Below are 65,351 nucleotides of genomic sequence, written 5' to 3' on the forward strand. Positions count from 1 at the left end.
CCCCCCCGTCCCACTCCCTGACCCCCCTCCCCATTTCTCCGGCTCCCGCAACCCCCCCGTCGCTCCTCCGTCTGTGCGTCACTTTGCCCCGTCCTTCCTCTTAATCCTCTCTCCCTCGCTCGTCTCTCTCTCTTTTTCCAGCCGCCTCTCCTCATTCCTCCCCCCCCCCCGGTAGGGTCAGTGGTCAGCCGGGCTTCCCCCCCCCCCGGGGGCACCATGGCGCTGCTGAGCTCCCCCACCGAGACCGAATGCCTGACCAAGCCGCTCTTCTGCCGCAAGGGGGCGCTGCGCCAGAAGGTCATCCACGAGGTGAAGAGCCACAAGTTCGCCGCCCGCTTCTTCAAGCAGCCCACCTTCTGCAGCCACTGCACCGACTTCATCTGGTGAGAGACACCGGGCACACCCCCCAGCCCACCCCCAGCCCACCCCGTGGCGGGTCCCCTGCAACCCGTTGGGGGGCTTCGAACTTCCAACCCCCTAGCGCCCATCCCTAGGGTTGCCAACCGCCAGGTCCTAGCTGGAGATCTCCCGCTGTTACAACTGATCTACAGCCAACAGAGGTCAGTTCACCTGGAGAAAAATGGTCGCTTGGGCAATTGGACTCTATGGCATTGAAGATACCATGCCCTCCTCAGGCTCCGCCCTCCAAATCCCCCGCTGGTTGCAAAGAGAGACCTAGCAACCCTACCGATCCCATAGGCTGGCAGCCCGCGACCTATAGCCCTATACGAACACATGAAGCTGCCTTGTACTGAATCAGGCCCTTGGTCCATCAAAGTTGGTATTGTCTACTCAGACTGGCATCAGCTCTCCATGGTCTCAGGCAGAGGTCTTTCACATCACCTACTGCCTGTTCCTTTTAAACTGGAGATGCCAGGGATTGAACCTGGGACCTTCTGCATGCCAAGCAGACGCTCTACAAACTGAGCCACGGCTCACTCTGTCAGGGTTTCATTTGGCTTGTAATCTGTTGTCTACTCAGACCAGCAGCGGGTCTCCAGGGTGGGTCTCAGGCTGAGGTCTTTCGCATCACCTACTTGCCTAGTCCCTTTAACTGTAGGCGCCGGGGATTGAACCGGGGACCTTCTGCACGCCAAGCAGATGCTCTATAAACTGAGCCACGCCCCCTCCCCAAAATACTCATGAAACTGCCTTATACTGAATCAAACCATCAGTCCATCAAGATCAGTATTGCCTACTCAGACTGGCAGTGGCTTTCCAGGGTCTCAGGCAGAGGTCTTTTACATGACGGACTGCCTGTTCCTTTTAAACTGGAGATGCCGGGGATTGAACCTGGGACCTTCTGCATGCCAAGCGGGTGCTCTACCACTGAGCCACAGCCCCTATAACTGTTGCTGTCTCTCTGGGTCTCAATGGTTCGACTACGTTTTGGCGTTGCTCACACTTATTCCAAGGCTGCTTTCAAAGTCCTGAAGGACTAGAAACTTGCTTAATACACACCAAAGCTGTGATTTTCGAGACTGGCTACTGTCGTGGGTCTGCACAGGAACAGAATCACGGCTGCCCCGCTACCAAAATAATTGTTGCAAAAAAGGGGGCAAAATGTGAACAGCTTCAGTAGTGAAGCAACAATAAGCAATGTATGGCAGTGGTCACACTAAGCTAAGTGTATTAGGTTGCAGTCCTGGTAGTAATCCCCTTTGAACAACACTGGATTTACCTCTCAGTGGACCTGCTTAGGCTTGTTCCCTAAGCGTGGCTGAGAGATAACATACAAAAACAATTCATTTTTTGCAAACGGCTAAAAAGGTTTCTTGTGTAAAGTTTGGAAGTCAAAGAAAGCAGGGGTTTGGATGCCTTCTGTAACTTTGCCCCTTTCCCCACAACTAGCAGCGGGAGGAGGGAAGGATTCGGGATTTGCTATTTTGTCTTTGGTTTTAGCTGGGGATGTTTTTAACTATTTATTGTAAGCTGCCTTGAACCAAGGGGAAATGTGGGATATCAATGATTCAGTGAATGAATGAATAAATAAGTAATCAGAATAAATTATGGAAACATATGCAAGTTTTCACAAGCATGTGTAGGTTGTGGTGTTTACCTGTTTTTCTTGCTGGAGATCTTGAAAGATCTTGACCCAGAACTGCAGACTCATGACCCTTGTTAGTGACCCTTCAAGTTCAACTATGTTATTTGTGACTATTGGTGGGTCTCCCTCAAGCTGTAAATGAAAGGATCCGTCCATGCCTTACCACCTGAAATGTCTTAATATGGGTTGCCAAGGCTCAGATCAGTGGATTCAGACATGCAAAGTAATTGTGGTGCCACTGAGTTACGGTCTCTCTTGACCGACGTCCTGTACTCCTGTTGCCCTACAGTGTTTCCCTGCATCTCCATAGATCTTAGGCTATTAACCTACAGTCCTAAACGTGTGTAGCCATGGTTCCCTGACCCTATCATAACACTGCCTTGAGGACACTATATTTCACCAGTAGGTTCACTCTTAGGTTCACTCCTGTGACTTATTACTCTCTTTGTGTGGTCCCACAAACTTGTAATATGCTGTGAGCCTACTATTCTCCCAGAGTCTAAGAGTCCTATATAATCCTGTTTTCTCCTGCAGAGACCCACAGAGAGAGAGAGAAAGAGGGGGGGATTTCTGTAACCCCCTTCATTTGCAATTCTGCTTCCGGGGAAACTGTCTGCAATCAGAAAATATTATGCAAATGCATGTGTATTTACATAATGACCTGAGCTTGAATAATTCATTTTGCTTCTGTGATTCAGACACGGAAATGATTAGATCTGTTTGTGGCAAGGAAAAGGGTACTGTAGGCGAGCAGAGGAAAAAGAAGGGTGGCACGGAGTTGTTTCCAGGCTTCAGCCTTGAACTAATGACGGCTAGAATCCTGCTTTTTTTTTGTGTGTGTGTAACTTACAATGCAGTTTTCAGGATCTCAAATACTAGGCTATTTATGTTTATATCTTGGAATGCATACCGACATCACCTCAGGATTCCCCATTCTCCAAGCCAGCCCCTTAGTTCCATAATTTTCATTTCATTGTTTCCAAAATCGGCGGGATTTTCCCCCTCCCCTCAGAATCCATAGGCCCACCCGTCTGAAAATATGGGCAGGGGGAAGTACTGAGTATGCACAACAATTTCCTCAGAACATATAGAAGAAGAAGGGTTGGTTTTTATATGCTGACTTTCTCTACCACTTAAGGGAGAGTCAAACTGGCTTACAATCACCTTTCCTTCCCCTCCCCGCAACAGACACCTTGTGAGGTAGGTGGGGCTGAGAGAGCTCTAAGAGAGCAGTGACTAGCCCAAGGTTACCCAGCTGGCTTCATGTGTAGGAGTGGGGGAAACAAATCCAGTTCACCAGATTAGCCTCCGCCACTCACATGAAAGAGTGAGGAATCAAACCCAGTTCTCCAGATAAGAGTTCACCGCTCCAGACCACTGCTCTTAACCACTACACCATGCTGGCTGTCATATAATGTATGACCTCCAACGTTCCCCCATTACACCCCTGATTTCAAGGGGGTTTGTCCCTGATTTAGTATTTCTGTCCTACCCTTGACAGTTCTGAGGTTCAGAAGGGTATATATGACTGAATCGGCAAACTGTGTGGATCATTCATTAGTTCAGAGCTTCACTGGGGAAGAACATGCCGGACATCAAGGGGGGCAGTATTGTGATCACAATACGATCAAGGGTCGTAAAAATATTTTAATTATAAAATCTGGAGTTAGAAAACAAGTCCCTAAATGCTTAATGTTCATTATAGTCCGTCATTATTATTATTATTTTTTTACACGGCAGGTTCAGTTTTCAGAGTGGGTGCGACAGGCAAAATAACAGCGTTAGGCACTGTGCCTCTAAAGAACAATGTACCATTATTAGACTCTTTCAGAAAGCACATTTGGTGTTGCTCTTTGCCACTTCCAGAAGCTCCCTTCTCGCAAACATATTTCCCCCCCTAAACATATTCCCAAAGACAGCAGGAGTGATGGAAATTTGTTCCGACACACAGTTCTGCTGTCACGAAAAGCTAGGGACAAAACTCTGCGCATAATACATTTGCTGCTTATGATGGGCAGAGATCCCAAAAACATGAATGATCCATTAGGTGAGAAAATTATGAACGGGTGGAAAAACCTACAGGCTCTTATAATAAAGAGTTTTCAAGTCTGCTAAATTGCTAAGGATGGGCAAGGAATGGGCTGTATTCCATTGATGCCGGCGGAAGAGCTATATAGCTGGATGACGAGGATAGGTTTTTAGGTTAGGAGTCAAATAATATTTCCTAATTGTTCAGGTTAGTTGGATGAATGAACCCAAGGCTCAAGGGCGCAGTGGAGTCATCAAATCTGGAAGTCCAAACCAACCTTCAGGAAGTTCTGGGCCAAATTATTTAGGCTGTTTCCCACAATTCCGTTCTACCTAGGAATGCCCGTACTGCCAGGTTGCAAAAAGATTGGATGGTAATGTGAAAATTGCTAACAACGGTGTCTAGAGTTCTGGATGGGGGCTGCATGACCTTGCGCCATTCACTATCTCCCAGCCTAACCTACCTCAAAGGGTTGTTGGGAAATACCTGGAGATTTTGGGGGGTGGAGCCTAGAGAGGGCGAGGTTTGGGGAGGGGAGGAGCTTCAATGGGGTAAAATGCCATCGAGTCCACCTTCCAAAGCGGTCATTTTCTCCAGGTGAACTGATCTCTGTCGCCTGGAGATCAGTTGTAATAGCGGGAGATCTCCAGCTACCACTTGGAGGTTGGCAACCCTATCTGGACATCACTTGTGATGCTGGGAAAACTCTGGGTGCCACCTGGAGATTGGCAATCCTGGTGCTGTAATATGGCAGAGATGTATGGGAGGGGGGGTCTGGCTAAGCCTTCAGGTTGCCAGGTCCCTCTTTGCCACTGGCAGGAGATTTTTGGGGCGGAGCTTGAGGAGGGCGGGGTTTGGGGAAGGGAGGGACTCCAATGCCGTAGAGTCCAATTGCCCAAGCAGCCATTTGCTCCAGGTGAACTGATCTCTATGGGCTGGAGAGCAGTTGTAATAGCAGGAGATCTCCAGCTAGCACCTGGATGTTGGCAACCCTACTTAGCTTTGTGTAAAAAAGCATCCGCCAAATGGCTAGGGGTGGGTGTGGGTCAAACGCTGCTATTGGCAGCTTTGCTGAGTACTGCTGGCTAGTCGGGTAGCTGCGAAAACCCTCTCTGTGGGATCTTGTGCATGATTACACGGAAGTTAGCCTGACTGGATTTGATAGGCCTTAGTCCCTGGAGAGAGCCAAATTATATGACGCACCACCATGTGTATCTTTTTGCAGATGGTTTTTTTTTATTATTATTATTTTGAAGCATCCTCTGAGGCTATGTGTTTCTGGTGAGGAAAGGGAAGAAGGAGGAGGAGAAGGGTCTGTCGAATTCTCTCCCTTCTGGCTTTTTCCACTCCAAAGTGGGCTCTAATTGCTTTTCACCCCCTGGGGTGGGGGGAAATATGCAGGTTCCTTCATGCGTTCTTCTGTAGAGCAAAAAGCAACATGGAAAGGCAATTCTGAGCAGAATAAGGGCTCGAGTAATTATCCCCCCCCCTGGTAATTCATCCATTAAATGTCGCCTCAGAGGCTGCTCTCAATTTTTATTTTTTAAAGGAAATCTTAGTATCTTAAGATTCGCATGGCCACATACGACACGTGTAGGGTTGCCAACCTCCAGGTAGTAGCTGGAGATCGCCTGGTATTACAAATGAGCTCCAGCCGATAGAGATCGGTTCTCTTGGAGAAAAGGGCCACTTTGGCAATTGGACTCCCCCAAACCCGCCCTCCTCAGGCTCTGGCCCAAATACCTCCCACTGGTGGTGAAGAGGGACCTGGCAACCCTACGACATGTTCTTGTCTGGGCCAAACCAGATAAGCCTCTGGGAGTTCTGTGATCAGAGCTCCCTTCTTTTTAACAGATAAATATAGTTATGTGGCGTTCGCGTCCCCACTTCTGATCGTGATCCAGACGCTAGGGTTGGTGTGGTGTTTCAGCTTTCCCCTGCGCTGTTTTCCTAGCCTGAAATGGCCTCATGGAGCCAATATTTGCCTCACTGAGTGGGCCTAAATGTTGCAGTCCTGATAAAACTGCTGTCCCAGGCTGCTCTTTATGTAGGGTTGCCAACCTCCAGGTGGCGGCTGGAGATCTCCCGGTATTACAACTGCTCTCCAGCCGACAGAGATCAGCTCACCTGGAGAAAATGGCCGCTTTGGAAGGTGGAGTTTATGGCATTATATCCCACTGAAGTCCCTCCCTTGCCCAAACCCTGCCCTCCTCAGGCTCCACCCCAAAAATCTCCAGGTATTTCCCAACCCAGAGCTGGCAACTTTATCCTTATGCATGGAACTCCCTTCCAGAACTGCTGTATCTCCTTCCTTCCTTCTTTCTTTCTTTCTTTCTTTCTTTCTTTCTTTCTTTCTTTCTTTCTTTCTTTCTTTCTTTCTTTCTTTCTTTCTTTCTTTCTTTCTTTCTTTCTTTCTTTCTTTCTTTCTCTCCCTCCCTCCCTCCCTCCCTCCCTCCCTCCCTCCCGCTTATGGTGGCCTATATGGTCTCTGCCTCTTCTTTACCTTGTGAGGTAGTTCAAGGTTGAAAGAGATGAGTGTCAGGTTACCCCCTGAGCTTCATGGCAAAGTTCTCTCTCTGGTTATTTGAATATAAATAGTAAACTTTGCAGAGCTAGTCTTTAAAGCATCAGACAGAGTAAAATGAGATAATGGGGTGTTAAAAAAAAAAAGGCGAAGCCAGGTTTGGACTTGGTTCTTCTATCATTTAAAAAACTTGTCTTAATTCTTTAATTACAGGAATTAAAGCAAGTTGTTATTAAATCAATCTGATAGTCATTTCTGTTGGTTTAAAGGGGAAACACATTTGAGGTAAAATCCCCCCACTACAATAAAGATCTCCGAGCTTGAATCAGTCATTCTCTATACACGCATATAAGGATGATCTGGTCCTTCATCATCACTGGTCTCTCTTTTTGGAGCGGCGGACTCTGATCTGGCGAACTGGATTTGTTTCTCCACTCCTGCACATGAAGCCAGCTGGGCGACCTTGGGCTAGTCACAGTTCTCTCTGAACTCTCTCAGCCCCACCTACCTCACAGGGTGTCTGTTGTGGGGAAGGGAAGGGAAGGTAGAGAAAGTTGGCATATAAAAACCAACTCTTGTTCTTCTTCAAAGCCACTGGAAACAGTGGTGGGAAATAGAAACGCTGTACACAGAAACATCAATTGGGACCTTCTGTTTAGCATGCATATGGGCTAAGTGTTCTGGCTAGTCTAGGTCCCTGTCAGACACACCTCTTTTCCACCCATCTCCTGGGGAAATTAAAGCAGATATCGAAGCACCAAAATATCCATTGAGCTGGAAGGTTTCCAGCTGCTCCTGTATGTCAGAAACAATCCTGTTTCGATTCAGAACATTTACAAGCAAGCATGGTTGGGCTGGATCTTGGTAAGGAAAGTTCTAACTTCATGTCCTTATAAACTAGAGTTGTCAATTAAAAATTAAATGCATTTTAACTGTTTGATTAAATCTGCATACATTTGCATAGGGATAAAACAGTTCTGATGGGGGAAAGAGTGTCCTTTCCTTTATTTATTAATGAGATAGGTCCATGTTACCATCTGAGAAGAGGCATTCCTTCCTATGTGATCAAGGAAGAAAACTGCCTCTTCTAAGAAGGCACCTGACACTTACAAATTTGTAAATCCTTACATGAAAAATAATTAACTTAAAAAAAAATGCCGCTAGGGTTGCCAACCACCAGGTACTAGCTGGAGTTCTCCTGGTATTACATCTGATCTCCAGACAATAGCGATCAGTTCACCTGGAGAAAATGGCCGCTTTGGCAATTGGACTCTATGGCATTGAAGTCCCTCCCCTCCCCAAACCCCACCCTCCTTAAGCTCCACCCACAAAACCTCCCGCTGGTTGCAAAGAGGGTCCTGGCAACCCTATATGCCGTTCAATGAACTGGGAAGGGCACCTAAAAGGCCTGTTGATGGATACATCTGATTGACTAATTGACTTAAATAAATAAATGCCAAAAGAATCACTGATATGATGGAGAGGAAGGATGATGGAGGGAGCATCAAACTCTGCTTGAAATTAGATAAAAAGGCAGTTGTGTGTCAGCTTGTGGTAAAACCTGGAGCTTTGTGACACCCGCATCCCCCGCAACGTCGGGAGTTAGTGTCAGGCGGAGACAAAATATGCTAAACCCCTCATCTCTATTCATGACTCATTGCAGAGGGCACAGAAGTCTTTATAATAACTAACTCTGCTACACACAAACATTTCCATTCCCAACTGGGTATGTGACAGCCGGGGCTCCCCAACAAACACAAGCGTGCTTATTTTGCATTATTTATTTATACCACCTCTGAGCACCTTTCTAGCCTGAATCCGGCGCCCAGAGTGACATGCAACACGATAAAACCAAGTCACAGCACACCCAAAGTTTAAAAAGGTAAAGGTCCCCTGTGCAAGCACCGGGTCATTCCTGACCCATGGGGTGACTTCACATCCTGACGTTTACTAGGCAGACTTTGTTTATGGGGTGGTTTGCCAGTCCCTTCCCCAGTCATCTTCCCTTTACCCCCAGCAAGCTGGGTACTCATTTCACCGACCTCGGAAGGATGGAAGGCTGAGTCAACCTTGAGCCGGCTGCCTGAAACCGACTTCCGTCGGGATTGAACAAACGTTGATGTTTAGGCACAGCAGAAACAGCGGAGGAACAAATCCAGTTCCCACCTCGTGAAATGAAGACTAACTTGGCAAAAGCCAGCAAAAGATTGGGGAAAACAGAAATGGTTTCAGAAGGGCCACCGTTGCAACGATCCTGCTGTAGCTATACGAACAGGCAAAGTACATGAAACAGGCGTATTTCCTTTAATAGGGCAAATATCTGCTCCCAGGGACTGTTGAGGTAAGGAAAACAGTGTGCGTGTTGGTGGGGGTGAAATCAAGAATCAAGACCCCCCCCACACACATACACACAGCTGCTATTTCCTAACAGAAAACGCTCAGGAGATCTCCCAGGTAGGGTCGCCAGGTCCCCCTTTGCCACCGGTGCTAAAAAGATAAGACTGCAGATCGTCACCTGATGATCTTTAGATGTGCAGTTGGATGGGGCACATACTAGAGAAGGGGCTTCCACCAGTATGCACTGCCCACATGAACACCCATGAAGCTGCCTTATACTGAATCAGACCCTTGGTCCATCTACGGTACTCAGATTGGCAGCGGCTCTCCAGGGTCTCAGGCAGAGGTCTTTCGCATCACCTACCTGCCTGGTTCCTTTAACTGGAGATGCCTGGGATTGAACCTGGGACCTTCTGCATGCCAAGCTCTACCACTGAGCCACAGCCCCTCACAGCCCAGGTTGTGAAGGTTAGAACCACCAACATATCCAAAGCCAGCATAGACACGTTCAGTGGCATGATTTGCTCTTTCCTACTAATGCTGGATTACAGGTGGGTCTAGGGTTGCCAGCTCTGGGTTGGGAAATACCTGGAGATTTTGGGGGTGGAGCCTGAGGAAGATGGGGTTTGGGGAGGGGAGGGACTTCAATGGGTTATAATACCATAGAGTCCACCTTCCAAAGCAGCCATTTTCTCCAAGTGAACTGATCTCTGTTGCCTGGAGCTCAGTTGTAATAGCGGGAGATCTTCAGCCACCACATGGAGGATGGCATCCCTAAATGGTCTGCTTTTTGAATGGTTTTCTGGGGCAACTTAATGTATTGTGCATGGTTGTATGAGACGTTACCTTCTGGCTCACCATCTGAAGCCCATGCGAGGCTCTTCTGTCCGCCATCTGGATATCCTATAGCAAAGAGGGATCAAGGAAAACCCTCCAGAAAAATGACAAATTACCTACTTCCCCCCTGAAGATAGTTTACGCTGGGTAGCCATGTTGGTCTGCAATAGAAAAGCAAAATTTGAGTCTGGCCACACCTTAGAGGCCAACAAGATTTTCAGGATATAAGTTTTCGAAAGTCAAAGATCCCTTCAACAGATATGCGATGAAGAGAGCGCTAACTCTTGAAAGCTTATACCCTGGAAATGTTGTTGGTCTAAAGTGCTACTGGACTTGAAATTTGCTCTTCTACTTCCTCCTGGTCTTGTAAGCACAGCTGCTCTACCTGCCTTGGCCATTTTTCTACAGAATGTAAAGCTAAGAGCTAGCGTAGTCCACAACCAATACCATATCCAAGGCTGTCTCGTGTGTATGCTGGGATTCTGCCATCGTACTGGGCACATGGTATCGTGTGCAGAATTTAACATCCTGGGAATCTCAGATTTCATTACAACAACAAAGTTCTTTCTTGAAGTCTGTCAAGATAAGCTTGAAAGAGCGTGAGCAAGAAATGGGGAAATCTCAGAAATCGCCAGACGGTTTGGACGCACACTGGATAAGTCTCTTTGCCCAGCGGCCATTGTATCTTTCTTTGTACCCCTTTGTAAGAGATTACTTTTAACAATTGTTTTCCTGATTCAGTTGTGGGGGTATTTATGTGGCAGTAAATTCCAGTGAAATCTACAGGGATTACAATCCTTAAATAGGTTAAAGAAGGTGGTCGACAGCTAATGATACACCTTTGCCTATTCAGCAAATCTGTGCAAATAGAGATCTCTTTTCAACTTTGCTTTTGCTTCCCCTGGGTTCCCCCCCCCCTACACACATGCCTAGAGTTGCCAACTGACCAGAACACAAACTTGGTCTTGCCTGCTGCTACTCTGCCTTTAACAGCCGTTTGACCATCAGAGATCAGCGGGTAAAGCATTTTGGAGGCATGGAGTGAGATCGACATTATCACCTGCAACTGTCTGCTGATGTTTTTTAAACATAGGAACAGGGGTGTGAAGTTGGCAACCTTACACGTGCCGGTTTATTTTGGCATTCCTTAGTGACACTTTTTCTCTCTCTCAAGATTATGCATACCCCAGCAAAATTAAAAGTGTCTATGTAGATCGAGCAAGCCTGGCTGTGTGCAAATTTGGAACAATTAAAAAACAACAACGCATTGGTGCACATGTACACACACTCGCCTGCCCCTGTGCAAAGGACAGCCATGGAAGAAGGAAATTTGTATATAAACCCACCTTCTCTCCATCAAGCTACCCTGGCTATAAGTCTGTCAAGTTGGTTATCGTTTGCCAAGGCGTAATTAATAAGAGATTGAAGCTGCCAGAAAGTGTATTAATCACTACCTTGAGCTGCTGTAAAATACTGCCTGGTCCAAAAACCCCTTCAGTTTTAACCTGAGAGACTGGAGGTCTGCATGAACAGATTTTTTTTTTATATTTTTGACAAGCTAGGACTTTAAATTTGGCTCAGGGGGAAAGGGTTTCTGCTTGTGTCAATCTCTGATTTGGGGTAGTTTAATCATGGCTACGGTGGAGTGTAGCAGAGCACCCCAGTACCTTATCTGCGGTTGTGGTTTTAATGCAAGAGGTTGGCTCAACCTACTTGAGAATGTGCGGAAGACAAATGGATTTTTGGACTGATCATATGTGATGGAAGTTTGTAGGGGATGGTCTACCTGTTGTGTGGACCTCGAGGTGACCCATTCCCTATTTCAGACATTTTTTAATACCCAGGTCCTCATCCAGGGCTTGATCTGCACCTTTACATCTAACAGAGAGCTGGGAAATGCAAATCAGAAACGTGGAAAGGATAGGGTTGCCAGCTCTGGGTTGGGAAATACCTGGAGATTTGGGGGATGGAGAGGTTTTTTTTTACTGCACTTTGTATTCCCAGCAATGTATTAAGAGTTTGAAAATGTTGTAAAAAACATTGGCTGTTACCGCACTAGGTATTCCCAGCGATGTATCAAGCGTTTGGAAATGTTATAAAAAATTCTGTTTGCACTTTCAATGTATTCCCAGCGATGTATTAAGAGTTTGAAACTGTTATAAAAAATACTGTTCGCACTTTGTTTGGCCCCTTTAGCTGTGAAGACATCTTCCAACCATTTTTTAGCCGCGGCATCCAAAAACCCTTTTAAAGCGATGTTTTTTATAACATTTACAAACTCTTAATACATCGCTGGGAAAACATAATGCGGTAACCCCCATCGCTTTAAAAGGGTTTTTGGATACCACGGCTTATAAATGGTTGGAAGACGTCGTCACAGCTAAAGGGGCCAAACAAAGTGCAAACAGTATTTTTTATAACGTTTTCAAACTCTTAATACATCGGTGGGAATACATAGAAAGTGCGAACAGTATTTTTTATAACATTTTCAAACTCTTAATACATCGCTGGGAATACAAGTGCGGTAACCCCCAGAGAGAGAGAGTTGAACCCTGAACAGTGTCAGCTGAAGCAAAATATGCTGACGGAATTTTAACAAGACATTCCCAAAAGTGAAGCATTGGAATAGGGCTACCAACTCCAAGTTGGGAAATTCTTCGATATTTGGGGGTGAACGGTGGAGTCTGGAGTGAGACCTCAGCAGGACACAATGCCCTAGAGTCTCCCCTCCAAAGCAACCATTTTCTTCAGGGGAATTGATCTTTGTAGTCTGGAGAGCCATTTTAATTCTGGGAGATCTCCAAGCCCCAGCGGAAGAATGTTTCACTAGGGACAGGGACCAGAAACTAGGGGCTGGCCCTGAGAAATAGGGAAAGCTGGAGCCTATGTATGCTCCTCAGATTTTTATTTGTTTGTTTGTTTGTTTGTTTGTTCTGATTTCTTGCCCTCCTTCCCCAGCCAAGGCCGGGCTCAGGGTGGGTCACATCATTGAAAATACACACCTGTACACATCAATTGAGCCCCGTGGCGCAGAGTGGTAAGCTGCAGTACTGCAGTCCAAGCTCTGCTCACGACCTGAGTTCAATCCCTGGTTTCAGGTAGCCGGCTCAAGGTTGACTCAGCCTTCCATCCTTCCGAGGTCGGTAAAGGGAAGATGACTGGGGGAGGCACTGGCAAACCACCCCGTGGACGCAGTCTGCCTAGTAAAAGTCGGGATGTGACGTCACCCCATGGGTCAGGAATGACCCGGTGCTTGCACAGGGGACCTTTAGCTTTACACATCCATAATCAAGATTTAAAACAATAAAAGCAATAACATTCCAGTTAAAACAAGCAAGTCCAAGATCGTGCTCCACTTTCTACCAACTTGACTGAGCAGCCAGGCTCTGGTTACTCCTCCATGGCGGGAAAAGTGGCAGCTGTCAAATGTCTGCCTGTCACCGTGCAGCTGTGAGAGGCAGAAAGAGGCGCTGGCAGGAAGGCAGGGAAGCTGGCAGCAGTAACTGAGGGGCAACATCTACTCCCTTCCCCTTCCTGCTTCGCACAGAAGGATGAGTTCCAAGCCTCCGATTCTAGGTTATATCTCAGCATCCGTCCCGGCCACCTCCTGCTCCGTCTTTGTCTGCACATTTTAAAAGCTGTAAAACCGCAGCGCGGTTTTTGATCCATCCTTGCAACACCGCGGGATGTGCGAACGCAAAGGCATAGGCCAGAATCTCTAGCCAGGAAAAAAAAAAAGGGGGGGGGGAAGATAAATACTAGTCAGAAATAATCACGCTCAGAAATCAAATCTTTCCTCCCCCAAGCGAGGGTGGGATTGACTCCTTTAGGGTCTTCCTCCCTCCGCTCCTCCCCAAACATCTACCAGACCCAGGGAATTGAGCTCTTCCACCCCCATTTTCTTAAAATATCTCTAGAGAATCTCTGGGATGTTTTTTTTTTGGGGGGGAGTGGGGTTGAATTCCCTGAAGTAGGATTCACTCCCTTGGGTCTGAGAGAAAGTCCCTAGGGCATATTTACTAAGGATTGTTGGTTGCAGGTTAGTTGCTGCAGGCCATATTTTGAAATTAAATCAAAAGAGTTTCCCTCTAGACATTAGGAAGAATTTTCTAACCGGTAGAGCGGTTCCTCAGTGGAACAGGCTTCCTCGGGAGGGGGTGAGCTCTCCTTCCCTGGAGGTTTTAAAGAGGAGGTTAGATGGCCATCTGTCAGCAATGCTGATTCTATGACCTTAAGCAGATGATGAGAGGGAGGGCATCTTGGCCATCTTCTGGTCACTGGAGGTGTGTGGGTGTGTGGAGGGGGGGTAGTTGTGAGTTTCCTGCATTGTGCAGGGGGTTGGACTAGAAGACCCTGGTGGTCCCTTCCAACTCTACGATTCTATGAAATTAATATTGGAGGCACACTCCACTATCACGCCAGAAAACTGTTACATGTACACAGTCTGTAGGGGCAAATTAGATGTTATGGTGACCCAAACCGTGTGAGTCATGCTGTACTCTTACAAAGCAAGGATGGGGGGAGATACACAACCCGGCATTGGGAGGCGGTGGTAAACTTTCCCCCTCCTTTCTCCCCCCCCCCAATTGCTTCCCTACAGCTGTTTTTATCCTGACAAGGATTACTTAGTATCTTGGAGGGAGAAACACAGCTGGGATGGAAAGCAGGGGCTTTTTTGTGAGGGGGGGGGAAATTCAGCTCCTCTTCCTGTCCGCCCATGTTGCGCTTGAAATTTATGTGCTGTTTTCCTCAGCACCTTTTCATCCCACCCTTCCGCGGAGAAATGTAGACTGTTCTGCTTTTTTTCATCGTATCTTCAGAACAACCCTGTGAGCAAAGTTAGACCGAGGGAGAGCAAATGGCCTAAGGTCATCCAGTGAGCTGTTTGGCCGTTGTCCAGATGCTAGTGTAATATCTATAACCACTGCACATGCTGGTCACCACTTCAGGGCCACCTCACTAGGTGGAGGTCATAAAATTTCTTGAGGGGGGGGGATCCTACTCAGCCAATTTACATAGGTGAGGGGTCAGTGATACCATAGCTGGGGAAGAAACATCCTCTCAGGCTGAAAAAATTGGCCACCCCGGTTTTAAGGTACCCCCTTCATGCTTAAAGTCAGAGTAAATAATGGGGGGATATTTTTACCAGAAATGTTTCTATTCTAAATCAAGCTCTTATTCTTTAAATGGAAACTGTCATGTGCTAAGTGCCATCAAGTCGCTTCTGACACATGGCGACCATATGAATCAATGTCCTCCAAAACATCCTATTGTTAACAGGTCTAGCAAACTGAGGGCCGTGGCTTCCTTTATGGAGTCCTTTATAGAGTCAGTCCATTTCACACTGTCATACCCCAAATTAAAAGCTTATGTTTTTTTTAATTGTATGTGTGTGTGTTAAGTGCCGTCAAGTCGCTTCCGACTCATGGCGACCCTATGAATGAAAGTCCTCCAAAACGTCCTATCTTTGACAGCCTTGCTCAGATCTTGCAAATTGAAGGCTGTGGCTTCCTTTATTGAGTCCGTCCATCTCTTGTTGGGTCTTCCTCTTTTCCTGCTGCCCTCAACTTTTCCTAGCATGACTGTCTTTTCCAGGGACTCTTGTCGTCTCATGACGTGACCAAAATTCGACAGCCTCAGTTTAGTCATTTTAGCTTCCAGGGTCAGTTCAGGCTTGATTTGGTCTATAACCCACTGATTTGTTTTTTTGGCAGTCCACGGAATCCGTAACACTCTCCTCCAACACCACATTTCAAAGGAATCTATTTTCTTCCTATTTTTTAATTAGGGGGGAGTTTTATGGGCATAACTGTGCTCTAGGCAGGGTGGTGCACCAACTGGCCGCACCTCAGGCTATAGCAGTGTCCCACCTGGTGGAAAGTGCCTTCAAGTTGCAGCTGACTTATGGTGACCTTGTAGAGTTTTCAAGGCAAGAGAGGAACACAGGTGGGTTGCCATGGCCTGCCTCTGCGTAGCAACCCTGGACTTCCTTGGTGGTCTCCTGTCCAAGTACTAACCAGGGCTGACCCTTCTTAGCTTCCAAGATCTGATGATATCTGACTAGCTTAAACTACCCACCTTCCTCTGCTTTGTAGGACTTTGATTTTAACACTCAGGGCTATCATCATCATCTTTCGTTTGCCCTTACCAGTAAGAGAACTACCTTCACTCAGAATAGCCTCTTCCCATGTTTCTGCATGAGTCTCCATTCTGGGTGGCTTCCTCTGAGAGCAGCTATGTTAGCTGCATCTCTATGTCAAAAGTAATTTGGATGATCCCAGTGACTTAGCAAAAGTACCCATACACATCAGAAACCAATTCGAAAGAAGTAGGACATCATACAGAGATACAACTGCCGGCCTCAGCCCCTCTAACACTTAAGAGAACTACCTGCACTCAGAATAGCCTCTTCCCATATTTCTGCATGAGTCTCTATTCTGGGTGGCTTTCTCTGAGAGCAGCTACGTTAGCTGTCAGCAGTGGAGTCTGATCTGGAGAACCGGGTTTGATTCCCTGCTCCTCCATATGAGCGGTGGAGGCTAATCTGGCGAACTGGATTTGTTTCCCCACTCCTACACATGAAGCCGGCTGGGTGACCTTGGGCAAGTTAAAGCTCCGTTAGAGCTTTCTCAGCCCCACTTACTTCACAGGGTGCCTGTTGTGGGGAGGGGAAGGGAAGGTGATTGTAAGTCGGTTTGAGTCTCCCTTAAGTGGTAGAGAAAGTCGGCATATAAAAACCAACTCCTCCTCCTCCTCCTCCTCCTCCTCCTCCTCCTCCTCTTCTTCTTCTTCTTCTTCTTCTTCTTCTTCTTCTTCTTCTTCTTCTTCTTCTTCTTCTTCTTCTTCTTCTTCTTCTTCGTCAGGAGCAATTTGGATGATCCCAGTGACTTAGCAAAAGTACCCATCCTCATCAGAAACCAATTCAAAAGAAGTAGGACATCATACAGAGATACAACTGCCAGCCTCAGCCTCTCTACACTTCAATCCATATTTTATAGAGTCCTGGCTTCATTACTCATTTAAGGCCACCTAACACTCAACCATAATTACAGTCAGGGTAATAAAATGATCACACACCCCTCCCCCATAGAACCATCTAATGTTGGCTAATGGGTGGAGTGGGGATTTTCATCCATGCTAGTGATTATGAGAGTAGAACAAGAAGAGGGTGGTTATTCCGGACACACTAATCCAGAGTTATGTGGACATTATCAAAAGGCGATCGACCATACTCCCATCCCAGAGAAATAAAAATCACTTTACTTCTTGATACTCTAACCCTTCGGCATTATTGCTTTCCATGCAGATCTGGTTTACCCGTCCCCCCCTTCCCCCTAGTCTTGCGAAAGTTGTTTATTAAGGTCACATAAAAGAAATTTGCTAGCTCAGTGCTCTTTAAGCTGGCATCCCACGCTTTGTGTGAGCTAACAACCTGTTTCTTTTCTTTTTTTTCCCATGCAGGGGGATTGGAAAACAGGGCCTTCAGTGTTTAGGTAAGAGCTTTCTTCAGATTTTCCTCTTTGGGCAGGTTCCCTTTTCGCTATTAGAGAACCCCACGCTGGGAAAGAATAATAATTGTACATAACATTTAGCGTTTGCATCGCACTTCGTATTCTTGTGTTAAGCTTTAGGACGACCCTGTAAGGTTGGTCGGTATTATTGTTCCTAGCAGTTTGTAGATTATGGGGAAAGGCTGAGAAAGAAGCAGTTTAATTCCATGGCTGAGGCACGATTCTGACTGCGGGCTTCCTGAACATGGTACATTAGTCACTACACTACATCATCTAAAAATGAACATGAGGTAGTGCAGGACCAGCGAAGGGAAGCTCTTCAAATTTTATGACAGAGAGATGGGGGAGAGGCTCAAGTTTACCTAAAAGCCACTCCATCTGTCCTATAAAAGTCCATATCACTTGGGATCGGCCCTAGCAACTCAGTGTCTGTGCAAAAGACTATACTCTGCATTTGCTTAGAGGCACTCTCCGTCCAGCCGGCAAAGAACAAGGGGTGAAGCCTGTTGAGTCAGATGGGAAGAATTCTGGGTCGAAAGTCCTGTGAGTGCTTGTGGTTTATGTACAGCTCTGCCACAACAGGTGGAGATCCAGCAAGTGTAGCTTTTTCCCAAGCAGGAGATGGGGAGACTGCACCAGTAGAATTTCTGCATGTTATGTGGCTTTTAAAGGTACACAACTTCTGTTGAGGAACGGAGGAGAAGGGAATGGTATCGTTAAGCTGCTTTTGGTCTTTAGTGGGGAGTAGAGTGGGGTATCAGGATCCAAATAAATAAAAATTAATAGAAAGGTGGCAGGTAACTGGGAACAAGACACCGTAGGTTCTCCCCCACTTTCCTTTCTCTAGATTTAACAGCCACTGATTATCCGTCAATCACTTCACACTTTAAAAAGGGGAAATGAAATTTAATTTTTCCTTGACACTATAAAGAGAAAAGTTGCCACATCTCTCACGCAATTGACCGATCTATATGACAGCAGATGACGCAGTATCCGCTTCTCAGAAAGTGTCTTTAGCCATTTTATCCAGGCAGTGATATATTTATTTCGTGCAATATTATTTTGTGGACATGCTAAAACAATGTGGGATAGGGAGTCTATTTGATCCGGACAAAATGGGCACTCCCCCACTTTCATGTGTCAGGACTCCTGGGTTGCCAACTGACTAGGAAACACTCTGCTTGGCCTGCTCTTGTGTCTTTAAAAGAAAGTGGTGATGCAGTGAGCGGGAGCTGGGAGGAAATAAACACTGTCGACTAATAACTGCCTGTCAAAAAGGGCCATTTACAATGGTTTGTTCACAAGTTGGCCACCTTAGAGAAGAATTACTTCTGATGAGTTACATCAGGGTGGCTGGAGAGGAGCTGAAGTTCAGGTCTCTTGGGTTCTTCAAGGGAAAGCTGGGTTGTACAGGGGGGCTGGGAAAGATTGCTTCTAATTTCCCTAATTCCCTTCTTAATCAGGCAGTTCACACAGTCGGCCCCTGAGCCAAGTTTATTGTTTCGCTGAACTAGATTCTTCCATCTATTTTAGGGCTGTGAAATCTCTCTCTCCTTTTCCTTGCATTTTATGTACACTTCACCCTCTCCAGCGACCCGTGTACCTGGCATATCCGTCCAAATTTACCTTCTCTTTTGCACCTGCTCAAGCTCACCTGACCTCCCCCACCCCACCCCATCCGTCTTATTTGCACAGACCACCTGACGATATTCTTAGAGTGGTTGTTACACATCTGCTTGCTAATCAAACTGGGTTTGATTCCCCACTCCCCCACATGAGCGGCGGACTCTAATCTGGTGAACCGGGTTGGTTTCCCCACTCCTCCACATGCAGCCTGCTGGGTGACCTTGGGCTAGTCACAGCTCTCGTAGAGCTCTCTCAGCCTCACCTACCACACAAAGGTGTCTGTTGTGGGGAGAGGAAGGCGATTGTAAGCCCCTTTGATTCTCCTTAAAAAGTAGAGAAAATCGGCATATAAAAACCAACTTCTTAAGAACATAAGAACATAAGAAAGGCCCTGCTGGATCAGACCAAGGCCCATCAAGTCCAGCAGTCTGTTCACACAGTGGCCAACCAGGTGCCTCTAGGAAGCCCACAAACAAGACAATGCAGCAGCCTTATCCTGCCTGTGTTCCACGGCACCCAAAATAATAGGCATGCTTCTCTGATACTAGAGAGAATAGGTATGCAGCATGACTAGTATCCATTCTAACTAATAGCCATGAATACTACTACTTCTTCTTCTTCTTCTTCTTCTTCTTCTTCTTCTTCTTCTTCTTCTTCTTCTTCTTCTTCTTCTTCTTCTTCTTCTTCTTCTTCTTCTTCCTCTTCCTCCTTCTCTCTCTCTCTCTCTCTCTCTCTCTCTCTCTCTCTCTCTCTCTCTGTCACACACACACACACACACACACACACACACTAGCAATATAGTACTGTGCTTTCTCCTCTCCATTTCTTTCCAAAAGTCTGTGAGGTTCCATTCCCCATCAATGGGCAGCTGGTGGGGCCAGGGTCTCCCCCTCCCTCTCCAACTTTATTACATTCTGGGAAACACATCCTCGGCGATCTGTGTCCAGACCTGCTGGTTGCTAAGAGACCACCGTATCGGCTGCCATAGAGATCGCTAAGCAACCCCCCCTCTCTTGCCAGTTCCATCAACACCTGCCAATCAACTGCTGTCCCAGTTCATATTCACCTGTTCCCACTGTGCATCCTTCAACCCGAGAATGCTTGTCCCCACACCCACTGCGTGTTCTAACTTCTCCGGCTCCTCTTCTTTTCTAGCGGACCCAGGGTTCCTGTTCCCCAGCATGCTCAGATGGATCCCAATGGGCTGCACTTCCCCCCTCCCCCAGGTGTTGGAAATATCCTCACTCCCCACCCCCAGTCCCCTCACATGAGATTTCCCTTGCGCACGCCGGACAATGGCTCACATGGGGGTAAAGGCTCAGCTGGCAGATCTGTTGCCATAGGAACCCAGAGACATTTCCAGAAGTGACTGAGGAAGGGAGAGAGATTGGGGAGTACGGTTGCCAACCGGCCAGGGAAACAAAACAAAAACCGTTCTTGGCTTGCTGTTGTGTCCCTGCAGATGCTATCAACCGAATCCTTTGGCAGCGGGGAGGTAAACAGGATTGCCAAACCTGGCATCTGTGCCCGTGCCCTTAGCAGGCAATGATGTTTATCTCCCGAAAAAATGTCACCTGTTAATTTCTGCAGAAGGAGCAGCTTGCTAAAGGCACAGCTACACGGGGTGGTGGAGAAGTTGGCAATGCAATGCTGATTCTATGACCTTAGGCAGTTCATGAGAGGGAGGGCATTTGGACCATCTTCTGGGCATGGAGTAGGGGTCACTGGGTGTGTGTGTGTGGGGAGGTAGTTGTGAATGTCCTGCATTGTGCAGGGGGTTGGACTAGATGACCCTGGGGGTGGATGTCCCTGGGGGGTACCTTCCAACTCTATGATTCTATTCTATCCCTTGAGGAGAAAAGTTATCACCAACTAATTATGGGCTGGTGACCGGGGCCGGTTCAGGAACCGGTAACCTTACTAGGGTAGTGGATGGGAGGCAGGACCCCTCCTGGATTTTCTGAAAGAGGACTAATCTAGTGGGTAACAGAGGGATACACTAGAGGACTTGAGCTCTTGGGGTGTGTGAGAAGGGAAAGAGATGGGGAAAAAATTGGTTAAAGCAGAGCGGTGCTTAGAGCCAGGTCTCCGGGGTTCTTTCCGAGTATGCCTGAGCCAAGCCTTCCCTGCCCCCCCCCCCAACTCGGTCCAATCCCTTCCCCCGCTGTGCTGGGTACTTGTGGATTCGTCCCCCGCCTGTTGCCATGGAGACCCATCTTCCAAATCTCAGGCCTGGAGATGCTGAAGGCAGGAGGGAAAGAGGGGAAGGAAGGGGAGAGCAAAGTCACCCCTCCCCCCTCAACCTGCCCCCATGGATTGGGGCCCTGTGTTTCCTTCCCTCCCTCCTGAGAAATACCATTCTATGGGTTCTGGCTGCTTGGGCGTGGGGTGGGTGGGTGAGAAGACATAAATTGGTAGCCCAGGTTCATGCCTAGGGTTGCCAACCTCCAGGTACTAGCTGGAGATCTCCTGCTATTACAACTGGTCTCCAGCCGATAGAGATCAGTTCACCTGGAGAAAATGGCCGCTTTGGCAGTTGGACTCTATGGCATTGAAGTCCCTGCCCTCCCCAAACCCCGCCCTCCTCAGGCTCTACCCCAAAAACCTCCCGCCGGTGGCAAAGAGGGACCTGGCAACCCTATTCATGCCCAAGTTCAAAAGTCACTCTGGCGTCATCACATTTAGTGACTCAAGGAGTAGGCACACCCCCCCCCCATGGCAGGTTTATGGGAGAATGTACGGATTCCCATCTACTACAGCAATTGTGAATGTGGAAAGGAATGGGTAGTAGTTACTCCAGATTATTTAACATGGATAGGGTTGCCAGGTCCCTCTTCGCCACCGGCGGGAGGTTTTTGGGGCGGAGCCTGAGGAGGGCGGGGTTTGGGGAGGGACTTCAATGCCATAGAGTCCAATTGCCAAAGTGGCCATTTTCTCCAGGTGAACTGATCTCTGTCGGCTGGAGATCAGTTGTATTAGCAGGCAATCTTCTGCTGTTACCTGGAAGTTGGCAACCCTAAACATGGAGTGCGATTTTCTGTTTTGGGCTGCCGGAGGTCTGAGACAAGTGTGGTCCTAACAACCCACTTCTCTCCAGTAAGCAATGTCTAATATTTCTTTCTTTCCTTCCCCGTTCTTCCTTTCCTCCCCTCCTTTTCTCTCCCCCCTTCCCCCTGGCCTATTATATCTGTACACACTTCCTATATTTGGTTCCTCCTTAATCTCTGTCATTTTTCTTTCCTAACACGCTCCCTCCCTACCTCTTCTCTGTCCTACCTCAGTTTGCAGCTTTGTCTTACACAAGAGATGCCATGAATTCGTTACCTTTGAGTGTCCCGGAGCTGGGAAAGGACCCCAGACAGATGTAAGTGACTCCCCCCCCCACACTGCCTCAGGGTCCCTACCTTCTCAAAGGGGGCGTGTGCGGTTCTAGTGAATAGAATGGGGGTGGGCGGGGAGCATTTAGGAGCCAGGACTTCAGGTCTCACCCCCCACTGCAGGTGAGCGTCCCGGTTTCCTTGCTATTTATACAGCGCTGTCCCATTTCTCATGTCCTTGGCCTGGAATCCTGGTGGAAGAGGAAGGGAGGGTTTGTCTTGTCTGCCCCACTCCTGCTGCCACACACACAATTAATCGTGCAGGCACCAATTTACACAAACGGCAGGTGCGTGTACTGCCCTGCTTCACAAGCATGTGACACATGAACACATGAAGCTGCCTTATACTGAATCAGACCCTTGGTCCATCAAAGTCAGTATGGTCTACTCAGACCAGCAGCGGCTCTCCAGGGTCTCAGGCAGAGGTCTTTCACATCACTTACTTGCCTAGTCCCTTTAACTGGAGATGCCAGGGATTGAACCTGGGACCTTCTGCATGCCAAGCAGAGCCTCTACCACTGAGCCGCGGCCCCTGTCCATGGCTCTCCAGGGTCTCAGGCAGAGGCCTTTCACATCACCTACTTGCTTGTTCCCTTTAAATGGAGATGCCAGGGATTGAACCTGGGAGTGGGACCTTCTGTATGCCAAGCAGGTGCTGTACCACTGAGCCACAGACCCTCCCAGACCCGAGCGTCCATTTGACATAAACGCTCAAATGGTGCCGTACACGTGCAAGACTGAAATCTCCTTTTATCCAAACTCACTAGCTCTTTTAAATTTCTATTTAAATTTCTATTTTCTTTCACGTTCATAGAATCATAAGAGTTGGAAGGGGCCATACAGGCCATCTAGTCCAACCCCCTGCTCAATGCAGGATCCACCCAGAGCATCCCTGACAAGTGTTTGTCCAGCCTCTGCTTAAAGACGGCCAGTGAGGGGGAGCTCACCACCTCCCTAGGTAGCCGATTCCACTGTCGAACAACTCTTTCCGTGAAAAATGTTTTCCTAATATCCGGCCAGCTGAGTACCCAGCTTGCTGGGGACAAAGGGAAGATGACTGGGGAAGGCACTGGCAAACCACCCCGTAAACAAAGTCTGCTTAGTAAACGTTGAGATGTGACGTCACCCAAGGGTCAGGAATGACCCAGTGCTTGCACAGGGGACCTTTACCTTTACCTTTTTAATATCCGGCCAATACCTTTCCACCCTTAATGAAGACTCTGTGATCATTTATACATGTACCTGATGGACTTTTAAAATACTTTTCTATATACTAAGAAGATTCTACTATTTATAGGCTGTACTATTCATAGACTGCATCAAACACGTTTTGTATATTTTGAATATATTGTTTATTGTCACTTGTTGTAGTCCATTGTACTTGTTGAAATGTTTTGAAACACAATATACACATTTTGTATTATTGTACTGATTTCTTCCCGTGCCAGTTTCCAAACCTGACGGTAGTAGCACAGAGGTGCTCTTTTCTTGTTTTGCTAACTGCCAGGTAGTGGCAGGAGATCTCCTTTCCTCGCAGGGCTTGGTCTCCAGGCTCCTGATCGTCCTCGTCACTCTCCTCTGCACCCGCTCGATTCTGTACACATCCTTTTTGAAGTGAAGCCTCATTATTGCTCCTAACGTTGAGCATATTTTCACACTACCACATACATGGAATTGCATTACCTGTGGGCAGATTAGGATACATCGTCACAGAGATTCATACTAGGCCCGATGGCATCCTCGTGGCTGCTGTGAAGAAGCCAGGGCCATTTTAAAGTCATTTAAAAATGCCACGAGGTCCCGATCCTGATCGGACCTCCAGCGTGGCACTCTTGTTTCCCCTGCGCCTTTTCAAGTGCAAAAGCAGACACGGGCATGGCTGGTGTGGTACTTGAAAAGGCAAGGGGGGGGATGAGAGATCCTCAGCCCACCACGCTGTCAGTCTAATCAAATTGGGCCCCTCACGGCATTTTGAAATTATTTTAAAATGGCATTGTCTTCCTCATGGTGGCCATAAGGATGCTGTCACTTCTGGTTTGGCCCAGTGTGGTGTAGTGGTTAGGAGCGGTGGACTCTAATCTGGAGAACCGGTTTTGATTCCCCACTCCTCCACATGAGCTGCGGACTCTAAACTGGTGAACTGGAGCCAGCATGGTGTAGTGGTTAAGAGTGGTGGTTTGGAGCGGTGGAGTCCGATCTGGAGAGCCGGGTTTGATTCCCCACTCCTCCACATGAGTGGCGGAGGCTAATCTGGTGAACTGGATTTGTTTCCCCACTCCTCCACACGAAGACAGCTGGGTGACCTTGGGCTAGTCACAGTCTCTCAGCCCCACCTACCTCACAGGGTATCTGTTGTGGGGAGGGGAAGGAAAGGTGATTGTAAGCCGGTTTGAGTCTTCCTTAAGTGGTAGAGAAAGTCAGCATATAAAAACCAACTCTTCTTCTTCTGAACTGGATTGGTTTCTCCACTCCTCCATATTAAGCCTGCTGGGTGACCTTGGGCTAGTCATAGTTCTTTCTGAACTCTCTCAGCCTCACCTACCTCACAAAGTGTCTGTTGTGGGGAAGGGAAGGCGATTGTAAGCCGGTTTGAGTCTCCTTAAAAAAGGCAGAGAAAGTCGGCATGTAAAAACCAACTCTTCTTCTTCTTCCTTAGACCTTCATATATGCACATAAATATCTCATAAGCCTGGCTGACTGTTTGATTTTGGCACATGCAGGTGGCTCCCTGATAATTCAGGAGTAGTGTATTCATCCCTTTGCATTAGTGTACCGCTTGTGAATGCTGACATTTGAACTCTAGACTGTGCATTAATTGGCAATTCATAGTTGGAACCAGCTATACCTTTGCCTTTCAAATGCTTCTTGATTGGTAAGTGTTCTCACATTCAAGTACTAAAATATAGAGGTTGGGTGCTGAGAATCCTCTAGAAAACTCAAATGCAGAATCTCAAATGCACCTTCCAGAAATGGAGGATGAAGATAGGAGGGAGATGGGGCAATACCCATATGGTTTTGCACAAGAGAACAATATCTTCCGTCCCATTTGAACTGATTGTGTTTTGGTGTGGATTTCCCATTTTACAGGATCCCCGGAGCAAGCATAAGTTTAAGTCCCACAGTTACAGCAGCCCGACATTCTGCGATCACTGCGGCTCACTCCTCTACGGGCTGGTGCACCAGGGCATGAAATGTACCTGTAAGTAACCAGTGTGGTGTAGTGGTTAAGAGCAGTGGTTTGGAGCGGTGGAGCCTGATCTGGAGGACCGGGTTCGATTCCCCACTCCTCCGCACGTGCGGCGGATGCTAATCTGGTGAACCGGGTTGGTTTCCCCACTCCTACATATGAAGCCAGCTGAGTGACCGTGGGCTAGTCACACTCTCTCAGCCCCACCTACCCCGCAGGGTGTCTGTTGTGGGGAGGGGAAGGGAAGGCGATTGTCAGCCGGTTTGATTCTTCCTTAAGTGGTAGAGAAAGTCGGCATATAAAAACCAACTCTTCTTCTTCTAACCATCCCTCTTGAAGCTGCGTGGTCTCTTGTGGCATGCTTAAAAGACCACTATGGTAGCCCAAGGAGCATCTGGCTGTCCTCAACCAGAGCCAGAGTTTTCTCGGCTCTGGCCTGGACTTGGTGGAACTCTCTATCAAGTGAGACCCGGGCCGTGTGGGACCTGGTGCAGTTCCTCAGGGCCTGTAAGACTGAGATATTCCATGAGACCTATGGTTGAGGCTGTTACATCACAGCTGGCCTCCCTACATGCACCCCTATGTCTATTTGTTCTTCCTTTATTCATTAGCTGGCTTGGTTGTTGTTTCCCCTACCTTTTTATCTGCCCCTTTTTGTTTGATTCTCCCTTCCTGTTGACTATTCTTAAAGCACCTTTCTGAATTTTAGCATGCATAAGGTTTTAAATTTTATAATATGCATTTATGTTGATTGTTTTCTTCTGTTGGTAGCTGCCCTGAGCCTGATTGTAGTTTGGGAATGGGTGGGATATAAATCTAATAAAATAATAAAAGATTACAGTCCTATGCACACTTAACCTAGCAGTAAGCCCCATTGAACAAAGCTGAGAGTAAAATGCATTACTCTGGACTGTAAGTATGGTAGCATCTTTCCAAAGGTCAACTCCAAAGTGGCCATTTCTCCAGGGGAACTGATCTTTGTCATCTGGAGATCAACTGGAATCCTGGGAGATCTCCAGCCCCCCCACCCCCGGAGATTGACAACCCTAACACAAGCTTAGTCTTTCTTATCTTTGTGTGGTATGAAGCAGGGGGTGGGTGGAGGTTAGGAGAGCACAGAGGCTGTCTATTCTAGGGGTAGTTAGTCCTTGCTGACTGACCCACCTCTGTCACCCCCTTCAACTACCCTATGAGGAGCAGTTAAAATGCTTAGGTCTGGTTAGCTTGGAAAGGAGGCTGTTAAGGGGAGATATGATAGAGGTCTATAACATTATGCATGGTATGGAGAAAGTGGACAGGGAGAAGCTTTTCTCCCTCTCTCATAATACTAGAATGTAAGGTCATCTGATAAAGTTGGAGGGTAAGAGATACAAAACAGATAAAAGGAAGTATTTATTCTCAAAAACTGTGGAACTCCCTGCCCCAGGATTTGATGATGGCTGCCAACTTGGAAGGCTTTAAGAGGGGAGTGGACATGTTCATGAAGGAGAGGGCTATCCATGGCTACTAGTCAAAATGAATACTGGTCATAATGCATGCCTATTCTCTCCAGGGTGAAAATGCATGGTCGCTTTAGCCTCCTTTATTCCCTGTTTCAGCCAGGATTCAGCCACGATCGAACACACGTTCGGTGAAAACGCATGCTTTCAATCCTGGCTGAATCCTGGCTGAAACAGGGAATAAAGGAGGCTAAAGTGACCATGCGTTTTCGCCCCCAGTATCAGAGGAGCATGCTCATTATATTAGGTGCTGTGAAACACCGGCAGAATGGTGCTGCTGCTGTCTTGTTTGGGGGCTTCCTAGAGGCACCTAGTTGGCCACTGTGTGAACAGACTGCTGGACTTGATGGGCCTTGGTCTGATCCAGCATGGCTTTTCTTATGTTCTTATGTTCAGGCTGCGAGATGAATGTGCACAAGCGCTGTGTCCACTGTGTGCCTAGCCTGTGTGGTGTGGACCACACAGAACGCCGGGGGCGCCTGAAACTCCAAATCGAGACATTTGGGAGCGACGAGATCCACGTGACTAGTAAGGATTGGAGGCGGAAAAAAGTGGGGATGGTATAAGCCCGGGGAGGGTCTCCTTTTTCTGTCTTTGGTGAGCTTGTGTAATGTAGTATGGCAGAAACAGACATGAGAAAGAAGTATCTGATGAAGGGAGCTCTGACTCTCGAAAACTTATACCCTGAAAATCTTGTTGCCGGTCTCTAAGGTGCTACTGGGCTCGAATCTAGACGTTCAATTGCAGACCAACCCAGTTACCCTCTGAGAACAAACACTGATCGCCGTCTGTCTGTAAATTTGCATATGTGCACAGTCCCAGTTTCTGAGGGGCTGTGGCTCAGCGGCAGAGCATCTGCTTGGCAAGCAGAACCAGGTTCAACCCCCGGCTTCTCCAGTTAAAGGGACTAGGCAGGTAGGTGATGTGAAAGACCCCTGCCTAAGAGCCTGGAGAACCGCTGCTGGTCTGAGTAGACAATACTGACTTGGAAGGACAGAGGGTCTGATTCAGTATAAGGCAGCTTCATGTGTTCATGTGTGTGTGTGAGGATGAGAGAGAATAGCTTCAACCCCCAATTTTGCCTATTGAAACTAAGCTAACTGCACTGTCCTTTGTGTTTTTAAGGGTGTGGGGAGACAGGTTATTACACGACACCTCTTTTTCCCTTTAAAATGGCAATCACAGCAGAGGGAGCTCGGTTTCAATTGGCAAAACTGAACGAGGGTTGAAGGATTAGCCCTCTGATCTCCTCCCTGCATGGCTCCAATTCAAATTGGGGCTGTGTGAGTGTGTGCAATTTGCTTTTACAGATGGTTGGAGATCTGATCTTCATTCTGTTCGTTTGCGCTCAAAGAGACTGAGTTACGAATCAAGAAGTCCTTGTCGAGAAGTCAGATCTCACCTCTGATGTGACCCTAGATAAACTGCTCAATCTCTTTCGCTCTCTCTCAGCCTTAGTCACCAATCTGCACTATGGGTGTGTGTGTGTTAATAATATGGGCCTTCCTTACAGGGTCGTTGTACCCCTCACAAAAAGATAATGTACGTGAAGCACTTTGAACACTTGAATGCACTAGATAAATGTGAAAAATAATTATTAAACAGCCCTCATTACACCAAACAGTACCGCCCAGTTATACATACCCCCTCTATGTTTAAAAAAAAGTAAATCCAAATTATTCTTAGGAAAAGCCAGCATTTGTAATCTGAATTAACAGTGCATATTGAGCAATTTTGCAATTATTTGCTTATAATTTATTCCGCTATTGTTAATTATGGGGGCAGCTCAGGGTCGTCTTAACAGCATTATGGGCCCCTGGGCAAACCAGTGTGCTGGGGCCCCTACGACAACCACTCACAGGAATAAAAAGTAAATGGTCGATAATATTAAACATATATTTATTTTATTGGCACTTCAACAAAACTGGTGTTAAAACATTAAAAACATGCTGTACAGCAGCAACTAATCAACACGATAAACATTTATAGTTTAGTATAGTCTAGACTGCTGTGTCGTAGTATTTATTTATGGCAAGTCAATTAACATACACAGATTAGCATAGGGCCCCTATGCTCGTGGAGCCCCTGGGCAAGTGCCCATTGGGCCCATGTGTTAAGGTGGCCCTGGGGCAGCTGAGAGGAGCACGGGGTGGCAGAAAATCCTGCTCAGTCCTTCTCCTGTGGCTGAAACTTGTCTTTATGAGGACTAGAATTTTGCTTTTTTAAAAATGAATGCTGAAGTATTTAGGGCTGCATGGTATTGCTGATCTCGTCAGATCTCGGAAGCTAAGCAGGGGTCGGTACTTGGAAGGGAGACCTCTAAGGAAGACTCTGCAGAGGAAGGCAATGGCAAACCCCCTCTGCTTCTCACTTGCCTTGAAAGCTCCTCGCTGGGGTCGCTAGAAGTCGGCTGCGACTTGACGGCACCTTACTCACACACAAGGTATTCAGGATGCTCAATTTTGCACCGAGGGAGTTATCTATACATGAGGGGAGGAGCAGGAAGTAGAGCGCTAGGGTTGCCAGCTCTGGGTTGGGAAATACCTGGAGATTTTTGGGGTGGAGCCTGAGGAGGGTGGGGTTTGCGGAGGGGAGGGACTTCAATGTCATAGAGTCCAACTGCCAAAGTGGCAACCTTATAGAGAGCTACTGCAGCAAATGGCACGTATGGATGGCATTCCCACTTGTTCCCGTGCCCCTTGCTGCTGCTGCTGCCCTGTCAGGGCTGTGCTTTCACCCTCCTGTCTGGAAGCAGCTATGCTGTCCTAAGAATGACAGAAGAACCCGGCAGGCCTAGGGTTCATCTGGTCCAGAATTTGGTTTCCCACGGTAATCAGCAAGATGTTTCTGGGAAACTTGCTAGTCTGTCTTTGCAGCCTTCCTTATTATTGTGGTGGTGGTGATCTTGAAAAATGAAGTGACGCTTGACAGTCGGCGGAATGCAGGAAGTGGCAAGGATGCGGTAGGACTTTCCAGCGATCTGGAGGTGGAATTCAGTGCTCTTTATAGCTTCTTGTCCTTCAGCAACACAGGCAGGGGTAGAATAGATTATGCAAATGTAGGCTTCATTGCTTCATTTGCATAATTCAATCACATTTGCTTGATGCATACAGGTCACAAGATTCAGCTGAATTTAGCTCAGGTTTGGAGCTATCTTGGTGCAGGTTTGTTTGTTTGTTTTTAGTGTAAATATACACAGCTCTACCCTTATTCCAGCATTTTATACAAATCCTTCCTTTGATAAATTCCCTCCCTCCCTCCCTCCCTCCCTCTTTTCTTTCTCTTTCTTTCTTTCTTTCTTTCTTTCTTTCTTTCTTTCTTTCTTTCTTTCTTCCTACCAGATTCTAGGTCTGAGACCCAGAATGCCTGGCCTCTTTAGAAGGGAACAAAATCTGGTGAACCTGAACCGAGTCCCAGCTCGGGAGCAGGATGCCTGGTTGTGCCCGGGTGGAGAGTGGGACTGAGTGAGTTAGCAGAGGCTGGGAGCCAGGCTGCCTGGGTTCTATTCCTAGCAGTAGAATTTGACATCCCCGCCTCTTCTTTTCACACCTTCCTCTGCACTCTTTCTCGTTCTCTTTTTCTGCCTCCTGGAACCAACACGTAGGTGGTGAGAAGAAAGCCATCGCTGTGGTTTCTTTACATAAAGGGATTTCCTCGGCCACCCCTCTACTATCTCCTCCCACCCATATAAGGGGGGTAGCAATTTGCTGTCACAGCATTTTTCATGGCCAGCAGCTGGTGGTGTGGAATAGAACCTGGAAGAACCTCCCTTCACCAGAAGACCGGCCTTCTAGCTCACTTCTGCTCCCCTCCAGTTCTTACACTGAATAGCCCTGTTGGTCAGTTGCAGGAGAAACAAAAAGGAATCTTGTAGCACCTTGAAGTCTACACCAACAACAAAGGGGGAAAAAACCTAACCCTAAACACAACAGAATTAAGTACCCCAAAGGCCAAGAAAATACAAATAAAAGTAAAAATCCAAAAAAATTAAAAATCCAAGGCCGAAATCCAAGGACAAAATATGCATACATTTATTTCAGGAGAAAATCTAATACCACATATAACGCATATATTCATAAAGTATTCATAAAGTCTGCAGTAGTGATCAGGAAATTCCTGATTACTACTCCAGACTTTATGAATACTTTTTGACTATGAGATATTGGTAATTGTATTTATGGTTGCAATATTACATCCCCTCATTTAAGAGGGATACATACACAAAGATTAGTTTTCCTTGCGGATGGAAGTCTAAAACAGAGGAAGGAGTGTTGCAGTTTTATAGTTTAAATGTTACTTTGCTGTCATAAAGATTTTTTTAAATATATATTTATGTATATCTTTGAGTCTGGAATGTTGATTGCTTAGACCACTGAAGAAGGCCGGAACGCGTATGGTCAGAGTATAATTGTGTTATTTTATGTCTTACCGTGTTATATGAGTAGGTCAATTTGGTAGGCATTTGCAATGCCCTATATGTGTTATATGTGGTATTAGATTTTATCCTGAAATAAATGTATACATATTTTGTACATACATAATTTTTAGAGTGTATAGCCTTAGGCCTTGGATTTTTTACTTTTATTTATATTTTCTTGACCTTTTGTGTACTTAATTTTAGCACAGTGAAGTCTACCAGGCTTAGTGAGGTATAAGCTTTTGGGATGCAGAGCCTGCTTCATCAGATACATGAAGTATGTTCTCAGCTGGCAGATATATGTAATATACACCCCAAGTCATAAATATAAAGCAGGGATCGCCAACCGTTTCGGAGCCTGAGGGCACCTTTGGAATCTGGCAAGAGGGTGGTGAGCACCACCCCAAAATGGCTGCGACAGGAAGCGGAGCCAAACCAAAAATGGCTGTCTGAGAAGGTGGAGCCAAATGGAATACTTCCCTCCTCGCCCCTTCCGGGAAGAAGGAAATCCTGAAGGGGGAGTGGTACCACATACCGACAAAGGAAAGTCCAGGGTCTTACCAGCCCTCCTCATCCTCCAGTGGAAAGCACTTTCATTTGAAAGAGGGCAGCCAGTAACAAGTCCTGCCTTACAATGGTCATGCCCACTTTCTCAAATGCTAAGTGGGTGCCAAGGGGGGCACTGATGGGAGCCATGGGGCCCACAGGCACCGTGTCAGGGAAGCCTGATGTAGAGGAATAAAACTGTAAACACTGGGCCCCAAAGTCGCGCAAAGCGCAAGATGCGCAGCCTGAGATGTGTCTCTGCAAAGCACATATCTGTGCCTCTCCTTTCTTTGTCAGTTGGTGAAGCTCTGAACTTGATCCCGATGGATCCCAATGGTCTCTCGGATCCCTACGTGAAACTCAAGCTGATCCCTGATCCGAAGAATTTAACGAAGCAGAAGACCCGGACCGTTCGATCTACCCTCAACCCGGAGTGGAATGAAACTTTTGTTTTGTAAGTCTGCTAGTCGCACAAGCAAAGAGCTTAGTGGGCAAAGGAGTCTCCTCCCCCCCTTCTTTCTCACAGAATCCTCTCTTTTGCTCCCATCAGCAACCTGCAGCCGGGTGACATGGAGCGGCGCCTCTCCATCGAGGTGTGGGACTGGGACCGGACGACCCGTAACGATTTCATGGGGGCCATGTCCTTTGGTGTCTCCGAGCTTTTCAAGGGCACTCTGGATGGCTGGTAAGCGGAAATGGGAGGTAGCAATGAAGGTGGAAGAGAATGGGGTAGTTTAGGGAACCCCAGTAGCTCATTTTCTCTCTCTTTTTCCGTGCGTCTTTGCGTCTCTTTGGGTTTTCATCTGTTTGCATCTATCTATCTATCTATCTATCTATCTATCTATCTATCTATCTATCTATCTATCTATCTATCTATCATCTTTATCATCTCTCTCTCTCATCATCATCATCATCACCTTTATCATCTCTCTCATCTTTATCATCTCTCTCTCTATCTTCTATCTTCATCACCTTTATCATCTCTATCATCTTTATCATCTCTCTCTCTCACTCTCTCTCTCTCTCTCTCTCTCTCTCTCTCTTCATCCATCATCATCATCACCTTTATCATCTCTATCATCTTTATCATCTCTCTCTCTATCATCTATCTCTCTATCTCTCTATCTATCTATCTTCATCATCATCATCATCATCTTTATCATCTCTATCATCTTTATCATCTCTCTCTATTATCTTTATCATCTCTCTCTCTCTCTCTCTGTGCCTCTCCTTCTCTCTAATCTATCTATCTGCTCCACCCGCTGCCATATAAAACTGTCTAACCCTTTACATCTCTCTTATTTCTCCTCCCATCCACGCTGCCTTTCTCTTTTCCTTCCGCTTCCCTCTCCTGCCGCCATCTTCCTGCCCGCTCCCTCCTCTTGTTCATCTCCCGTCTTTTCTCCTGCCCAATGTCCCTGTCTGCGTCGCTGTCCCAGGTACAAATTGCTCAATCAGGAGGAGGGCGAATATTATAGTGTCCCCGTGGCTGATGCAGAAAACTGTGGGCTGCTGCAGAAATTCGAGGTAACCTCGTGGCTCACCCTGACGCTGTTTGGATTGGCACTTCCCCAGCCCCCCCTCCCAACCATGTGCCAAGTCCAGTCCAACCACAGAGCAGACACAACTCCACAGCTAGGGGGCACTCCTCTGATGGAAGGCATACCTAAGGACCGCTTTCTCTTAGGATCTGGAGGGAGGGTGACCTGGTGGTTGTACTTGAACACGCACACAGAGAATTTCAGACCAAGGGATGGGTCAAAATTTGCATGGGCATTACTTAATTTGTTATGTTTTTTTTCTTAGCAGGCTTGCAACTTCCCTCTGGAGCTATATGAGGTGTGTAGTTTCTTCTATTGTGTCTCCTGGTAGAATGGGAAGAGGCAGAGTTTTAACCTTGTTGCCAATAAGAACGTCAATCAATCAATAATTTATTTGCAGTCATAGACCATAAAATAAGACAAATTTGCATAGTTAAATAGCATAGGATAAAAACAAATACAAAATAGATTTGCTATTAAAAATGGGTAAATGGTTAAAATGGTTAAAAATGGCAAGATTATCAGAGTGCATAACTAATTAATATCCGAGCAAATACTAACTGTGGGTATAATTAGAATGCTTGATAATATCCTAATAATATCCTAAAATTACAGAGGCTAAAACTAGAAGGAAAAATAAATAAACAAACATGTATTCAGACTGCAGGATCAAACAGTATTCATTCTCTATTTCGTTAGCTATTGTGGGTTCTTAAGCACACTTTGCCTGATTTTAATTGCTTCTACTTCTGAATTCTCCAGGAGGAGACAGGAAGGGGTGGAGGAGGAGAGAGAGAACTCCTGAGATTTCTGCGATGAGGCCCCCTGAGAGCCAGCATGGTAGAGTGGTTAAGAGTGGTGGACTCTAATCTGGAGAACCGGGTTTGATTCCCCACTCTTCCACATGAGTGGCGGACTCTAATCTGGTGAACCGGGTTGGTTTCCCTACTCCTCCACATGAAGCCTGCTGAGTGACCTTTGGCTAGTCACGGTTCTCTTGGGGTCTCTCTCAGCCTCACAAGGTATCTGTTGTGGGGAAAGGAAGGGAGGGAGATTGTAAACTGGTTTGAGTCTCCTTAAAAAAGGCAAAGTCGGAGTATAAAAACCCATTCTTATTCTTATTCTTCTTCTTCTGTGGTACTCTCACACTGAGCTCTCCACAAACTGCCGACATTACTTGCTTTAAAGAATGTATCTGAACATGTGCCAGAACTGCTCTGCAGCTCATGCACTCATGCACAAGTTTCCCAAACTCTTGTGCCCTGCTGGGAATTTGGGCAGAGTTTCAAGGTTTGTGTGTACTTGTTAGAACAGTTCTGCTCCTCCCCATTCCAATGATGCCAGCAAGGGGCTGCACATCTGGGGGCATGCTAATATCAAAGTCAGTGTGCCGCTGTGGCATAGGTACACCAGAATGCGCGGCACCAGTTCTCACACCCTTTACTCTGAGCTAGTAGGGGCCATTCTCAACTGTCCACCTCTGTGTTTATTTTCCTCCCCGCTGCCCCATTTGCCCTACAGAAGGTTTGCCATGGCCCCGGCTTATCGCCGTCTCCGAGCCCGACGGACTCCAAGCGTGGCACGTTCTTTGGCACCAACCGCTTCCACATGTCAGACTTCAACTTTCTCATGGTGTTGGGCAAAGGCAGTTTTGGCAAGGTGGGTGCCTGCCACTGGGCAGGGTAGAGGAATGGGGTGGGTGTATTGTGCGGAGGCAAATCCATGCATGGTGATAGAATGCATGCTCTGGGGAGTGCTCACATGCGAGAATGTGGTGTGAGAAAGGCATGCACATGTGAATCATGGCCTCTCCAACTGCAGCACTCACTGTTTTGAGAAGCTTTTTTACTTTTCTTTCCCTTTCTCCTTTCTTAGCTGTGCAATCCCTTCTGCTGTGCTGGAGTGACCCTCTATCAGAGATTTGTTTTCATTTTTTTTAAGTTGCAATTAAGCAATGTTTCCATATTGGCTCAAGTACTCTTGGAAAGCTTTGAATGAAAACCACTTCATTTATTTGTTATGCAAATCCCACCTTTCTTCCATGAAATTCAATTCTGCATTTCTGTGCTTACCAGGGAGTCACCCATCTCACATCGGCCATTTATGCATGGGAGGTTTTGCCTTGGATTTGCTGCTCTCTAGATGCACATTTTCCCCATCCAAATTCTCCAAACTCAACAATAAGCCCCCATGCAGAGTTTTGAGAATTTGCATGGGAAAAATGTGCATCTAGAGAGTGGCAAATCCAAGGCAAATCCCCCCCCGTGCATAAATGGCCATCATGAAAACAGTATGTGCTGATCAGGGGCTCCTCCTCCTCCCCTGTACTGTAGTCCCAATCTGAATCATGCCCCTGTGCTTTTGGGAATTGAGTTCCCAGTACAGCACTCCAGACACATGTCTGACAGTCTGGGTGTCCACTATGTTGTAATATGTCACAGTAGACTAAACTGAGGCTATCATACTTTGGTCACATTATGAAAAGACGAGGCGCTGGACAAGACAATCATGCTAGGAAAAGTTGAAAGCAGTAGGAAAAGAGGAAGACCCAACAAGAGAGGGATTGACTCAATAAAGGAAGCCACGGCCCTCAGTTAGCAAGACCTGACCAAGGCTGTTAATGATAGGACCTTTTGAAGGATATTGATTCATTGATTTGGGGAGGGGCCATGGCTCAGTGGTAGAGCATTTGCTTGGCATGCAGAAGATCCCAGGTTCAATCCCCGGCATCTCCAGTTAAAGGGACTAGGCAAGTAGGTGATGGGAAAGACCTCTGCCTGAGACCCTGGAGAGCCGCTGCCGGTCAGAGTAGACAATACTGACTTTGATGGACCAAGGGTCTGATTCAGTATAAGGCAGCTTCATGTGTTCATGTGTGTATAGGATCACCATGAGTCGGAAGCGACTTCATGGCACTTAACACATACACAGTATGTCACTTGGTTTCACATCTCCACTCAGCCATGGAGCTCACTCTTTCTCAGTCTAAATAATCTCAGAGGCTTGTCACAAGGATTAAAGATAGAGTATATATGAAACCCTAAACTCTTTGGAGGAAGGGTGTGATAATTACACAAATGGTGTAATAAAATCAAAGGACGGTGGTGGTCTCTCCCTACAGGTGATGCTGGCGGAGCGACGTGGAACAGAGGAGCTGTTTGCCATCAAGATCCTCAAGAAAGATGTGATAATCCAGGACGATGATGTGGAATGTACCATGGTGGAAAAGCGGGTCTTGGCCATGGGGGAACGTCCACATTTCCTGACCCAGCTGCATTCCACTTTCCAAACTGCGGTAAACACCACAGCTTCCTACCTGGAATAGCAGGGGGACGAGAGGGAAGGGGACATCCTCTGTTAAGGGAGCCCTCTACTTTGCCAGCGTGTTGTGGTAACAGACACATCCCCCCATGGTCTTTTTCTTCTAGGACCGGCTCTATTTTGTTATGGAATATGTCAATGGAGGAGACCTCATGTACCACATCCAGCAGGTTGGGAAATTCAAGGAACCTCATGCGATGTACGTGAGTCTCTGGAACCTTGATTGGGAATGTGTTTCTTCCTTTTTTTTTTGAATTACATTTTTATTGTTATTTAATAATAGAAACAAACCCATGGGTCATCAGCGTCCCACAGAGGGTGGTGATTGCACCCAAGGGATGCTTTTAAAAAATCGGCCGAGATACCAAGAGCAGGGTCGGCACTAGAGGATGGTGAGGTCGGGCATTTGCTAGGGCCTCCAAACCAGCAAAGGGCCCACTGCCCCAACTGTATCCCTGTCCTCACTCTGCATAGCCCAAGAGGAGCAAAGGCATGGGTAGGGTTGCCAACCTCCAGGTACTAGCTGGAGATCTGATCTCCAGCCAATAGAGATCAGTTCACCTGGAGAAAATGGCCACTTTGGCAATTGGACTCTAGGGAATTGAAGTTTGATTCTTCCTTAAGTGGTAAAAGAAAGTTGGCATATAAAAACCAACTCTTCTTCTTCTTATACTCCAATTTAGTTGTGTAACTGAGCGGCTTTTTGAGTTGACAACCTGCATCCAGTTGTTGTAAGGGAGAAAAAGACACGGGCTTTGTACGTCTTTATGAATGAACAATGGGAAGTAACATGCAACACTTGGAAAAAAATAGGAATGCTGCTTGTGGCTTCTTCTGCAAGGGGCTCCCGCCTCTGAAACTACTGGCAGATGCCATGTGAGGATGATAAGGAAAGAAGGACCCCTCGTCAAAGAGCTGAAAGCCAAACTAGAGGAAAGATCTCATGAGGATCTTTCTTGGTTTTGTTTTAAAAAGCTCTTTAGTAGACACAGGCATTGGGTTGCTGGGAGGTGGGAGGTGGGGGGAAGGAAGTTCTTTAACCCTTTCCTTCGGCGCCTTTTCCATGAAACAAATACCCTCCCCCTGCAAAACTGCTTGACAGTGCAACTAATTTTGTAGCTTTGGAGAAGCTATTTAAATTGTGGGAAAGGGATTTCCTCCAATCAAGGAAAAGGGAAGATTTCTTGGTCTTCAAACCAGCCACCTGGGGGAAGTGGATCACTAACTGATTTCTACAAAACTGTGAAAGATCCTAATCACTGATCTTTTGTGCCTGGTCTATTTTCACCTTAAAAATACCTGCATCTCTCTGTTCCCGACCTGGGTTGGTAAATTTCCCCATTACATTTGTATGTATTTTCAGTACTACTTCATACCTCCTAAGCCTCAAGTGTTATTAGTCCTTAATCTGTATCCCCTAATGAAAATAAAGCTTAAGTATGTACAACTGAGCGAAACACGTATTTCCCCCCTGTTTATTCTCTTCTCCATTTTCTTCCCCTGTGTCATATTATAAATTGTACGCTCCCTGGATTTGTTTCTTTATTCTTACTCTGCTAAATGCCAGGTGCCATTGATAGTGCTATTATATGTTTACAAGTATGACTGCTTATGCATATTACAGTATTGACTTCAGTGGAGTGTTAATATTCATGTCAAAAAGCCCATGTCCACAATAATGTGCGAAGAGTGGCATAAATGTGGATATGGCCTATACACTGGCCAGATGTGCAGCCCTACCATCTGCCATACTAGAAGGGAGATTTAAGAAGATCCCCAGGGTGGAGAGACTTTGCCCGTGTAACACAGGGGAGCTGGAAACCATTGAGCATGTATTTTTTAGATGTCCCCTCTACAAGTCAGCCCGCTTCAATATTATTGACCCTTTCATTAGAGAAATGGGCTCTGGTGGTGAGGGTGGATGGACCAAAAGGTTTTCTGCTGGGAGACAGCTCACCAATCACCACCCAGTAGGGTTGCCAGGTCCCTCTTCGCCACCAGCGGGAGGTTTTTGGGGCGGAGCCTGAGGAGGACGGGGTTTTGGGAGAGGAGGGACTTCAGTGCCAAAGTCCAATTGCCCAAGCGGTCATTTTCTCCAGGTGAACTGATCTCTATTGGCTGGAGATCAGTTGTAAAAGCAGGAGATCTCTAGCTATTACCTGGAGGTTGGCAACCCTACCACCCAGGTCGCAAAATATTGTGCAGTAGCAATGAAGCTACGTCGCCTTAATGTACTTCCTTAATCTGCGGAAATGTAAAACTGGGTGATTGCTAATTTTGTTGGCCTTGGTTGTAAACATCTACTCTGTATGGTCAGTTTCTGTTTTACCTGTTTTATTAGGCATGCTAGCAGCAAATAAAATTAATTAATTAATTAATTATAAATGTGGATATTTTAAAACCGGGTATGTACAGCAGGGCCCTGATCTGGATGGCCCAGGCTAGCCTGATCTCGTCAGATCTCAGAAGCTAAGCAGGGTCAGCCCTGGTTAGTATTGGGAGACCACCAAGGAATACCAGGGTTGCTATGTAGAGGAAGGTACCGGCAAACCACCTCTATTAGTCTCTTGCCTTGAAAATCCCATAAGGGGTCGCCATAAGTCGGCTGCGACTTCACGGCACTTTACACACACACACACACACACACATGTACAGCAGGAAGCCAACATATATACTTGATGCCTGTACCGGGAATGAAAACTGCTCTGGCTGCCGTTCGAACATTATCACAAAGCATGCCTACAGGAAAAAAGTAATGCCCGGAAAAGCTCCCAGACACAGGCTTCTCTTGAAAGGCTGTCATACTCCAGCCAGTATTTTTTGAATGTTAACACAGCATTCCTTTGGATGATGTGACTAATATCGCATAATTGCTATTCTCTCATCCCCCCCCCCCCGTCTTTCCTGTTACAGGTTTTATGCTGCTGAAATTGCAATTGGTCTGTTCTTTTTGCATAACAAGGGAATTATTTATAGGTGAGTACGTGCCTTCCTTCACCTGAATGAGAGTCTCGGAAATCCTGGCTCCCAGACATAAGAACATAAGAAAGGCCGTGCTGGATCAGGCCAAGGCCCATCAAGTCCAGCAGTCTTGTGTGCACTGGCCAACCAGGGGCCTCTAGGAAGCCCACAAGCAAGACGGCTGCAGCAGCACCATCCTGCTTGTGTTCCAAAGCGCCTAATATAATAAACATGCTCATCTGATCCTGGAGAGAATAGGTGTGCATCATGACTAGTCCTTCCGGTGTGGCTAGAAATTCCCTCTCACCAAGAATCTCAGGATTCTGGATCCTACTTCTTCCTCCCTGCACCGCTCCTTTACATAATTCTCTAACCCACACTAGCAGGTTCCCCTCGCGACACCAAGATCACCGTTGCCCAGTTCCCAAATGGTCCGCTTGAGTCATATAATCCTAGTTGTAATCTACCACCCTCTAGTGGAGACAGCATTCCAATTGTTTGTGCGCTCTCTTTCCTGCCCAGAGATTTGAAACTGGACAATGTCATGCTGGACGCCGATGGTCACATAAAGATCACGGATTTTGGGATGTGCAAAGAAAACATCGTTCCTGGTGTGACCACCCGGACCTTTTGCGGAACGCCGGACTACATTGCTCCAGAGGTACAGAATGCTCCTAGCTTTTTATCTCCCTCGTCCTTCTCAGTTGACCGCCAGTGTCTTCCAAAAAATAACAATTCTTAGGTTCCTTCTACTCTAATCTAAATTCCTTACCAAGAAAGACCAGGAGTCATCCTTTCCAGGCCCATTTCGAAAATGTTTAGATTTCTGAAAAAAATTTTTTTTAATTATTATTAATGTCATTAGGTTTTACATTATTTTCAAATCCATACTATGTTATACATTTTTTTGTTCCCCCCTCCCGCACATTTTCACACCGAAATCTTTAACCAGGAGCACAAGTTCCTAAATTTCTTAGTTGTATTAGGGTTGACTTCCTCGCATTTTATCCAATTCAGGTACAGAGACCACTTGTCCTTTATTTCCCTTATTTTACTATCCCACGGTGAATCTTTAGTCAATTGTGCAACAATATCTGATTGTATATATTCATATAAATAGTCATTCCAACATTCAAAAGTCCATTTGTTTGCTTCTTTCCAGCCTTTTGCTATTGTGGCTTGTGCTGCTAGGATCATAGCTTTACAAAGTTCCTGGGCATTTCCAGTTATTCTTTGTTGTCCCACTGCGCCCATAAATAGCACGTCTATATCCAAATTAATCTTGATTTTAAAAAGCTGTTCTATTCTCTTCAAAATCATTTCCCAAAAAAGTTTAACCCTAGGACATTCTAACCACATATGTAAATACCAACCTTTATTTCTGAAAATTGTGAAGTCCTGATTTCTACCTTCTATGCCCTGCACTCCGGGCAAACTTGATGTGACAGAGGAGCCAATCCATGCGTGTTTATTTTCATGTCTGGTCCATTTATCTATAAGTAATGTGTGCGGAATCCAATTTTTACCACAAAGGGTCACGCTGAATCTTGAGGGGAGGGAAACCCCTAAACCGTTGGCTCAAAAGTACCTAAATAATTGTCTGCAACCCCATATGTATCAGCTGGGGGCTTGAAATCAACTATTGAGGCCCTGTTTTGAGAGCCTGCCCTGTCCGTGGCAAGGTTGGTGAGTTCTTATGGCAGAGCATTTTCAGTGGTGGCCCCCAAACTGTGGCACGTCCTGCCTTTTAGAATGCAGTTGGCCCCTTCTCTTTTGGCCTTCCGGCAGAACCTTTCTCTTTTATTTTGGAGGAGCTTTGAAACTATTTTGATGTTTTAGGTGCATGGAGGTCTTTTAGGAGCTCTTTTGGGAATGCTGCTGAGAAATGCTTCTTGGCGACCGTTATCCTGTTCTTATTTTTTTGTTGTTGTCGCTTATATAATAGCGTTTAGTTTTTATTTGAATGTTATTGTGTTGCCTCCAGTTATTTTAGTATAGGTTTTAAGTGTTGGAGGAGTCTCCTTTGCCATCTAGCTTGGCCTTCAGAGCCTTTGGAATGGGATATAGAATGAATGGATCCGTCAATCAGCGAACGATTTTTGTTTTTGTTTTTACTTACTTCATTTATAGTCTGCAGGAACTCAAGGCAAACCCCGCAATTAAAAACAATGCAATAACAGCAATGTAATACAAACAAACAGCGCTTTGCCCCAGTTGACCCCATTTCTTTCACAAAGGACCTGGGGCTTGTGGCTTTCAGCTTTTTCACCTCCTCTTTATCCCCATCTTAGATTATCGCCTACCAGCCTTATGGGAAATCAGTGGATTGGTGGTCGTATGGTGTCCTCCTTTACGAGATGCTGGCCGGGCAGGTGAGTTTATTCCAGGCAGAGTTCCCTCTCCCCCCCAACTATCCATTCTAATTCAAAGGCTGTCTTTTGGGTATTTGGAGGAAATTGCTGCCAAGTCTGGTGATGAGGCTTTATGATAAGCAAGGACAACAGCGGACGACGGATCTTGATGAAACTGTTTTTTCAGTGATGGCTACAATCTACAAGGGACTCGTGTTTAAGTGGCTGATTAGAACGCTGTTCAAACAGGGATGCTTTATAAGGTGCTTCAACAACAGCTCAGCAAACTCTGTATGTGGCTCTCTCCCTCCCAACATCTCAATGCTATACTTTGGGGAGGGGCCTTGGCTCAGTGGTAGAGCATCTGCTTGGCATGCAGAAGGTCCCAGGTTCAATCCCCGGCATCTCCAGTTAAAGGGACTAGGCAAGTAGGTGATGTGAAAGACCTCTACCTGAGACCCTGGAGAGCCGCTGCCTGTCTGAGTAGACAATACTGACTTTGATGGACCGAGGGTGTGATTCAATGTAAGGCAGCTTCATGTGTACTTTCTTTTTCTTCCTCCTACCATGAGTGGGGATGGTGGTGGTAATTTCTTGCGAACTTTTATGGGCACTTGAACAAAACCACAAAGAGGATATCTGCAGTCATTAAAATACATTACCATTCCCTTTGTTGTGTAGGTATATACTGTGCCACCGTGATCAGGATCCGAGTTTGTTACAATATGCCTGATTCTACTGCAGCCCCCTCTTACTAGATCCATTCTAAGGAGCATGGATGTAGTAAGAGGGGGCTGGAGTGGATTCTAAAGAAAATAGATCTTACTAGATCTTTCAGGACCTAGAAGGTCCTATGTTCCAAGGGGATGCTAGAATTCAATGAGAAAGAGATAGATGGAGTTATGCATTTAAGGTATGCGTTTAGGAGTAAGTCCCATTGAATTCAATGGGTCTTACTTCTAAGTAAACCTGCTTAGGGTGACACATTATTTTGGATAAGAGAGGCTTCACTTATGGTGCCTTTGTATATACTTTCAGGACCTTGTGTCTTTGGCTATCCTTATAGCCAAGATGTTCAATTCTTCCTTTGCATGGAAGGAGGAAATGCAACTTGTGCATTCCCCGTGTGTCCTTAGATACACCTGTGGGAGAGGCATGTGTTTTTTCCTTTGTGTTTGCAACATCTTTTGCGACCTTGACTTCATACATGAATCAGATCATAGCAGCTGGGCCCTGGGTTTGTATCACAGTACTGCACAGTAAGAACTAAACCGGGAAGGGAATACATCAAGCTCGTTTTCCCTGTTCTCTCTACCTGCAGCCCCCATTTGACGGAGAAGATGAGGACGAACTGTTCCAGTCCATCATGGAACATACGGTGTCCTATCCCAAATCTCTTTCACGAGAGGCTGTCTCCATCTGCAAAGGGGTGAGTCAATGCAGGGTCAGCCTAGACCATCCCTGACAAGTGCTTGTCCAGACTCTGCTTAAAGACTGCCAGTGAGGTGGAGCTCACCACCTCACCACCTCCCTTGGCATGCAGAAGGTCCCAGGTTCAATCCCCAGCATCTCCAGTTAAAGGGACTAGGCAAGTAGGTGATGTGAAAGACCTCTGCCTGAGACCCTGGAGAGCCGCTGCTGGTCTGAGTAGACAATACTGACTTTGATGGACCAAGGGTCTGATTCAGTAGAAGGCAGCTTCATGGGTTCCTGGGTTCAGAAGGCAGCAAACTTCTCTCTCTCTCTCTCTCCTGCCCCAGTTCTTGACCAAGCATCCGCTGAAGCGCCTGGGATCAGGGCCTGAAGGGGAACGGGATATCCGAGAGCATTGCTTTTTCCGCTGGATGGACTGGGAGCGACTGGAAAATCTGGAAATCGTCCCACCCTTCATCCCAAGGCCAGTGAGTAACGTTAAGGCTTCCCCCTCAATCAGGCACATTCTGCGAAGCAGGCCGGCGTTGTCTGTTGTGTACATGCATGCATGCAGATGCTCATATTGTCTCATTCATCCAAACAAATGCAGCCTGTACGGGTGCACGCATGGCTACAGATACATTAATTTAGGCACAATCTCCTGTACATGCTCACATATTTGTTCACAGGTGCATTGCCACACATATGCTTTGCTATCACATTACTTCTCTGTTGGCACATGTGTTTCTGCATGAACATACAGCTGTATCTGAACCGCCTCTTTAAGATTTACATCTGTTCACACATTTATCATGCACAAAGGGGGAAAACCCTACAGTGGCCAAGATAACTTTATTTTCTGTTCTGCTTCCCCATCTCCATTCTTGCCACTTCTCCTCCAAATCTTTAAAATGGCAAGATGATCTCATAGTTGCAACAAATGGAAGATCCAAGCGTGATGCTTCTGAAATGCCAATTTTTTTTTGTTTTAAAATGTCGCTTTCCTTCACTACTGATCTCACTTGGCATGGAGTTTCATTAAAGCTTCCTGCATTGTGACATTGAAATGTCTTTAGAACTGAAACAACATGAAAATGGTCCTACTTAATACCCCGTTTTCTTGTCCCGAGATGTAAATATAACAATCTTTAAAATGTGAAATTTTTGCTTTTGGAGGCTTTAATCGTCGCGTTGAAATCTTATCAGCTCTTCTTCTTGAGCATAAACCAAGATCTGGTAAATAAGACTTGGGAGGTCAACAGAGAATTGAATAATACCTTCGCTAAGAATTCAGCATTTGCATGTGATATTCTGATTTTAGAAATGTCATTAAATAGTTTAACTTTCCTTGGAACATTAGCAAATTAAAAAGTGGGGGTTGAGGACGGAAATTAAACAAAAAGTGAGCAAGTTAAAAAGGCAGGTTAAACAGAAAGATTGAGACTATAATGCTTCCTTTTCTCTTTTCCCTCCACCCTTTCCCCCTTTTCTCCCTTCTCCTTCCTCCAGTGTGGCCGGAGTGGGGAAAATTTTGACAAGTTCTTCACCCGAGCGCCGCCAGCTCTGACGCCTCCAGACCAACTGGTCCTTGCCAGCATCGACCAGAGTGAATTCCAGGGGTTCACCTACATTAACCCTGAATTTGTACACCCGTCCACATTGCGGAGGGGGAGCCTCTCCCCTACCAGCCTGCCCCTCTCTCCCACAGGGATGCTCCCTTCCCCTACTTCCCTAGTGTGACGACCTTCACCCAGATAACCTTTGACCCTGACACAGCCCTAAGCCGAACCTCGCCCATAGATCTCTGCTCTCGAGAGCATGACTCCAACCCTAACCAAGACCCCTTAAAATATTTTATCGCCATCTCCTCCAAGTGTGTTGCTTCCATCCTCCTTTCCTCCATGAGGTGAAACCAAATCAGCAGGGATAAGAAAGAAATGTACTATATATGGCCTGTGTGAGAGACAGATGGCAGACGAATTAGGAATATTTGCATTTCACCTTTTTGAACTTCCCCCCGTTCAACTGAGAGTTGTGTTTACAAAAGCTAGGCAAATTGTGCTGGCATTAATATAGGGGGTATTTAGGAATAATGGCAACTTGCCTAGCTATGGGATTGCCCCTGCATAATTTAAAATTTGGAAAATTTGGCTAGGGGCCTTGGAAAGGTGCTGGGTGCTTAATTTATAGAAGGGACTGAGGGTGGCGGCTTAGAAGAAGAAGAAGAGTTGGTTTTTATATGCTGACTTTCTCTACCACTTAAGGAAGAATCAAAGCGACTTACAATCACCTTCCCTTCCCCTCCCCACAACAGACACCCTGTGAGGTAGGTGGGGCTGAGAGAGCTCTAACAGAGCTGTAACTTGCCCAAGGTCACCCAGCTGGCTTTGTGTGTAGGAGTGGGGAAACAAATCCAGTTCACCAGATTAGCCTCTGCCGCTCATGTGGAGGAGTGGGGATTCAAACCCAGTTCTCCAGATCAGAGTCCACTGTTCCAAACCACCACTCTTAACCACTACGCCACACTGGCTCTCAAGCAGGATCTGGCACCCTAGCCCTGGGACACATCAGGTAGTGGTAAATATGAGTGCCTCTGGACACAGGCAGAGTGCCTTTCCATAGCAACCTGATAAACCTGAACCGGGAAACCAACCCTGTTCACCAGATTAGCATCCGCTGCTCATATGTAGGAGTAGGGAATTAAACCCGGTTCTCCGGATCAGAGTCCACCCGGTTCTCCAGATCAGGCTTGCCTAGAAGCCACTTATGCCCTCTCTTGCTACCCTGGTTCCTAGTTTACATGACAGCAAAGCTTTGGAAGGCGGGCTGAATAACAGCATGATTAAACAGGGTTGTATGAAATCCAAAGGCATGCGCAGAGGCACTTAGACAAATCGGGTGTCTCATCCTCTACAAATGGCCATACAATTTGAACCCTGGCTTTTTTCTTCAGCAGGGTTCAGTTTCTTTAGTGAATAAGTTGAGAATCTACTGTAAGACAGGCACGTTCCCTGTGACAAAAGAGGAATCTGTAATATTTTGGCCCACCAGAGAAGGGGCAGGGATTAGGACCAGAAAGTTGCATTCTGCCACCCACAGATACCCAAAGTGCCATGGTTCCCAGCTCCTGTGGGGCCAGGTGAAGCCACTAGGCTGATGACTGACACAAGCCCCCCACCTAAACCATTGCAAGCCACTGAAGCTGTCTGGAGCTGCAGCTCACTTTGTCTTTTGACTGAAGCTGCACTGGTTGCCAACATAACTCATTGCCTAAGGCAGGCTAGCACAGATAGGGAGGGAACAGGGTGGGATGACTCTGCTGTTGCTAAGGTGATGGAGATGCTGAACCTGAGCTCAGACGTCCTATAAGAGAGGGTCAGTTTAGAGGCAGGAGCAGCTGACTGGCTACTATTTAAATCCAAGGGCCAAGGAGGATGCCATATTGGCTCAGGTTGGGGTGAAGGAACATATTTGCAAGCCCTTCCCTATTCTTTCTGGTTGGCTCCTGGGAGGTCAGAAAAACCCTGTGGCCATCCCAGGTAACTGCTTGGAGATACCACCCCTTCTCCTTGCTCCTGAGGAGTGCCCAAGCAAACCTGGTAGCCCCACTGCCACCAATAACCCTGAAAGTATCTCATGCTAAACAGAGTTGAACATCTAGCACACTGTAACTGCGTTGCTGTTTAGAAGCTCTACCTAGTTGCTGTGCCTCCCGCTACACTCCTACAAGTATGTGTGTGGGCAATCTATTACAACGTTGCATACTTGAGCTAGCACGGTCCAGGAATGGTGAGCTTACACACTTCACCTCTCTGTTAACAAACTTGAGGTGGCAAGACCGAATAGGGATGGTATTTTTCCAGAGATCAGGCTTAAAGCATTCAAAATATAAGAAAATTTAATACATGAAAAAGAATATACATATTTTGTTCAAGCATTCGGGCTGAGCAAGGAAACAAAGAAAAAGTGAAAACGTTCAGTCCCTTTCCCCTATATTCGGAACTTATCCTTAGCGATGTTTAGTTAGGACAGGCTAGCTTTACTTGAAGCTGCAGTAATTTAAAGCTCAGCATTACCTTCACCTTCATGGTTGGGAGTGCTCCCTATTGCCCCTTGCCGTGTGGACAAGATGGAATTCTTCGGCAACGGCTGGGGCCTATCCGAGGAGCTGAAAGCTACGAGAGCTTCTTCCTCCAGGTCCTGAGTTTAACTAACGTCTGTCTTTCTCCCTCGCCTCACCTCACTGTCCCTTCCTTTCTCAAAGGTAGAGTTTACATTCCAGCAATTTGGCTGTTTCCTTCTCTGTTGAGTGTGACATACTAGCGGGGTGTGGGGTGATAAATCTGCCCGGCCGAAGTTATTAGCATAATCAAGAACGAGTGCTTCTGAGCTGGATGCCTCCTTCCTTCAACCCCCCTTTCTTCCAGCTACTAGTTTCCAGGGGGGTTCCTGAGAATGCACAGTGTAGTCACAATAATTAAAATATTGATGTTCTAATATTTCAGCCCACCAACCAGAGAAGGGACAGGACGTAGGACCAGGCAAGCACCCTCTCACACTACTCCAGATGTTTGTGTGTGAGGGGCATGAAAACCTACTCTTTTTAAATTATCTGCCTTGAGTCAAACGTATGTTTTTGTGGGGTTAAAAATGTTAAAGAGTAGCTAATGTGCTACTCTTGATCTTGAGCAGGTGCTGTTTTAAAGTGATTTTTCCATAGGAGAAAATATTAGGCAATATCCCAACCAAGCCTCTAAAAACTGACCATTCCAATAATTCCCTGTAACCCTTTCAATCCCAGTTCCTTCTTCCATACCCAGATCCTATAACAAGGTGCAGCTCCGTGGTGCTTTTTCATGTCCCACGTGCTACAGTGTAAGAACATGATATATCTACCCGTAACTCCTTTTCCTAACTTTACACGAGGTAAGTCTGTCCCCACAAAACTCCTACGTAAAGCTAACCAGCCCTCTTTTCCCCATAATTCCTCACTCCACTGACTTCACCTCTTTTCATTGGCTCAATCCCTTTCACAGACCCCCTCGATTGTTTTCTCTAAGATGGCCTCCCTTCTCACCTGTCGGGAATAAAACTTTAGAAGGAAGCAATGATGAAGACGGAGACACCAGACACTGAGGAGAAAATATTTCCCTTCGTCTGTAACAAAGCATGTCCGAATGCGACCCCCCCCCCCCTTTGGTGCATGGACTATTATATGAATACTATACATTTATTTATTTACTACTGAGATATATGTATCTTCCGAAATCTCTGTTATCCCTAAATGGATACCCACCAACCTGCATTTGTTCTCCCAAGCTGTACCTGGCAATCTCTTTCCAGCTTTAAAACTTGAGGTGTGGTAAACTGAAGATAGCGCATTCAGCCCCCAACCCCACCCTCCTCATTCTCCAGAGCTGTGCTTAAATGACCAGAGTCTAGATAAGCTCAGTCTTGATTTTTCACCTTATTGACATGGGAATTTTTGCATGATATAAAGCTTGGTCAGAGGCCGGTGATGGCAAACCGCCCCGAACGTCTCTTGCCTTGAAAACCCTATGGGGTCTCCATAAGTTGGCTGTGACTTGATGGCACTTTACACCGTAAAGGTTGGTATGCGCTGCCTGAGGGGAAAACCCATCAATCTCAAGTTTTTCTGGGGCTGCTTCCACATAGTGAGGATTCTCCAGTTGCTCACAGCAATGGTGAAAATGCAGGGGCATTTGCACTAGCAACGGATCTCCCACAAGGGAATTTTCTGCACTCTTTCCAGCCGCCAGCCCATCGGGGCTGCTGTCCCTCTGCTGTGCTGCCAGGATTCTTGTTTGAACATCTCTAATTGTTATAACATTTAGAGTTATGGCTTTACAGCCATAACCAATTTTTTAAAGCCCTCTGGCAGCATGGCAGAGAAAATGGCAGTTGTGGGGGACTGATAGATACTAGTCATGATGCATACCTATTCTCTCCAGGATCAGAGGAGCATGCCTAATATATTAGGTACTGTGGAACATAGGCAGAATAATGCTGCTGCAGTCATCTTGTTTGTGGGCTTCATGGAGGCACCTGGTTGGCCCCTGTGTGAACAGGCTGCTGGACTTGATGGACCTTGGTCTGATCCAGGAGGGCTTTCCTTATGTTCTTATGGAGGACGGGGCTATCCATGGCTACTAGTCCAGATGGATACTAGTCATGATGCATACCTATTAACTCCAGGCTCAGAGGAGCATGCCTAATATATGAGGTGCTGTGGAACACAGGCAGGATAATGCTGCTGCAGTCGTCTTGCTTGTGGGCCTTCCTAGAGGCACCTGGTTGGCTACTGTGTGAACAGACTGCTGGACTTGATGGACCTTGGTCTGATCCAGCATGGCCATTCTGGAGAATGGTACCAAAGGGGGTGGGACCTTTGCAAATGCATCCAGATGGTGCAATAACAGACTCGGACAGCATTGTAGTGAAGCTGGAGGAAGGGGCAAACCTGGAAGGAGGATGGTTAGAGGACAACCTTGAGTGGATGCGCCAAATAAAAAGTGCCCCAATTTGGAAGCAACTGTGGAGGGGAAACTGCGGTGTGGAAGCAGCCTGGATGCAGTAAATACCAGCTTTTGCCATAAGAGGGCATGTTCAAACAAAATGTTTTCTGTGTTAGTCTGACTAGGTTAAAATTGCTCTTCTGGCTGCTACTACAGTGTCAAAAGTCATATGTAAACTGTGCCTGAGTTGGCAACGGAAGGGGCAAAAAAAATGATTCTGTTAAGTAGGATGTTTGTGCACTTGGTGGAACGCTGAGCCGTTGTCCCCTTTGCCTCAAGGAACAAGACTCCCAGTCTTGGAGCTGCTGCACCAGCAGCCCTGTTTTGATTATTCCGTCTCAAACTGAAGTTTTCTGAAGCTAGATTAAGCCTCTGACCATGCATTCGTGTGGGGAAGGGCCATAGCTCAGTGGCAGGGCATCTGCTTGGCATGCAGAAGGTCCCAGGTTCAATCCCCTGCATCTCCAGTTAAAGGGACTAGGCAGGTCGGTGATGCAAAAGACCGCACCTGAGACCCTGGAGAGCCGCTGCCGGTCTGACTAGACAATACTGATTTGGATGGACCAAGGGTCTGATTCAGTATAAGGCAGCTTCATGTGTTCATGTGATGCTAGCCAGCCACACCTGGTTCAGGCCTTGGGTCTCCCTCTCTGGACGGCTGCAGAGAGGGTTTATCAAGTACATAATAGGCTGTGAGGGAGGCCTGGCCCAGAGTGAAGGAAGCTATGAGTTTGGTAGGCCTGGGTGAGTGAGCAATGCATGAAATTGAGGGCATAGGTGTTCTACATGGGCCTTGTCAGCTAGTCAGGCCATCAATGAAATATGGGAGGGAGCGAGGCTCTGGGTTGGGTACACTCGTGGGGTTCGAAGCGACACATATTTTTTCAACTACCTGAGGCAGTCTGGGGATAGCACAATGGATGGTGGGAAGCAGAACGCCTGGGTTCACTGGGAGGCGAGCAGGTTTCTCAGCACAACGGAAAGCTTTGTGATTGCCCTGAGTCAGGACGTCCTTCTTAGACTCTCTTCTGTAGCTCTTTTTCTTCCAGGTATTCCTGATCTCTCCAGCCCATCAGTCTTCCATCAGTTTCCTGCCTCAACCTGCTCACTTTGCTCCCCGCTTCCCTGGTTTGGGAATAATCTGTCCTACACACTTCCTTTCCTTTGGCTTGTGGTTCCTTGTAGCCAGTACCATAGACTAATGGATTCACCTATGCATTTCAGTATAAAATATATTTATCCAACCCAGAGCATGTCTTGTTTTTCTGTTCATTCCGTGCTGAATTTGGCTGGGGGGAAATGTGCATTTAGAGAGTGGCAAATCCAAGGCAAACCCTCCCATGCGTTTTTGCCTCTCCTGAGCCTTAATTTGTTTCTTCCAGCCCGTTTGTTCCAGAAGCTATGAGATGCAATGGACACCAGAGGGAGTTGCAGGATAGACGGCCAACTCGTTAAAACGAAACGGTGTAAAAGTCTGTCACCCTCTTCAAGCAGGCACCTTTTCTTCCACCCCTTGGCAAAAGTCCCATGCCTTTAACCGCAGCTACACAGACAGGCACTAATTAAACAAACTAAATGTTCTGGGCCTGTATTCCCCCTCACTGATGATTAAATGCATCTTGGATGGGATGACGGGGCAGCAGCATGAGGAAAGGGTTAAAAAGCCCCTTTGTTCTCCCCCTCTAAACAGCAGCCCTAGTGGCTGCAATCTGAAAGAAAGAAAGAAAGAAAGAAAGAAAGAAAGAAAGAAAGAAAGAAAGAAAGAAAGAAAGAAAGAAAGAAAGAAAGAAAGAAAGAAAGAAAGAAAGAAAGAAAGAGAAAGATCTTTTTGAATTACCATGGAACTATACGTAAGGCATCATTCTGCTACCACATCTCTTTCTGTGAAGGCTTTCCCTACTGAATTTCTGCCTATCCAAAGCACTGGAGCCCCTGCCCACAGTAGGGTTGCCAATCTCCAGGTATTAGCTGGAGATCTCCTGCTATTACAACTGACTCCAGCCAATAGAGGAAAGGCTGGAGATCTCCCGTAGCAGGAGATCTCCAGCTAGTACCTGGAGATTGGCAACCCTAGCCCCATCCTTTCTGCCCAGTGGGTCCTGGCTGTTGCCTAGAGATTAAATGTGGGTCCTAAATATGTAAAGGTTTAAGACCACCGCTTTAGAGAATAACCAACAGAGATTAAATGTGGGTCCTAAATATGTAAAGGTTTAAGACCACCACTTTAGAGAATAACCAACAGGGTTTCAATTTATGGAGCTTGCAATCTAAAAATTTCCCAGGGGTAAACACCAAAGGGAAGGGGAGTTAAGCAAGAGTCAGAAATGGCCAAGTGCTGCTGTTAAGTTTCCAGTTGTTAAACCTTCTGTTCAGTTGGGAATATCGAATCTGAGTAGGCCAAAGACTTGTCCGGAAAGGTAAATTTTGAGGAGGAATTTGAAGGGCAAGGTGAGCATGTTGTCAAGGTTGCCAACTGCTGTTTCACTGGTCTGTCAGGTAACCCAAACTATGTTCCGAAGACCTAGTGGGTTCCAGATTCTGCAGGCCTTATCTCCTGCTAGGTTCTCCTGGGCTTTGTCTGTAACCCCACCAGTTTCCATCCCTGATCCAACCTCACTTCTGCCTAGGGTTGCCAGCTCCAGGTTGGGAAATTCCTGGAGATTTTGGAGGTGGAGCCTGAGGAGGGTGGGATTTGGGGCGGGGAGGGACTTCAATGGGGTATAATGCCACAGATTCCTCCTTCCAGCATGGTGTAGTGGTTAAGAGCGGTGGTTTGGAGCAGTGGACTCCGATCTGGAGAACCGGGTTTGATTCCCCACTCCTCCACATGAGCAGTGGAGGCTAATCTGGAGAATCTAGTGATGCTAATCTGGTGATGCTAATCTGGTAATCTAGTTTCCCCACTCCTACACATGAAGCCAGCTGGGTGACCTTGGGCCAGTCACAGTTCTCTCTGAACTCTCTCAGCCCCACCTACCTCACAGGGTGTTTATGGTGGGGAGGGGAAGGGAAGGTGATTGTAAGCCGGTTTGAGTCTCCCTTAAGTGGTAGAGAAAGTCGGCATATGAAAGCCAACTCTTCTTCTCCTCCTCCTCCGCCATTTTCTCCAAGGGAACTGATCTTTGTCACCAGGAGATCAATTGTAATAGCGGGAGATCTCCAGCCATCACTTGAAGGTTGGCAACGCTACTTCTGCCCCTAACCCTTCATGTCCAAGGCTGCCCATTCCTCTTACCCACCGGGCTCTGCTCTGACTCTGTCCTCAAACTGAAGTACCAATTAAATCAAAAGTTGGCAACCTTTTGGGAGAGCATTCTGCAACAAAGGAAAACAAGTAAAGCCATTTACTGTAAGAGTGCAGGAGTCAGCATGAACGAGGATGTGGTTGTATTCAGGCGAACTAACAATGGGATATTGCTGCAATCCAATGCTTGGTTTACGCAGCAGGAAGCTCCACTGAACACAGTGGGGTTGACTTCTGATTCATTATGCCTCGGTGCTTTTCTTTGTCGTAGGGCTGATGCCTGCAAGATTATTTCTGCTGTTTTGGATTTATTCAGGTGACCGGTTTGAAATCTGCCTGATGTTAGGGTTGCCAGGCCCCCCTGGCCACTGATGGGGGATGGGGGGGAGTAGGGTTGCCAGAACCAGGTTGGGAAACTCCTGGAGATTTGAGGATTGAGCCTGGGGAGGACAGAGACGTCCCCAGCGGGGTACAATGCTACAGAGGCTACCTTCCAAAGTACCGGAAACCCATCCTTATTGGAATCCTATGGCATCTTTGGTGTAGTAAACCACCATATGTATAGCTGGGACTTTATTATCTCCTTCCAATCCTATGGCATTTTTGGTGCAATAGCTACTATATGTATAGCTGGAACCTTAAACATTTGGTACAATTGCTGGTTCAATTTGTAAGTTAAAACTTTACTACTTATTGTGTATATTGTACTTTTGTTACATTATGGGCAAAAACGCATGGTCACTTTATCCTCCTTTAATCCCTGTTTCAACCAGGATTCAGCCAGGATCGAATGCATGCGTTTCACCTAATGTGTGTTCGATCCTGGCTAAAACAGGGATTAAAGGAGGATAAAGTGACCATGCGTTTTCACCCATTGTCTTCTGTTTTTGGATCTCGTATGCATACAATCAGGATTGTGAGATAAATCATTGTCATAACATTCAGAATTGGCATAATTTTTTTCATTTTGGAACCACAGTGCTGTTTCTTTGTAGTATTACCTGGAGGTTGGCAACCCTAGCTGGCATCCCTACCTAATGTAGCATTTCCTCGTTTGCTTTCACCTTAGGTTTGGCTGCATACCAAGTTTGTAAAGGCTTAGGCAATTGGATAGTGAAAGTGATTTCTTTATATGACTCTGTAACGACGACATTAAGCGGGAGTTGATCCTGTTTATTGCAGGTGGGATTCCCGTTATGCAAATGTGGGCGACTGTTATCATTGCTTTTTAAAAAAATACAAAATACCCCTTTATTTACAAAGCATTTAAATACCTCTTTATTTACAAATTGTCTTTTTTAGACTGTCACATTTAGTACAGACCATCCACATCCCTTTGTTTATTACGCAGTTTTTGCATTTTTGTGTGATGTTTCATCCCTGTGTGTTGCTATTTATTTTAATAATTTATTTATTTAAATAAAGATTTTATTCATTTTTAAGAGGGGTACAGAAAAAAGAAAAAAGGGAAGAGGCAAATGGGGAAGATTTTGCAGTTCGTCTTGTATCCATGCCTGGCAAGGTCCATCTAGGTAAGGTAAAATTTCCCTGTGCAAGCACCAGGTCATTCCTGACCCATGGGGTGACGTCACATCCCGACGTTTACGAGGCAGACTTTGTTGATGGGGTGGTTTGCCGTGCCTTCCCCAGGCATCTTCCCTTTACCCCCAGCAAGCTGGGTCCTCATTTGACCGACCTCGGAAGGATGGAAGGCTGAGTCCACCTTGAGCCGGCTACCTGAAACCGACTTCCGTTGGGATCGAACTCAGGTCGTGAGTAGAGTTTTGGACTGCAATCCTGCAGCTTACCCCTCTGCGCCACGGGGCTCCTAAGGTCCGTCTACATAAAAACAACAGAGGAAAATAAAAACCAGTTATCATTGGTCTTTTAGAGATATTGGAGAGTGACGGGTGGAGGGTGAAAAAAGGGGGGGGTAAGGCATGGGGAATAGGGAAGCGGTGCGTGTGTTGTGGTCTCTCGACCCACATCCAGTTTTACGCCTGGCGGTACTTCCATGTAAATCTACACAGTTCATTGCTAAGTTTTTGTTCTGAAATGTTGTCTGTCTATAAGAGAGCGTTTGGTCTGTCTCATAGTAAAAATCGCAAATTCTTCCTGCTGTGGCTAGGGTGGGGCCACGGATGCACTGTCCTTGCGGTTTGACGGTGGCCTAGACCAGTTCTCATCCGTATTTCTTGTAGAATGGCCGCCTCTTTTGTTGGTGCTCTTCTAGTTGCGTTCTGTGAATTAGGTCGGTCAGTCTTGCCATCGTTGCGTATTCCATCATTTTTGTGATCCATTCAGATATTTTTTGGAGTTTCCTTGTTTTTCCAGTATCTTGCATATAGAACTCTCGCCGCAGTCACCGCATATTGGAACGCTTCTTTTTGCATGGTCTGTATCTGGGTCGGTACTGTTCCTAAGAGCATGAACTTCGGGTTTAGTTTGAAATCCACCTGAAGCATTTCCAGGATCTCTGTGTGTATTCACTTCCAATATTCCTGGGCCTTTTTGCAGGTCCACCATTGGTGGTAAAAGGTTCCTTCTGTTTCAGAGCATTTCCAGCAATTCGCTTGGTTGGATCTGAACATTGTCTGTGGGTGCCAGATACCATCGGTAGAACATTTTATACCAGTTTTCTTGGACGTCTTGGGACTTTGAGAATTCGATGTCGGAGTTCCACATCCTCTCCCATTCTTGCATTGGGATCGTTTCTCCAAAGTTCTGCATCCATTTTATCATACATGCTTTGACTTGTTCTTCAGCGGTCTCCATGGCCAGCAGCATCTTGTAGATTTTGGAGAGCTGGTGATCTTGGGATTTGGTTAGTGCCTCCTGTCTTGGCATTTGGTGTGCCGTCCTCGGGAGAAAACAGATTCTTAAATCATTCCTCGTGTGCGTTTAGGTCTGTCGTCACAGCCATTCTGGTCTTTCTCTGCGGTCTGGCTAATGCGTATCTTTGTGTGTGTATGTTTTCACGTTAAGCCTATTAATCTGCTTGGTGACTGTTTTGGTGGGTTGTGTCTCACCAGGTTCTCAGGCTGACACTGTGTGTGTGTGTGTGTGTATGTGAGAGTATGTGAGTAGTGTGTGTGTGTGTGTCTCTCTCTCTCTCTGTGTGACATCACTCTCTGCAGCGGCTGTGCATTCTCATTCCAGTCACCCAGTCCTAGGCCTACAAAGAGACGGCTGGGCATCCCTCACCCTTCCTAATTCTCCTTGCAAAAGAACTAAGAGGGAGAGAGCTGGAGGAAAGCTGGAGGAAAGCCATTTCAGTAGGCTTGGTGGGAGGAAAATGGTTGTTTTAAGGTTTCTCTTTAGATGCATTCAAGGTAACGCTTGTCAAAAGAAAGGGGAAAAACAGCACTGGTTTTATAAAGTTTGTCACTGTTGATTTAAAACATATCTCTCGCAATATCAGTAGCAATGTGGTCAGCACTGGTGACTGGAGAAAAAGGCACCCTTCCTTTTTTATCCCCCCCGCCCCGAAGACAAGGCGTTGGAAGTGTTAGCTTGTCCAGCCAGTGAATGGGCCCGTTTAATTAAAAACTGCCAGTCAGTGCAGAGAACGAGAGAACTGGCCCAGGAGATGGGTACTCTTGAGGAATAGTCACGTGCCCTCCCTAAATAGTGCCTCTGGATTCAATGGCAGACGAAGAGAAGCCTTGGGTACTCTGAGACAGAAGGTGGAGAATGTAATTGGTCACAGCACTGAGGCATTACAGTTGCAGTGGCTTCTACCAAGTTGCCAACTTTGGTCCTAGCTTCTTCTCCTGTGCCTTTCACAGAAGCCCGATTCCGCAGGCACTTACAGGCGCTAGTGTTTCTCCCCCTGCTCGGATAAGTTTCAGCTGCTGCTGTCTACCAAGGAAGCAGCTGTTCAAGGCACAAGGGCAGATTCTTTCTCCATCAGTTGGCAATCTTAGAGAAAGAGCTTAGTGACATATTATGGCTGCTGGATTTTCAGAGAAGAGTGAGCCTGCTGGGGCTGCATCATGAACACATGAAACTGCCTTATATTGAATCAGGCCCTTGGTCCATCAAAGTCAGTACTGTCTATTCTCCAAGGTCTCCGGCAGAGGTCTTTCACATCACCTACTTGCCTGGCCCCTTTGACTGGAGATGCCGGGGATTGAACACGGGACCTTCTGCATGCCAAGGAGATGCCGGGGATTGAATCAGGTCCCTCTTCGCAACCGGCGGGAGGTTTTTGTGGCGGAGCCTGAGGAGGGCAGGGTTTGGGGAGGGGAGGGACTTCAAGGCCATAGAGTCCAATTGCCAAAGTGGCCATTTTCTCCAGGGGAACTGATCTCTATCGGCTGGAGATCAGTTGTAATCGCAGGAGATCTCCAGCTAGTACCTGGAGGTTGGCAACCCTACTCTCCATGCAATGTCAGGGTTGCACCTTTCTTAAAAAAAAAACACCTTTAAAAATTCACACACTTCACTTAAACTCTGCACTGGAAAAGCTGTTCCTGTTGAAGGCAGAGGTGCTGCCAGAAAAGAGGTAATAGCCTTATGGGGCGGGGTGGGGAGGAAAAGCAAGAGATGAAGCAGAAACCAGACTTCTAGGCTCCCTCGTAAGGGAGTGCGATTGAATGGGTTTCCAGGTACCAGGACTCCTGGGTTCTATTCCTGACCTCTTTCTCCCTTGCCGCAGCAGACTTTGCTGAGCCTGGGAAAGCTGCTTTGCCCTGTTTACATCTCAGGGTGTAACTGGAGAGGCCGAGAGCAGGACCAGAATAACCAAGGAGAGAGCCGTGTGCCTCGCTGGAGAACCCCTTTCTCCCTCCTGTGGGGACGCCCTGTCCCTGGGCCGAGATGCTGACAGGGGGGAATGGAACCCGGCCCTCTGTGCCGCACCGGCCTGTGGAAACCCACACACCGTTTCCAAGGCCCGGCTCCCAAAACTCACACATGTCCTTGCCCTCTCACAACAGTTCCCCTTGGAAACTTAAAACACAGAATAGTTCGTTGACTGGCCTCAGTGCTGAAACGCAAAGAAAAAGAGCCCTCAAAGAAGTGTTGGGGGGGATTCCTGTATGTCAATTGCCTTTCGTGGTCCCAAGTCGATGAAAGCATAACCTCCTACGTTTGACATAGGGTTGCCAACCTCCAGGTACTAGCTGGAGATCTCCCGCTATTACAACTGATCTCCAGCCGATTGGGATCGGTTCACCTGGAGAAAATGGCCACTTTGGCAATTGGACTCTATGGAATTGAAGCCCCTCCCCTCCCCAAACCCGGCCCTCCACAGGCTCCACCGAAAAAACCTCTCACCATTGGCAAAGATGGACCTGGCAACCCTAGTTTGACGAAAAGGGAGCATCTGATTTCCAAAATGCCTGCTTTCCCCTTTGAGTAGGGTTGCCAGCTCCCGGTTGGGAAATACCTGGAGATTTTTGGGGTGGAGCCTGAGGAGGACGGGGTTTGGGGAGGGGAGGGACTTCAAGGCCATAGAGTCTAATTGCCAAAGTGGCCATTTTCTCCAGGTGAACTGATCTCTCTCGGCTGGAGATCAGTTGTAATAGTGGGAGATCTCCAGCTAGTACCTGGAGCTTGGCAACCCTAACTTTGACTTAACTGTTATTCAGAATAACACACTTCAAGAAGCTCTAGATCTGATTTAAACAGGAAGCTGGTTGAATTTGTTAGTGAGACTTCGCGCCTGCAAAACATTTCCTTTTAAAGCGGGTGGCTACCTATGCAAAACATCTGCACTTCCAAATCGCCTCTGAAAGGACTATTTTCAAACCTCTTGCCCTCGGGGCCTACCGTGTGCATTAATTTATAAACTAAGGACCCTCTATGCATATGAAGTAGGGTTGCCAGGTGCCTCTTCGCAACCAGCGGGAGATTTTGGGGGGCGGAGCCTGAGGAGGGCGGGGTTTGGGGAGGGGAGGGGCTTCAACGCCACAGAGTCCAATTGCCAAAGCAGCCATTTTCTCCAGATGAACTGATCTCTATCGGCTGGAGATCAGTTGAATTAACAGGAGATCGCCTGTTGCTACCTGGCGGTTGGCAACCCTAATATGAAGGGACCTCGCTCTGTGCATGGCAGAGCATTCTTGGAGGCACTGTTAGTACCCGTGAACTGAGAAAAGTTCCATTGACACACCTAATACCTTCCTGCAAACAGCGAAGCTTGTAAATGACAGATGGGCTGGTTTTCCATTACTGACCTTCTCAGGAGATCCCAGGTGAGCATTGAGGAAGCCTGCAGTTCCTATGGAGCGCACACAGCTTGTAAACCTACAGAGATCCTCTTTCATTTTAGTCACAGGTTTTCTGGTACTACTGAGTTGAAAGTGGCACTTAATCAAAAGCAATAATGAAGTCTGGGTAAAGGCACCCCAACGGAGTCATTAAAAAAACGCAGATTTAATTATTATTATTTATCTACTTACTTCATTTATACCTCACCTTTAGTTCTCCCCAGTGGGGAACTAAAGAAAAAGAAGAAGAGTTGGTTTGTATATGCCGACTTTCTCTGCCACTTAAGGGAGACTCAAACCGGCTTACCATCACCTTCCCTTCCCCTCCCCACATCAGACACCCTGTGAGGTGGGTGGGGCTGAGAGAGGGTGACTGGCCCAAGGTCACCCAGCTGGCTTCATGTGGCGGAGTGGAGAAACAATTCCACTTCACCAGATTGGTCTCTGCCACTCATGTGGAGGAGTGGGGAATCAAACCCGGTTCTCCAGATCAGAGTCCTCCGCTCCAAACCACTGCTCTTAACCACTACACCATACTGGCTCCCTCTCCCTCTCTCCTCCATGGGGTTCTTTTAAATTGTCAGGGCAAGTCAAAATGCTTCTGATTGGAACAAGATGCTTCCCTCCACGCTCAACTAATTTCAGAACCCATCTGGACCTGGTGTCCCAGATCCAACAGAATAACATTGAAGCAGGTTTAGGCCCCAACGTTTCTCGGGGTAAAACAATTAAAGTCTTGGTGGTAGGGTTGCCAACTTCCAGATGGCGGCTGGAGATCTCCCAATATTGCAACTGATCTCCAGGCGATAGAGATCAGTTCACCTGGAGAAAATGGCTGCTTTGGCAATTGGACTCTACGATATTGAAGTGCCTCCCCAACCCCCACCCTCCTCAGGCTGCGCCCCAAAAATCTCCAGGTATTTCCCAACCCAGAGATGGCAACCCGGTCCCACCTAGCAAATCTTCCTCATCAAATGGGCAGTTGTCCTTTATATGGTCGGTGCTTCAGAACGCTTGTTCAAAGCTCCAGTTGAATATTGCAGTAAAACTGAATTTGTCAGTTGCGATTGGGTATCAAAGGAAGACCACTGTGTTAGGGGTGCCAACCACCAAGTGGTAGCTGGGGATCGCTTGGGGTTGAGACTGATCTCCAGGTGACTGAAGTCAGTTCCCCTGGAGAAAATGGCTGCTTTGGAAGGTGGACTCTATGGCATTATACCCCACTGAAGTCCCTCCCCTCCCCAAACCTCACCCTCCCCAGGACCCACCCCTAAAATCTCCAAGCATTTCCGGGCACGGAGCTGGCAACCCTACACTGTGTTGTCGAAGGCTTTCACGGTCAGAGTTCATCGGTTCTTGTCGGTTATCTGGGTTGTGTGTGTGGGCGAAACGTCAGGAAAGAAAATACCAAGACCACGGTCACACAACCCGGATAACCGACAAGAACCTACACTGTGTCACACACACACAACCTTTATCGGCATAAACCCTACACTGTGTCTATACACTGCACCTCAGGAAGGGTAAGAAAGCAACAATGCAGGGAAGGCTGAGGTAAATGTGAGAAAAGTTGGGTAGTTGTTGGCCCAAACCGTGAGACTAGAGGCCAGGAGCGTTCAGAGCCATGAAGGAAAGGCTCTCTGTGTGTGGATGCCTTGCCTTGACCACTGTAATTTCCCCCTGCCTTGTGAATATTTAGACAACGCTGTGGTTTGTTTTCACGCTATTTAGGTTTGCTCTTTCTCGCAGCGACCATGAGAAGTAAAACTGTATTTTTGTTAGCTTGAAGTGGAAGTGGAGAGTTAGTGATTCCAAATTCTGAAAGGCGCCAGTCTGGGGTATAGATGCGCACTGTCGATCCTGACTTTTATCCTCCAGCCGTTGCTCCTTGTCATGACGGCTCCCTCCCTCGCCGATTCCTCTTTCCATCGCAGAAATGCTTTTCTTTTCTCCACAAGGTTCACTTTTGTGCCCTTAGACTTGCTTTTTTTTTTTGGCTTGTCACCTGGCTCAGCAAACCCGACAGCCGTCTCTTCCCATCAGCCCAAACGACACATGAATTTTCAGGGCACAGCGTGTACTGAGAAGGAAAAAAAAAATGACACCCCCTGCGTCGTCTTTTTGAGAAATTCAATGGGATGTAAAGTAGAAGAGACAGATCGAATGGTTCCTTGGTGGTTCATATGTGACCAAGCTTGACCAGCGTGCTGCTGCAAATATAAGAACATTAAGGCCTTTTCCAGATGATGGGAAAGTTTTTGCTTTCTTAAAAATAAAAGAATATGTGCAGTGATGGTGCTTTCCCCTGTCAAGCTTAAGAAGCATATAAGAACATAAAAAAGCCCTGCTGGATCAGACCCAGGCCCATCAAGTCCAGCAGTCTGTTCACACAGTGGCCCAACCAGGTGCCTCTAGGAAGCCCACAAACAAGACGACTGCAGCAGCACCATCCTGCCTGTGTTCCACCGCACCCAAAATAATAGGCATGCTCCTCTGATCCTGGAGAGAATAGGTCTGCATCATGACTAGCATCCGTTTTAACTAGTAGCCATGAATACCCCTCTCCTCCATGAACATGTCCACTCCCCTCTTAAAGCCTTCCAAGTTGGCAGCCATCACCACATCCTGGGGCAGGGAGTTCCACAATTTAACTATGCGTTGTGTGAAAAAATACTTTCTTTTATCTGTTTTGAATCTCTCGCCCTCCAGCTTCAGCAGATGACCCCGCGTTCTGGTATTATGGGAGAGGAAGAAAAACATGTTCATGGAAGAGAGGGTATTCATGGCTACTAGTTAAAATGGATACTAGTCATGATGCATACCTATTTTCTCCAGGATCAGAGGAGCAGGTCAATTATCTTAGGTGCTGTGGAACATGGGCAGGATAGTGCTGCTGCAGTTATCTTGTTTGGGGGCTTCCTAGAGGCACCTGGTTGGCCACTGTGTGAACAGACTGCTGGACTTGATGGGCCTTGGTCTGATCCAGCAGGGCTTTATGTTCTTATGTGCTTATTAAGTTTGACAGGGGCAAGCACAGTATTCCATATGCACACAAAGATGGAAGAGAAGACAGCAGCCCTTCTGGGGAGTTACCTGTTGTCTTAAATACTGGAAATACGTACTCCAGCGCTGGAGGAGTTTTCTGTGAAAAAGGTGGCCCTCAGGATTAAATAATTTCCAACCCATCACTTCTGTAAATTTTTACTTTCAACAGTATCAGTAATCAGGAATATTGCTTTTTTTTGTTCAGAATAAGGAGAATTTCAATTTCAACTTTTGTAAGCAGACTAGAGTTTTTGAGAGTTTTGTCCCTAATGGAAATAGATCTGTAAACCAAGGGCGTAGACTTTTCAGTTTCCCAGTTGGAGGAGGGGGTTGAAATTGGTCCAGGCCCATGCTTAGTAATCTATATTAAATTATTTCAATATGAAATTATGTATATTTCCAAATACCTTATGCCATCAACAGTTAATCAGGTGGTTTTAAAAATATAATTTTTCCCACTCATAATAGTCTGAATCTCAGTCATAGAAAGAGGACTGTGTAAGAGGAGAGGAAAGATGTCATGAAATCCTTCACTGAGACAATGTGAGTAAATGCTTCACTCATGTATGAAAGAAAATACTTCCTTCCCCTCTCTCTTTTCCTCACAACTTAGGCTGAGTGTGTGACTGTCCCAAGGTCACATGGTATGCTTCACGGCTAAGTGAGGATTTGAACTCTGGTTTCCCCAATCGTAGACCAACGTTCTAACAACTATACCACTTGCCTGCTGGATACTTGGTACAAAATCTCCAGATGCATCTCCGAATCCACAGTCAATAATAGCTTCTCAGATACCTTGATCTGGAAATATGGGAGCATTTGTTCGGTGGAAGTAGGGTCCCGGACAGCACAATCACTTCCCCTTTCCATATTTGGGGACCCATCTTTATCCCCCCACCCCATGTACAGATGCAAAGAACCCCCCAAAAATGGCTAAAGAGAAATATTCCCATCACTTCCATTTCTTTTCCTCTAATGATGCAAGTCCTGGGATACCAAAATCGCCCTAACTTCTAGTATGTTTTAACGATCCACAGGTAGGGTTGCCAACCTCCAGGTAATAGCTGGAGATCTCCTGCTGTTTCAACTGATCTCCAGCAGATAGGGATCCGTTCACCTGGAGAAAATGGTCACTTTGGCAACTGGACTCTATGGCATTGAAAGCCCTCCCCTCCCCAAACCCTACCCTTCTCAGACTCTGCCCCCCAAAACCTCCCGCCGGTGGCGAAGGGGGACCTGGCAACCCTAACCACAGGTTGAGAATAGGGGCTTTAGGCAGAACTTCCAGAGAAAAATAAGGTCAGGCAGTAGAGGGGGTGCTCCTGTGCTGCAAGTAAATGTCCCAAAGTCCCAGGTCGTTTATGCATGGGTACTTCCACTCACGTCTGCTCCTGGTTTGTCTCAGTTGTTCCTTGGAGTTATGCATGAGTTTTTTGTCCATTAGAGATGACCTCGCTGCCAGCCCTCACAATGTCCGACTCTTCCATCTTCCCTGACCAAAGCCCGGGTGAAATCCCCATGCTTACTTCAAAGTGCGGGGCACCCAAGCTTGGATTCTCTCACAGCCTATTTCAAAGCAGCACGTAAAGAGGTGGGGATTGAAATGCTTCCTGCTTCCTCAGAGCACTTTCTGAGCAGAAGAAAGGCTTTCAAAAACCAAGGTTTGGATTTCTCCCCCCCCTTTCAGATTGCTGCGTTTTTTATGTTGTTGTTCTTAAAATGTTTTTTATGTGGCAATTGGGTTGGGGGGGATTTTCTCTTACAGTAAGCACTACAAGTAAGCCAATTACAAAGCAGCATTTAAAGGGGCAGGGGTTTGGTTTGAGCTTGGAGACTGCTGGTGCATAGATTCCCAACAGGAAAATGTGGGTCCAGCCAGCAACAAACCTCAGGTAAAACTCCCATGCATAATTGACCCCAGAGAAAGAAAAGTGGAGTCGGCAGCCTCTGTGCAAGTGGGGAGGGTGAGACTGCACAGTTTTGGCTGGCAGCGCAGCAAAGAGTTGTAGAAGCCAGCACAAAATAATTTCAAAGGCATAATGTCCAGGAATTCAGGGTGAATCCAAGATGAGAATCTATGGATTTCCTGGCTCTGAGTTAGGGGGGGGGGGTCTCAGAAAGGTGACAAAAGGGGATTGCATCCAGGCAGGGTAGACAAAAGGTCTGGCAGGGTAGAGGCTTCCTCTTTGCTTGGAACAGGCAGGTAGGCTAGGAGACATTTGGGGAAGGTCAGCAAATCAGCTCACCTGGCTGCTTGACAGTAATTAGATTTTGCACTCAGGAAGACTTGAATTTGCTGATGAGATTACCTTGATAGACTCAGGTGGGTGCCTGGCTTTGTAAGCCCCTGGGGCAATGGCATGCATAAGAACATAAGAAAGGCCATGCTGGATCAGACCAAGGCCCATCAAGTCCAGCAGTCTGTTCACACAGTGGCCAACCATCTTACATCAGATAGTTTCAGAGGGTAGCCGTATTGGCATGCAGTAGAACAGCAAGATTCGAGTCCATTCGCACCTTGGAGACAGACAGGATTTTCAGAGTACGAGCTTTCAAAAGTCAAAGCTCCCTGTGTCAAATACCAGGCTTGGGCTCTCAAAAGCTTATTATACCCCAAAAATTTTGATGGTCTCTAAGGTGCTGCTGGACTCAAATCTAGCTGTACTTCCATTAGAGTTTGTGCTGCAGGATACAAGAAATACATCCTCCTTCAGTCCAACCACTGATGCCTCCTGATTGCTAGATGGATTGATCTTTTCCTTCCCCCTTCCGTGTCTTTCTCTCTGT

The 65,351-nt window shown here is 46.7% G+C and overlaps 1 protein-coding gene across 1 annotated transcript; it reads left to right on the forward strand.

Annotated features, from left to right (window-relative positions):
- Positions 1-216: 216 nt before the first annotated feature.
- Positions 217-45,452, forward strand: PRKCG (protein kinase C gamma). Its single transcript, XM_056863129.1, has 18 exons — positions 217-383; positions 17,236-17,267; positions 22,193-22,275; positions 25,376-25,487; positions 27,371-27,502; positions 32,235-32,391; positions 32,488-32,622; positions 33,377-33,464; positions 33,747-33,776; positions 35,000-35,137; positions 36,600-36,773; positions 36,907-36,998; positions 39,713-39,775; positions 40,283-40,421; positions 42,052-42,132; positions 43,433-43,540; positions 43,872-44,012; positions 45,034-45,452. Exons 1-18 carry the CDS (start codon positions 217-219, stop codon positions 45,262-45,264), a joined length of 2,103 nt encoding a protein of 700 aa, XP_056719107.1. The 3' UTR covers positions 45,265-45,452.
- The last annotated feature ends 19,899 nt before the right edge of the window (positions 45,453-65,351 follow it).

The sequence above is a fragment of the Euleptes europaea genome, chromosome 18 (assembly GCF_029931775.1).
Source record: "Euleptes europaea isolate rEulEur1 chromosome 18, rEulEur1.hap1, whole genome shotgun sequence".
NCBI lineage: Eukaryota > Metazoa > Chordata > Lepidosauria > Squamata > Sphaerodactylidae > Euleptes > Euleptes europaea.

Coding starts and splice junctions, on each gene's coding strand:
- PRKCG (XM_056863129.1), top strand. CDS start 217: ATGGCGCTGCTGAGCTCCCCCACCGAGACCGAATGCCTGACCAAGCCG. Junction 27,503..32,234: donor CGACGAGATCCACGTGACTA/GTAAGGATTGGA, acceptor TTTCTTTGTCAG/TTGGTGAAGCTCTGAACTTG. Junction 43,541..43,871: donor CTGTCTCCATCTGCAAAGGG/GTGAGTCAATGC, acceptor CTCCTGCCCCAG/TTCTTGACCAAGCATCCGCT.